A 72089-nucleotide genomic window follows, 5' to 3' on the forward strand; every position below is an offset into this window, starting at 1 on the left:
TGTGGTAAAAATTGAGCAAACGCATTGCAAGCAAAAATGCCTATGTAATGTCTGTCAGGGTATCAGTGCTCCTCACAGCTTTGTCCATTTGTCAGAAATGGCTTTGTTAATACGTATCAGCAGTTAGAATCATGTTCAGTTTCATGCTTTGTTCAAAGCTATAGCATGACAATAACTACAATGGCATATAAATACTTTATAAGACATCTATTGTCAACTATTTATCATTTATAACATGCAGCAAAAGCATTATAAAACATTTACTACTCATTTGTAGATAGTGTTTTGTTGCTCGTGCCATGCATTCAGAATACAGTGTTGATCTCTGACTCCTTAGCAGGTTAAAAGGAAATAAGATAAACAGATAGAAATGGCAGAAAAGTTAACTTGGGAGATTGAGAGACCAGAAACCATCATGGGGCGCTGCTGCTGGGGGAAATACACCAGGGCTTGGAGACACAGCTCAGGTGCTGCATGGTCAGAGGAGACAAATATCATTCTACTGCTTTTTGTTATTTGCATTGCAGCTGTTTCTTATTCCCTTTGCGAGATGTGGTACCACCGCACTTCCTCTTCTCCCCCTGTTATAATTTTGTCATTACAGCTTAAACATTTTCGGTTTTAAAAGAAAAAGATAATTTCCTTGATCTGATTTCTGATGCATTTAGTTCAGTATTATGTAGCCACTTTTTTTTTCTGTAGAAAATTTGATACATTACTTTAAGTTAACTACATACAAGAGAATACTAAATAAATTCACTTTATGTGCTTCCCTAATTAGTTTTCAGTCATGTAATTCTCTTCAGTATAGAGTTGAGAAATCCCCAAGTCTACCTTGATGTAGTTAGTGTCACATACACTGATCATGTGAAATTGAATTTGAATTTACTACTAATATTTAAACACAAAAGCTGACTTGAACCATATTTCCCCATTGGATAGAGATGTCACCGCTCTCTGTAATGAGTAGCATTATGTTGAATACTTAAACCAAGAACAACCAAGTTACAGGAACAGGACATTAATCTTAGAGAAATGTTGAATTTCATGCTTTCGACAATGCAGTGTCTTAGCATTACCACTTACACTTTAATTACTAGAGACAAGTATTTTGCAATATATATTGCTTGAGTATTTTTTATAAAGATGAAGTGGGAATTCAGATACCACCAGGATCTCTTGGATAACTGAGTAGCCTGCCTACTAGCACAAAACTAAATTTGCTGCTTGCAGCCCTCAGCTGTTGAATGCTCAAAGTCTTTACAAGTGTCTGTACAGATCTCTAATGCTTTGCTGCCAGAACCAAACCATATCTTGGTGTGGATGTGATAAGAACTCTAGAGATGACATCAGGAAACATTTGCACAGACCCAGATGAAATCCAACTACTTCTGGATATTCTTTTCTGCAGGCTCCATGGGTGCTGTGGTTGGAGAAGTGGGGTGGGTACTGCTGGAGATAGCAGTGATGGCCTCATTCATGTTGCTGCTTGATTAAATCCTTATCTGTGTGTCTACAAATAGCTGGATGGACTTAGAGTACTGTGCAGTACAGACTTGGTTCACTTAGCAGAGGATGATTGTTGAGCACCTCGTATAGAAAGATGTAGGGGGAAAAAAACACCAAAGATATGGAGGAAATCCCTGAAGAACTCTAAAACAGAATAGAAAACTTTCCATTGTGTGTACAAAGGGATAGGCAGAAGATGAGCTGATTTACTTTTTTTCTATAAGACGACTTTGAAAAATCAGAGGATGCGTTTATACATGTAAAACATACAAAGTACTGCACTGTGTGCACTCTTTTGATCCTTGTGGGAAATACATAGGTGAGCAAATTTCTTTTTCCCACGTGTCTGCGGAGAGGATATTTCCCTTCTCTAGACTTCCAGCAACATGCTGGTATTGGGTGAAATTGAGGGGTTAACTCCTTGCTTAGAAATCAGATGCAGAATGTCCCGGTGCCTATCCCAGGAGCTATTTCTCCTCTCACCATGCTCTGGTGCAGCCAAACTGGGGCTGAGGGGCACCAAAAAGCTCAGGATTTTCACTGTCTGTGATTGCCAAAATCCCCCAAACTGGTTCCACTCTTAATATCATTGTCAGATTAATGGGCACTCATACTGTAGGTGGAACTAATTAGGAAGGTAATTATTCTTTCAGTTATAGCTAGGAGAATAAACCAATGTACAGGAGTGGCTGAGGAGTAATTATTTTGAGGAGCTAATACCCAATGATATACAGTTGCAGTGATAACAGATCACCATAAGTAGACAGTGGACTTTAATGTGGTTTTCTAGCCACTTTTCTGTCCTTTCTATAAGTGTGTTCATAACATTTATGTTCTCATTCCTCCCCATACACACTCTTCTGGATTTCTTTAACAGGCTGCCCAGAGAGGCTGTGGATGCCGCATCCATCCCTGGAGGTGTTCAAGGCCAGGTTGGATGGGGCCCTGGGCGACCTGGTCTAATATTAAATGTGGAGGTTGGTGGCCCTGCCTGTGGCAGGGGAGGTTGGAGCTTCATGATCCTTGAGGTCCCTTCCAACCTGGGCCATTATATGATTCTGTGATTCTATATTCATTTTCAGTCCTGAACTCACATTACTGGATTTTGGAGACCAAACATTGCTTCCATTTCTTTCTTTCATTCTAGGTTCTATTGCAGAGTGATGATTTTTTTTTTTTTTTTCCTCCTTTAAAAAAAAAAATACACTGTGATAAATTTGTTTCTACATGCGTTGGATTTACTTTTACATTTAAAGATGTTAAAGACATTATTTACAAGCTAATTTACTGAACCTGCATAAGATTAACGGCACAGTCTCTGCATGACGAATCATTAGGAAGTGATAAAAAGCAACAGTCAAACAAGTGGATTGTGACATGCTCATGGAAATCTCTGCTATATATTTATGTTTATTTCATTGCAGTTTGTTTCAGTAGTTCAAGTAATAACAGCTCTTGCCACATACTTTTTTTAAGGTAGGAATTTGCTTGAAATTGGTTACTAAAAGCAACATAGGTATTGTCTAAAGAGTTCCATCTCTCTGTGTTAGAAGTGTGTGATTGATGTCAAGGATAACCCATAAAGCTGGATGGGGAAATTGCCTTTTGCAGTCTTTGAATGGAGAAACATCTCATGTTCCTGTTTTCTCAGCAGCAGTGGTGCTGTGGTTTCTGCAGGAGGAGGATTATGCTGCATCTGGTGAAGGAAATTAAGGATTAACATGTGCATTATGTAGGAGGAACACTACAGGAGAACTGCCATTTGTATTTTACAAGGAAATAATCCTTTAAGTCTCTTAGGGCTGAAATAACTCCTTAGTTTTTCTCTTTTCCCCCCACCTCTTGGAATACCCTGTGAATTCTTATGTCAAAATGACTAAAAACCAAAACAAAGATCAGAAGAATCTGGACTCTTTAAATGAGAAAAGCTGTGCTAGAAAAGAGATTGAGAGAAACAAAGCCACGTTGTTAGACACTTTTGGAGACCCGCACTTTTGGTGGGTCACATGCTGGCTGCTGGATACAATCTAGATATGGCCAATGGCCTATTCCTTTACTGTGCTGAAAGCTTGCAGTGATAACCTTCAAGAGAGCGAAAAACAAAAACAAGCAAACATGAAAACTGAAAGAAACTCATTTGTGGCCTACAGGCTCTATCTATAATTTTTATCATTAACGTTTTCCAGGAGTAGCACTTCTTGGAGGTCAGGAAGCATTTTAGAGGCAGATGTGCTGAAATACCTCCTCCTGCCACTCTTCTCCTAGCAGTTTCCTATTTCTAAAGCATCAGAAGCAACCCCAGATGCCATTGCCATACATGTAGATTAAGGATTTTTGAGATGGCAGCCACTGAGTAAAAAAGGAGAACCATAAAATGGTTGAGTTGAAAGGTACCTTAAAACACACTGTGTTCCACCCCTGCCATGGGCTGGGTGCCCCCCACCCACTCAGGTTGCCCAGGGCCCATCCATGGCCTCGGACCTATCCAGGGATGGGGCACCCACAGCTCTGGGCAGCAGTGCCAGTGCCTCTTCACCTCAGGGTAAGAAATTTTCTCCTCTTTGGGTTTAAAACTACTGCCCCTTGTCCATTCACTATATGCCACTGTAGAAAGCCATTCTCATTTCTTATGAAGTTCCCTTTCAGCATTTAAAGGCTGCAGTGAGGTCTCCCCATAGCCTTCTGTTATCCCAGCTGGACAGTCCCAACTGTCTCAGCTTGCAGACGGGCTCTGAGAGTCCTTGTAGCCCTTCTCTGGACCCTTTCCATGTCTTTCTTGAGCTGGAGACCCCAGAGCTGGTATGCAGCTCTCAGCTTCCTCATTAGGACAGAAGTGGCGCCTTGGACTTGCTGGCCACACACCTTTTGATGCAGCCCATGGGGTGAAGTGCTGACTTCATCCAAACAGGACCTGACTGCAGAACATCATCATCACACATGAAAGCTGTCATCTCCCTGTTCAGTTTTTGGCTAAGCTAAGTGCATCTTTAAGCAGTCAAACTTTATATTTTGTAGCAAACTCTACATTAATATCTATTAAAAAAAAAAAAAAAAAAAAAAAAAAAAAGAAAAGAAAAAGATTTTAAATCAATTCCTTGGAGTCTGATTTCCAGCCTACCAAGAAACAGTTAAATGACTGAATTGCAAAGGTTTGAGTACTTCTAGAAACAACAGTCACAGGGAGGAAAATTAACGGTTTTCTGTTAATGACTCATGTTAGTCCTCTTTGGTGGTCCAAAGCGATGGGTTATATATATATGTTGGTTTTTTTTTCTTCCATTTCTTCCATATGCCTGTCATGAGGCTGCTTTTCTGATTGCTAGTTTTGTTGTTAAAAATGTCACTCTCTTTATTCACCCTCCTCCCCATAGAATCTTTAAAACTAAATGCAGGAAAAGTGGAATATACCTGTCATTTAGACCAGCTAGAACAAAGGTTGATAGAAAATATATTCCTAGTTTGAAGAGGCTTCCCTGCTGATTTTGTTTATCAGAAAATGGCAAGTTTTGTTCCTAATGGACTGAAATTTAAATAAAATCTGACTCTGGAAATAAAAGCAGCCCTTATGACAAAATAAAATTATATATTTTATAGGAGAAATTGAATTAAAATGCTAGTTTCCTTTGGTTAAATTCTTTTACATAAGGAAATGAATAAACGAGAGAGAGTGAAATAGAATGAGATAGAAAGCTGATTGTTGAAGTAAGCTTTTTAAAAATCAATAATCTCTTGTAATTTATATTTTCGAAAAAACTTTGAACAGACTTCCATACAATATGTTGAATTATAGCTACATTTCTATGTTTCCTTTCATTACGAGTTGAACTAGGGGTTAAATAGTGTTTTTCTCCTGGGATCTCAGGTTCTTATTGGTCTGTGGCTTTGGACGACAACCTTCTGCAACAGAAAAAAAACCCTCTCCAGAACCTGAGCTAATTGAAGAATTTTATTTATTAGCATTTAATAGATATATATATATTTTTTTCTTTTTTGTTTTTTTTTTTAATCAGGCTATTTTCTTTTGTACAATGGCAACTTATGTCCCAGGGTAGGTGACAGAACCATGTCAGACATAAGGAAGGTGATGCCTACCAGCCATCCATCTACCTGAAGTCAGGCTTCCAGAGAGACATTAATGTGGATTTAAGTTATGTTCAAAAAGCTGATGATTAGAATTAAATTCAACCAACGTGAGCATAAAACAAATTGGTATGTTGCTGCGTGCACCCACAGTGCTTTTGTCCACTTAACATTGGTGTGGAGCACACCAGGACATCCTTGCACATAAATTGGATTACCCAGTTTTCTTTTTAACAGTTTCAAAAGTTTCCCTAGAATAAATGGCTGCAATAGTCTTGAGTGTCCATTGAGAGGCAGGTCACAGCTCTCCTTTTGGGACCAATTTGCATATTTTCCATTGGAACCAGGGAGCAAACCTGGACCAGATGTGAAAGGACCATAAGTAGCAGCAATGGTTTTTGCCTCCCTTGCCTTTCCCACACATCTCCTCGGTGATGGTGTGCAGGAGATAAAATCCTGGGTTATTTCAAATCCCAATTCAGATAGAAAACAAAAATCCCCCTAACAGATTCTTGAAATGTCATAAGTCCCCAGGTTATTCTGACCCTACTCAGTGCAGAATTTCATTTGAGGGAGGTCCGAGAGCACCAGGATGGGGTTTCATGGCATGATGGGAAGAAGTGCACACTTTCTCTGAACCTTGGTTTTTCTTATCTGTAAAATGGCAGCAATACAACCCTTCTGTGATGAGAATGGCATCATCAATCCTGAGTGTCAGCAGGGATGTAATTATTGTCTTCTTCAAACAGTGACTGGGAAGATCTGTTAGCTGATGTTTTTAAAGTGCTTTGAAGATGAAAATATCTAAATATTCTTATTACTGTTATTATAATGGCTGTCCACAGTGATCACTGTGATTAGACAGCACCTTCCTGACATGTCCCTAATGATGAAATATCTCACGGGCTGCGAAGGGCTGAAAGCAATTCCTCTGCTGCCCCTGGAAAACATATCTAAAACCTTAGATATGTAAGGCTTAGGGTAAATTGAACTGTGGTGCACCAGCTAGTTGTGCTGGGCTAGGGCTGAAAGCAATTCCTCTGCTGCCCCTGGAAAACATATCTAAAACCTTAGATATGTAAGGCTTAGGGTAAATTGAACTGTGGTGCACCAGCTAGTTGTGCTGGGCTGCCCAGCCTTCCTGCTTTCTGTGGAGCTGTTTTGGAGGATGGAATTCTCTGGTCTCTGTCTTTTTTCTTATCCTTCTCTTTCTTCCCTTTCCCTTTCTCCATTCCTTAGTTTCTTTCCAGGAAAACTCTTGCCTGAGTTTAGGAGATGGATTTGGAGCATTTTGGCTGTTTCAAGATGGGAAAATACTGTTTTTCGAAAAATGAATTTCAGACTCATTACTTGCTGGAGAATTTATATGTTGGTAGGCAGCAACACAGACTGAGGGCTGTGGCATGGTCTTACTATGCAGTGTGTTCGTGGGCAATATCATGGTGTTGAAGCAACCTAGACACAGATTCTGTTGTCTTCCTCTTCCAAGGACATTCAGTGCTGGATGAGACATTTCTGTGCTCCTTCACTTTAGAGAAATTCTCTTTAAGTTCATCTGGAAGATGCCCCTTCCTCGGAGGTCCCCAAGCCTGTGGATGGGCACTGGGCAGCCTGAGCTGGTGGGGGGCAACCAGCCCTTATCACGGGGTGGAACTGGGTGATCTTGAAGGTTCCTTTCAACCTGAGCCATTCTATCACTGATTCTGTGATTCTGTGAAGATGAAACACACCTGTATAATGAATGGGTGTCCAGCCAGTCAGTGCATGTTTTTGTGTGCATCTGGTTGCTCAGGCACATCCATATGGTGAACAGAGGACACAAAAGTCCCTGTATATTACCCTGACAAGGTAAAGGTACAGACAGGGGCCCTGATGATGTTTTCAGAATATAAATTGCTCGTGATGATCCTATTAATTCATCTGTAGGTTTTCCTCTTTACAAACAATCCTCCAACTTGTAACCAGTTTGCAATGCTGGTCATATTCTAACTCTTGTATTGAGAAGGTTTCCATTTCTTCTTTCTCATTTGGCTATTTTATTTTATGTTTAATATTTGATTACATCCTATTGTGTCTGATACTTACCAGAATTAAGCTCTCCTTGCTGTAATGAAACCCCAGTAAGCTTGGAATGCTTTGGCAAAAGTAATCTCGAGCTTGTTTGTCGAGAGGGTTTTGCCAAGCCCACACAACTCTAATTACATCTTTTCACTGGCCTCTTTTAAACTGTCCCTTCTTTCCAACGTCTTTTGTGTGCTGTGCAGAAATATGTTGTTATAATGAATACAGTATGTTTAGAATAAGTTTCATTGGATTTGGTAGCCAAGCAATTGTACGTTTTTATTAGAGGTACTGTAGGCTTCCAATGGAGATAATATTTATACAGTGGTCCAGAATTGTTTGCATTTAGAAGAATAAATAAAATGAATAATATCCAAACAAGATAATTAAAATGTCAGTTACAAAGTACCTTTAATTTGCTTTGGATTTTGATTTGCATACCCCTTGCTTCACTTTGAAGACAAAGAGAAATGCACTCAATATCAAAACTCAGACTCTCTGGTATCCCAAGCAGCTTGGTACCTTCTTCTTAGACTGTGTCTGAAGTCAGATTACAGAAGTACACCCACGTTTGCATCTTCGGCCAACATTTTTCAGTAGACAAACATTTATGTCTGGTGCTGTCAGATGCTAACTTCTCTTTTTCTTAAGTCACAGTGCAGTGGGTGATCAGGAGAAAAAACAACCAACCCAAAGAATAGCAAATGAACAAACAGTTGAAGTCTTATGTCTGTGTTTGTTAAGAAGGCTGATGACCTGTTAATCACAGCCACTTTATGCCTCTGGATTTACCAGCTGTGGAATATTTCCTAAAGAAATGGGCTTTGATATACTATAGCATTGTTTAAAATGTATGTTTAGAGTTTACTGGCAGGGAGAAGGTGAGAGAAGTACACCAGTTCCAGCTTTACAAACCTGTTGCTAGTTACAAACTTGGATTTTTTGCCTGCTTATTGCATATTCAGCACTTTTAAAGATATTTGAAAAGAAGTTTCCCAAGAAGTTTCCCCATTTTTGGGAATTGAGCATGTGTTTTGAAACAGATATTTCTTTTTTCTATTGTAACTATTACTGTCCCTATACCATGAATCAATTGTCCTCAGTGCTCCATCTTGATCCTTCCAAAATCTGTTGGGATTACTCATGATGATATTTGCTATGCAAATATGAAATTCTGTCCTCTACTATTTAGAACTAGTTGCAATGCTCAGATCTTAAATGCACAACTGCATTGTGTCCTCAATGAATAAGGATGCTAAAACTGCTTGCGTGTCTCCAAGAGTAGTGGAAAAAGCAAGTTAAGCCTTTCACTTTTATGATAGTTGTTTCTACTCTTAGTTCTTGTGCTTTTTTTGCTAGCATGCTTTCTTAAGTAGATCTTTATTTCCAGAAACTGAAATGTACTCCTCTTTCTTTATCTTTGAAAATTAAAAGCTTCTACCTTAAAGAAGTGAATGATACATTATCTGCTATCTCCAAATTGAACCCATTTGGAGCTATTTGCATCCTGTAGAAACCTACAGCTGAGTGCTGTGCTCAGAGGTGTAATGACTGGTTGTCACAACACGCTGGAGGTGGCCCCATAACAAAATGATCCCCTGTCAATCCCCTTGCAGGAAACGCATTGGCAACCTGTAATTCGGCCTCAGTATTAACATCCTGCCTGGGTTTTGTTAAATGGCACTTTCTAGGAAGTAGATCTGCTGAACTTGTGCTTAATAATGTTTTAAGGGGTGTATTTGATGGAAGTTTTAGAAAGCATCACATGGGGTTAACAGTGATTTGTCATTTGTTTCTAATTAAAGGACTTAATCTCTTATCACTAGAACAGCCTGTTTTTTTTATACTAAAGGCACAGATGTGAATGGAACATATTAATGAGATGTCATACTACACAGTCATTTAGTGTTTTGTTTAACTTAAACACAGCAGAAAATGTGCATCTAAGTAGACACATGTAATGACATTGAGATAGAATTATAATTTCCCACATTTGCATAACCTTTAGCAGCATCCACTTTAGATCCACCTTGCAGTGGTTATTCTATATTCAAAATTGATGTTTGTTTTAGTAGTAAAAGGGTCTAAAATCACACAGTGACATTGTTTTCCTGACAAGGGACCTGTTGTTTTCCTTAAACCAAATATTTGTCTGTTTGACTTTGTTTGTTCTTCTTGATAAGAACAAAATCTGTTCACTCTGACACTGTCACTTATTGTTCCTGCAAAGGGATAGAAAGGAAAGACTGACCTCATCCATAGGTACTGTACCTACTGCCAGATGCATAACAGCCATTTTACTCCAGAAATATTGCAAACTAAGCAAAAGCAGCATAGTATGATATCTAAGCCCAAAGGGACCATTTTGATCTCGTGTTCTGTCCAGCTGCGTCATACAGACTGTCATGCATCACTCAGTAATAGCTCTATCAAATCCAAACAACCTGTGCATGAGCTGGAGAGGGCTATCATTCCCATTCTCAAGGTCACAACAGATGTTAAGGTTAGAGCAAGAATGAATGAGTCACTTAACATACTCATATCCACCAATGGTGGATTTTTGGTCTAAGAATTAGTGAGCAAAGCCTATGAGAAATGACAGATTTCAATCAGAGTAGGTAGTGTAGCTACTGAAGACTTCACCAAAGGTGTAAACCATACTTTTTTCACTCCAAGAGGTGTGTGAAGGTGCTGCTGCAGTCCAATGGCTGCAGCTCTCCTGGCACATTCCTGTGTGCTATGACAAGTGCCACTGCTAACACAGGGACCAACAGTAGGCAATGCCTATGGGAAAGGGCCACTCTGACACTGGTGGAGCTAAGGTCAAATAAACAGTACTCAGATTTTTTCCCCTCAAATGCTCACCTTTCCCATACTGTAACTATCATGGTGAGCTCTGATCTTCTGTCCCACAAGCCAGGATCACAGCTTCCAAGTAAGCATAAATCCTTTTCTCTTCCCTACATATTTGTTTTGCAGCTTAGTCTTCTCACAGTTACCAAGTTATATCTCCTCTTTCCCTACCATGCCCATCCTGTGTGTTAACTCCCTTGATTACTGTAATCTTTTCCCTTTAAGCTTTTCATTCCCTTTCTTTAATCTTCCCAGAATTCAGCTACCAAAATACCTCATTATCCATCCCTACCGGCACATTGCTCCTCTTTCCCTCTTTGTACTCACCTTCAGTTCCCATTAAAAGCCAGAAGTCAAATCAAGGCTGCCTAAAATATCCTTGCCTAAACCACATGGCAGTGATTTGTTTTTAATCCCTCTCTCTTAACTGCTTTTCTTTTATTATTATCAATTGACCTTGTGAATTTACCATGTGAATAATGTATAAACAAGAGGGGGTACAAGTTTTTCAAGGATAGTGGATAGTGGAAAGGATAGGACAAGGGGGAATGGTTTTAAACTGAGACAGGGGAGGTTTAGGTTGGATATTAGGAGGAAGGTTTTCATTCAGTGGGTGGTGAGGCTCTGGAACAGGTTGCCCAAGGAGGCTGTGGATGCCCCATCCCTGCAGGCATTCAAGGCCAGGCTGGATGTGGCTCTGGGCAGCCTGGGCTGCTGGTTGGTGACCTGCACACAGCAGGGGGTTGGAAGTGGATGAGCGTTGTGCTCCTTTGCAACCCAGGCCATTCTGTGATTCTATGCTTCTGTGACTCTATGAATGCGCATCCCAGATGGTTGCCATCAAAATACCTATTTCTCTGAATCTTCCCAGTTTTTGGCTGGCCTGAGCAGTCCCAGTCCCCAATTATAAAGTATTGGGGAAAAATCAGTGTTACTCATGGAAACAAAAAGAAGTCAGTGAGAAATCAAAAACTGAAAATTATTTTTAATGTCTGTACTATCTCTGTCTGTACTCTTTCGCTGTTTTCACTTCATCACCAGTGCCTCCAAAGGAAACTCTTGAAGAGAAACTTCTACAAGAGGTGACGGTTTCCCAACAAAATGATTATGTTTGGCAATGGCAATGGGTAGAAAACAGTTCCTTCCCTTGCAGCAGTATGGCATACATGGGCCCAGCATTTCTTTTGCTATAGGGTATTGCCAGGTATCATTGGTTAGAGGTCTCTTTAGCTTCTTTCCAGTCCTCATATGCATAGTTAAATATTTTTTATTCAGAAGCTGTTGATTACACATGGAGAGTAGTAATGGTTTGGCATTTATGCCACAGTTTTAAATGCTACCCAGAAAATTAAGATTATTTAAAAACAACAGCAATAGAGTTTAGCTAGCTATGAAAGTCAATTGCCAGAAATCATGAAAGCCATACAGATTAAAATTTGGTTTAAAAAAGAGCTTGTAATTTTAAGGTCAACTTGATGTATTTCCCATCAGAGAGTTATTTTGATGTCAGCTCTAGCAAATAACCCACTATTTTTGTGATTTTATTTTGTGGGATATACATGTGTATTTATAAGCTAGCACTGAGCAAAATAAATGATTAAATAAGCCTACATTTTAAAACAAAAGTGCCTGCATTTTTTTTTCTCTGAACAGGTTTATAGAGATTATGAAGTAACCAGGCTCTGGTGGCTGTTTATCAAAACGTAGTATTTGAAAATAAATGAGGATTATTTATGTCAATATTCATTTGCATTTAGTACAGTAACTCCATCTATCTGTTTGATCCATTGCATTTCTATTCCAAGGATTTCTCAGTTGGTCAAAGCAAAATACATTCATTGAAATGGTTAAGGCAGGAATACAATGGAACAGTCCTGATTACCTTAGAATAACATTCTGCACACAGTTACATGAAGGAAAGGTCCCCATGTATTAATTTAGAGACCATGAATGAACATAAATCCTCTTTTTTTTTTTCCCCATTCAGAATACTTGGACCACCGTGCCTGTTTCCCTTAATGCTTTCCTTTGTATTTTCTTAGTGGGAGACCACTTGGAGGAGGTGACGTCCCTTCTTTTATAACAACTTGTTTCTCTTGGCTGCCGTGGTTATGATAATTAAGACTGTTCCTCAGTTCCAATGGTTATTCTTTCCTCACTTGCATTATAAGTTTTCCCTAAAATGAAAATAATGATATGCTAGGAAGAATCCAAAGCCAGGTCTATATAGTAACACTTCAGGACAACTATATAACAGAATTAGGTGGTTTCAACATTTGGTGGTTTTCTCAGGTGTCTCTGGCCTTTGGCTGCTTCTGTGATAGTCAAGAGAATCTCGTTACTGGGGGACCCCATAAATACATTTCCTGGCATTATGAAATGTCCTTTTACAGAAAATGCCAGAAATGCATTATTTCTTATTTAGTAAAGCGTTCTTTGTGAAATGCTTAATAGGAAGACTGTGATGCAACTGAGAACCTTTCAGTTTTTTTGCATTGGCTGTCACAGCCAAACTGGATGACTTTTTGATGGGAAATGTAAACATATAACTGGAAATTTGAGTGCTTATGCACACTGGTTAAAAATAAAAATTAGATTCCCTTTTGGAGATGAGAGTTATAGCTTTCACAGAATGGCCTGGGTTTGAAGGGACCTCAAGGATCACGAAGCTCCAACCCCCCTGCCATAGGCAGGGCCACCAACCTCCACATTTAATATTAGACCAGGTCACCCGGGGCCCCATCCAACCTGGCCTTGAACACCTCCAGGGACAAAGCATCCCTTTCAGCCCTTGTCATTCTTGTTTTAGTCACTTGTAGCTTGTGCTGTTGAGTGAAACTCAAAGACTCATATTCAGACAATAGGTATGCTGGCACACAGAGATTTCAAACCCAAAGAACTCAGGATTCATTTTGTGCCAGCCAAAATTAGCTCTCAACTTCTGTATTCCTCTCTGTATAGAGCTGCCTTCATTTATCCAGTCAGGCTAAGCCACTTTCCAACATAAACTCCACATCTCAGCAAGAGACTACAGTTCCTTCCAACTGCAAAGAGAAAATTGTCCACCCAAAGTTTACTGAGCATCCCTGCTCCCTTTTCTGCCCTCTGTGAAAGATTGAGAAAGGCTCATAAATGGCAAAAAGGCACTTGTATACAAGAAATGTAACTTGGCAATGAAAGCCTGTTTTGAAGTACACTACATGGTTTCTGAATAAATATTTCTTTAATGCATGTAATTACCAGATCAGCAGAATAAATGTGGTCATGTCCTTGTAATTAATACATTGTCAAAAGTTCATTTAAGTATAATAATTTCACGGGGAAAATGCTGTCTGTGTAGTTCTTGTGATAATTTGTTAAATTAACTGCAATAAATATAAAATTATTAGTAGGTATATATTTATTTTTAAGTTCTTATTAATTTCCAGATGCCATCTAATACCCTTAAACATTTTTTTTTAATTGATTAAAAGGACATATGCTAAAAATAAAACTGCTGCAATAATGTATTTTTTTCTTTTTGCTAAAGGAATTTTCAAGCAGCGCCACTTAGTACTGCAGCTGCAGTTGGCAAATATTTAGTTAAGAATTGTGTAATGAAGTTGGCAAAGGCTTGAAAACCCAGTGAGGAATGCAGGGAGAAGGATGCCTGTTTATCCACTATAGAAAACAAAATGCTTATCCCTGTACTTTGTGTCATACTTCTTCAGTTCTACCCAGAGCTGATCACAAATGCTGGGTTAACTATTGCTGCTGTAAGGAGGGTTTAGCAATGGAAAGAGTCATTGCTGGTATTCAGAACTTATTTACTGTAATTCTTGAGAAAAGAAGCATTCTGGTGCTTCATGTCAGCCTTAGAGTGGTGGATGTTTTTCTATGTTGACTCATTTTCTTCCGACTGGGGAAGCAGAAGGTATGGAGCACCAATGTGGCCAGGAAAAATGCTCTGGCTTTGGCTAGCTTGAACAGAAATCATAATTTGTTCTCAACTGATATGTATATATCACTGAGTTGTGGTGAACTACGTAGTTCAGAGAGACTTTTACTGGTTTGATACTGGTTTGGGGAGGACCAATGTACCTGCTTCAGCACAAAGCTTTGTAAAGAAAGTGTCCTCTTGCCATGTGGTGAACTATTTTCTGACAGCAGAATAAGGTTTTACTTTATTCTTTGTGCTGTACAATCATGGCATTTATCTTCAGGCACTACAACTCCTAAAGATTATGTTCTTGGACCCTAGTTGGAAATGAGTTTCATTTCTAAACCTATAGACATTCTACTCCCAAAACAACATCTCCCTCGTGACATAAACCACAGAATGATTGAGAGTTTACAGCATGCTACAGTATTCCTAGGTAGGCTCTTAAATATATCCAGGTGCTGGAGGATTCCTATTCCTGTTGGGAAGATCTTCACCCTTCAGCTTTACTTCATCATTGAAATTTCATAAAATTGGGTAACTCCCAAGAGAGCTTGGCATGTGGGGCTGCATTTGAAATATATGGACTGTGAAGGAAAACTGTTGTTTTTGTTGGAATGTGGGAACAAAAACAAACAAATCTGGTTGAATGACCAGATTTAGAGAGGGCAGTAGTTAATGGGTCACACCCAGTCCCTGGAAAAGGGTCTCTCTGGGACCTTTTTTTGTGCTCAAATCTCCATCAGTGACCTGGAGGAGGCAGTGGGCTGCACTTATACCACCAGACTGATGATTCAGATAATAAACCCAAGGGCAGAGCTGCCTTTCAGATGGACCCAGACTGAGGGAATGGACCAACCAGTACTGCAAGGAAATCAGCAGCAACTGGGTTGGAGCTCAGAGCTGAGCCTGTGGGGCAGGAGCTCGGGGCAGAGCTCTCCCTTCCTTCTCTATCTCTTCTATGATCCTGTGCCTGTGATGAAATATTCAAAAACTCCAGAACTATAAATCTGAGCTGCACCTTGTCACTCTGAGCTGCACGTTAAGGGTAAATTACAATATGCAGTGAGAATCCAAAATCATCTCTGACGTCTGTCAGCTACAACATATGACCCACTGAATGCTGCATTTCAACACTAACACTTGTGTTTGATCCAGGGAGATATAAATGTTACTTGACCCTGAGAACAGGTCATGAAGCACATGACATCTTGCAATTAAGCTAAAAGATTCATTGACAAATATCATTCAAGTAATACGATGTGGATGGTTACAAGAAACCATAAAAATATTGTGATACTGCAAGGAAATTGGCTCCAACTGGTCTGTGTTACATCTTGGCAATGAGACTTTGTACACAGTAAGAATAAAGCAGCGCTGCTCATAAGCAGAGGAACATTAATTATCTACATTTAATTTTACGTAACATCACACTTGTGGAAAACAGAAGAAAATTCATATATTGTAAATGTCATCTTTTTTTTTTTTTTTCCTGAAGGAATTTTCCATTATTATTTTATGATGATAAAGTAAGGTGTACTGATGTAGTCTCAAAATAATTTTATATTTATTTTTACGTATTTCAATAATATTGAGTCAATAAAGATGATATCAGGAAATCTATGAACTATAATGAATTTTATTTACATTTTTATTATAGCACTAACTTCACATCAGTTCCTTTCAAGTGTATATTTGAATAAAAATGTGCAAATCATCTCTTTTTAGCAAAACTACCCCAAACGTCTCAATCACTTTTGTAATGAAATTTTTACTGCGGCGTTCGAAAATATTTACATCAGCAAGAAAAAATGTTCATCAAACCGGGCCATATTCTGGGGGAGCAGCGAAAATGGAGTAATGCAAGTGGGATATTACGTGAAGAGAACTGACCCTTGTCTTGATAGCCCTTTTTTCCCGAAAATGGTAGCATTAGCAGAATAAGATGAATGTATCTTTGCACAGAGAAAAGTTCCAGAATTGGCTCTGCAGTGCAGTAAATGGGGCTTTTTCTTTTTAAAGCTGTACTTCAGAACTGTTGTGATTGTATTAAATGGGACTGACAGTGGCTCTCAAATGGCAGGCTAAGACACTGCTACAAAGGTGCTTTAACAGCTGGTTACAGTCAGAATCAGTCAGCTGTGTCTTCAGAAGTGTTTTTAACTCAGTTTCTGATGAAACGTTCTGCTTTGTTGTCTGAGAGAAATAACGAGGGTGTGCAGCAGTCCATTTGGGGCTCAACAGTGCGGAGCAATTAATGCAATATTTGCGTGTTGGAACATGGAAGGAAAAAGGTGTTTCTGGCAGGTAGGACTGAGAGGTCCCGGCCACCCCTCAACCAGTACTGGCGTCTGGAAGCGTCAGCGGCACAACCAGCGGCACTGGTCCCAGGCAGCCATCTGGTAGCCATGAGAATAGAGTGAGCCATGTTGCCTATCCAATAACACTTTAAGCTGTTTGCAATCTCCATAAACTTTTAACACTTTTGAAACGCATGCATAGAAGACAGCTCCTTGCCTCTATTGGAGGGAATGTCAGATTTACATAGTGTCCGGATACCGACGTTTCCAAAAGCTGCAAAGTCCACTGCCAAAAACAAAAGCAGGCCAAGAGCAGCAAAAAAATCTCCTGGAAACCTCTGTTCGCTGTTTTTCAGTTCTGTTTTATTCATTTTATCACTACAGCTTGGGGTTGGGCTTCCAGCTTGGGCCGTGTGAGCTGCGAGGTGTGGACCTCCCTTGTTTCATTCTATAACAGGAGATAGCTGGAGTGCAGCTATAGGTTCTGTTCTAAAAGACTGATGTCCACAGCTGACTGAGTGTTGTATCAGAGCACATTTCCTGCTCCCTTTTGTGTGGTCCTGATGCCCTGTCCTGGCTGTGACTGCCCAGAACAAGGAGGCTATGGCTTTGTTTTGCGTTGGAAAGAAACAAGTCCTTCCAGTTGTCCATTTGGACTCAGTGTCGGTTAACTCTGGGTTCATATTAAAGTGGTTGCACATCCGAATCACCTTCCTGACCTGAATTTTCTTTATCTTTTACTACTCCAGGCACCTGTAGTAGTGTGGAACTGTATTAAATGGACATTTGTGCAACTGTGTAGCTAGCCTTGTCCTCTGCAGAGAAATAGGGGGTCTCACATGCTCCCATCTTTGTTGCAGTGCTGCTATACACCGTGCTATTGAAACAGAATAATTGCCCCACTCTTTTCTATGTTCTGCATCATCTGCTTGCTTGTTTCATTGATAAACCACCTCTTCTGGGACAGTAGCCCATTATTGTAATATGCCAGATATCAAAGTCATGGCATTGATATATGCCATTAACACAATGAAAATAAATTTCAGCTCATACATTTCACAGACAGAGTTTTATCCTGACCTCCTAAGGTGAGAGACAGATGTTTTCCATTGGCAATGTTTTGGTTATTTGTTTCTTTTTGTAAAATGCACATCTGAAACCCACCTATATAAAATGCAATGAGGGCTGCATGTTAAGTGAAACAAGGGAAAAATATGCAGACTTTGAGAGATGAAGGGAAAAAATCCTGCAGCAAACTCCAGGATGTGTGAGTGAGTAAGCATAATAGATCAGAATAAGGCCCTAAATCAATTTTATTTTCACAGTTCTAGCATCATAAAAAGTGGGTGGCAGTAAACCAATTATTATGCAACTTAATGAACTAATTAGGAAAATCAGAGCAATAATGGTACTGGTACTGACTGATCTGAATATAAAAAGTAGAATTAAGTTCTCACTGTTGAATTTTTCAGTACAAAGAATGATATAATAACTTTTAAAGCATTTTGAACTTGGGGAGAAGGAAGATTGCATCTCTGGTTGCTTTGGGCACCCAAATGATCTACTGTTTCATGTACTAAACTCTCTATGACTATAATTGTGTATGCTGATTTAAAAAACAAAACAAACAAACAAAAAAAAGGACAGCAGAATCCTAGAATCACAAAATGGTTTGATTTGGAAGGGACCATCAAGATCATCCAGTTCCAACACAACTACCATAGTGAGGGCATCTTCCACTAGACCAGGTTGCCCAAAGCCCCATCCAACCTGACCAGGTTTTAAAAGCATCACTTTCATTTTTGCACCCCTAGATGTTGTTGAAATCTGGAACTCATGCTCAGGAGGTTCTTAAAAGCTTTGATGATATTGACTTATGTGACTGACACTGCAAAATCTGATGGCCTGTCACCTGGCACACTGGGACTGCTTCATAATACAAAGCACTGGTTTGAATTTTTGTAGGAGTGGGGTTTGCAAAATGAAAGGCCCAGGAATAGAAAGTAACCACAAAAGCACAGACTCTCTTCCTTAATATTAGTATTGTGGACAATGCTATGCCTTGAAGTACTTTAAAAAATTCCTGTAGTGCTGTACACACTGACAGAAATTATGAATATATTGCTCTCAGACCAGCATTTCTCATTATACTTCAGACATTACATACGAGCATTTCAAGACATTCAATGGTTAGTTAGTTTCTTTCTTTAAATCATTTCTGCCTTTACATATGTTGATAATATGATATGTGATTATAGGCCTAACCTTTTTCTCTTCAACATCAATGACAAAGTTCCCTTTGACTTTGGTGTTGAAAATGCAATGAACCCTTGTAAATTTCTCCATCATTTCCTTGCTATTGTGAAACGTACTATAGAGTTTTCATTGAGTCATAATATATTTCTTTATCGTGCAGTGATAAACTAAGCTTTATTTACTAGCTATCATGATACCATGTCAGCTTTATCCATGGCTGGCAAATATAACAGCAGTAATATTTGTACGTGGCACACATTGATTTTTTTAATGGTCTTTATGATGTTTGATTATGGAATTGTTGCTTGAGAATGAATGTTGCCATCAGACTTTGTCAAAAGTGTATCAGGGCAGATAGCGGTCTCAAATGGAGCCTTGTGGTCTCAACTGGAGCATTACCAATGTGTGTGTATCCACAGACAGGACTTAGCTGTATCAGTGTGTGATACCCATGCTTTGTCCATATCTGCTCTTTTCCAAGAAAGCAGCATTCTGGTCCACCAGTGTTTCACCACAAAGTAAAGGTGGAAGTCCTTTCTGAGATGGCTTTATACTTCATGGAAAAACACAAGTAGGAAGAAAAATAATTTCTGCTTTCCCTGGTAAAAACGATCAATGTGAATAGTTTTGTTTATTTTCCTGGTCAAAAAGCCACTGTCAGAGTATATTTAAAATAAATGGGGAGATGGGAGGGGCAAATGGCCTTAAAGCAAATGTATCACATTCAAGACTTTTTTTAAAAAGAGAAGGAACCCAGGCCAGCATGTTAAAAATGAGCATTTCCAATACAATTTGTCACCCATGCATAAATCTTGCTGACATTTTCCGTCACTTTAATAGCCTTCCCATTTTATAAATCAGTATGAACTTGCACAGTTGCAAAAAGTGTGTATTTTGAACATCTCATTTGCATACTTTACCAAAAGCCAATGAGGCAGTGGAAGCAACACTGGTGATCATAATAAGTGTTTGGGAAAAGGCAGAAAGATCACTAATGGTTTGCCTTTAGGGATTTCTGTACTCCATAGGGGACGAAAATGAGAAATATTTTTCAAACAGCAGGGGTAAAGGTTTTAAAACTAGAAACACATGGAGTGATAAAAATGTTAGTGCCACAGGGCGCATAGCAGGAAAAATTTACAATGTAAAAACTGTAATTTCAGCATTAGGAAGTAATAATCGTGTTTCATCATTGTTATTAAAGCATGACCCTTAAAGTCACATAAATTAGATATAACTTTCTAGAGAAGTGTATTAATCTTCAATGGAAAATATTAGGAAAGTTTATTATCATATGAATATCAGAAGAAACGTTTTTTTAATAACAAAAATAAGTTAAACTTTTGTTGTTGTTTTCTGTTGTTGTTTTTTTTTTTCATTGATTTTGAAGAAATCTTTCACATTTTGAAACAATGGATAGCCTTGTGTTTACTTGATGCAAAATGCAGTGACCAGCTTTGCTCTGGAAACCAGAATAGATACACGAAAAGAAACAAACAACCAGCAATTAAAGAATGAGCTAAGAAAAACCAGGAAGTACTATCCATAGGTATAAATGGCTTATATCTTGGTCAACATGGTCTTTCTATTGCATTAATGCCTAATCATCCAAATGATTAATTGAGAATGTTAGGCTCATTGGAAGAAAAAAAAAAGAAAAAAAAAAGAAAAATCGTAGCCTGAGGTAGCACAAGAGTATCTTTTGGGAGACTTGAAACAGAACCAGATATCCAGGGTGTGTAATTAATGACTGACAGTCTCCAAACTATATTTCAAGTGAAATTTTATGAGGACCTCAGTATTTCTTGTCCATGCTGCTTAACAATATCTCTTCACCTGCAAGGACTTTTGAGAAAATTCATATTTTCTGCAAATTAATGGCACAGTGATGGCTAACATGCCCCCAGCTCTCCCATCTCTGTCAATACCTTGGGTATGAATAATGTGGTGGGACTGTGTGTGAAGCAGCTGCTGCTGAGGACAGTGTGGTACCACACTTAGCACTGCTGAGGATGTGTCTGGAATGAGTGTGATTTCTGCTGCCTTTCTGGCTCCAGAATACCAGAAATCTTCCTGAAATGGAGCACTGAGGTGGGGGGTTTAGCAGTATTTGCTATGGCTCATGGGAGCTGCCTAGGTGTTGACTAGAATTAGGGAATGATCTCTGAATTTTTCTATTTTCTTAATCTTGAAGTTTCTCTGTTCTGTTTCAATTTAAAAAACAAAAAACAAACAAACAAAAAATAACCTGTAAATATATAGAGTGGAATAGTGTGCCAAAGGAAGTGGAATTGAGCCCTGTTACTGATAAAGCCTGCTGACTTTCTGCATTAGAGATATCTTCAACCTGTCGAAGTCTGCAATGATGAATGCATCTTGCACTGAGGGTGTGTCTTTGACCAAAGATTTGCCTGTTCTCCATTGCTCACTCACAGCAGAAGTAAAACCATCAGCAGCAGAAGAGTAAAGAACAGATCTGTTATCCAACCCCTACGAAGACTGAGTGTTCTCATTAAGATACAGAGCCTAACTTCCTCTTGAATGCTCTATTACTTGTCTTGTGACTTTCCATTTTCGTTCTCCACATTTGTTCATCTGCAAGAGGAAGAGGTCCAGAGTTCACCTAGATGAATAGAAAACCCCTTCCAAACTTAATCTGTAGCTTGACTTTGAGGGTAGCCTCTTGAGAAATAGCAAATTCCTTCCTAAGTACTCCAAACACATGAATGCTATGCATAAGAAGGGCATCATTATTATCTCTCCCTCCAGCTGTGTTCTTGTGTGAAAATGGTTGTTGCTGATGTTTTTTCGGTCCCTTTCTGCCAGTCCCTCAGGCAGTTTATGAAGCTCATGCATAGCCAAAGATTAGGCATCGTGCTTCTCTGTGCCATTGGAGCTAACAAGGCAAACTTGTCCAAATGGTTTTTTTTCCCCACAGGACGCCTTTCCCGTTTGCATCAAACATGATTTGAAGATTTCTGCCACTAACCCCGGTGGCTGAATTTATCTGTCATTTACAAAAAAAAAAAAAAAAAAAAAAAGAAAAAAAAGAGATTCAAGATTTTCAAATTGGAAAAAAATAATCAGTGTTCTTCTCTGGAAAGTTTATGTTCTGAGTGAATGGGTGCACTGACTAATGCAGTGTTCCAAATGGAAAGAAGCTTCATCATTTTCTTATGGGAAAGATAAAAATTCCCAACTGATTACTTAATCTCGTTAAAATGGGGCAGCTAAAGCAAGGTAATATTCTAGGGAAGGTAGTGAATAAGTGGGGTATTTGTAGACTTTATAGTTTTATGGCACATTTTGTGAAAATTCTATTTTCAGATATTCTTTTACCATGAAGAGAAGTAATAACTTTCATAAGGTGAAATGAATGATAGTAACAATTTACTACTCAATATTATTAGCCATCTGCTTTATGCTGCTATAAATTGATTTAGGAAAGAATCTGGCAAGTGTTGGACAGTCTATATAACTTTAGAGACTAAAGCTTTCAGTTTCTGAATACAGAATTCTTATTTATTTGGAAGTCTGCTTCTGAGGTAACAACTTCATTAGTACGCAGTATGTTTCTGTAATAGCGATCTGCAGAATGGAATTGCAACAAGCACAGCAAAAAAAGCCCCTGTGCATGCTACATTAAAACATATTTTTGACATTGTCAACTTAATTTGAAGAATAAACTGGTGATAAACAATTTGAAAATGAACCTGAGTGATCTTAAGGATTATTAATTATCTTCATTCTGTAACAGTATCCATTGATAGGATCCACTGATGGAAAGCAGTGCTCTCAATGCATCAGCTGTTTTCTGATCTACCCATTGATTGAGATCAAAGTTCAGGGGAACAGATTTCAGATTAGACAATGCTGTGTGCTTGTATTGCAATCATGACACACCTTGTCTTTGACTGAATAATACACAGAAGTGGATTCCTGTTCAGAAGTTGCAGGCTAGAACTGCTGAAACAGGTGATTATATTTAGCTTTGGAAATTGAGAGAGTTCTTATGTTTACAAAATACAAACTGAAGCAATCAGACTTGAAAAAGAATGCTACATAGAATCAGTTTTTAATCAGTATCTTAAATTTTTGTAATGTGAATTTCAATCTACTTCTGTAACATTTGAAGATTGCCACTAAGAAATTTTAGTCTCTTCCTCTTTTACTCATATATTTATACATTCCTTTTTAAAACCTCTAATCACATTTACTCATATATTTGATAACATATGTCACATTTAATTGTATATATTCACTTTATTTATAGTGTATAACCTGTAGTCTAGACTTAGTAGTGTACCAGATGTGCTTTTCAAGATCCATCCCCTACACTTTTTCAGCTGTGATACTTTCGGATTTGAGATTTAGGTGCTTCAGTCTGATAAGTTAGAGAAGAAATGCAGGTTCAGCTCTACTGACCTGTTTAAGACCATCTTTTCAATAACCGTAATAACAAATGACCAGAAGGAAGGTCTGATGTGTCGTGTAGGTGGCACACAGTCCACAACAATAAGACATCTAAGCCAAAACCTACCATGTCTAACTTGAACCATTCCAGTCATTAAGATGAGGTGGCACCATTTGGAAAGTGGTTAGAAATATTAGATAGAGATATGGGACATGTATAGAAGTTACGTGATGGGGAACAGGAAAAGGTGGAAGGGAGTGCTGAAAGGAAATAAGTAGAGTGGACATTATCAAAGATAAGTCTTGAAATATGTTTTGTTTGGTATTTTAATTAACAGTCATTGCAGTCAAATTACTGGAATGTACAAAGTTTGGGAGCATCAGTACATAATTGATTTGAGATAGGCAGGAAGGACTAGATCATGTTGAATATTTGAAGCAGTTTATATGGGATGAAATTGAGCGCTATTGCAGTTCTTCTACTTGTGAAAGAATTTTTCTGTGATCAGGAAGTTATCAACAAAGAATAACAGAGGAAATGAATGGAGCTGATGGTTGAGAACTACCAATAAAAAGCTATTATGAAAAAGTAAACAGTCTTAGACTGTGGCAAGAGAAATATTATCAGAAGAAAAAGAGATATTATGTAATTCTACATTGCTTATGTGCTTTTCCTATTTTTTTCACTTCTGACAGGAATATTGTTTTACTTCCAATTTCTTGTTTTATTTTCATGCAAAGTGTTTTCCACTGACTAACAGATCATGAAGGACTTAGGCAGGCCACAAGATCATGGGCTGAAGGATGGAAACTGAAGATCTACAGGCAATCTCTGTTGGAGGTCATTCAAATGTATCTGCAAAAAGAAATATCATGTTTGGCCTTTTCTTTTTAATACTATTGACTCCTTGTAAAAAGAAAAACAGAATCAAGTGGGATAAAATGTGGTCTAAAGTGAAACCCTACTCATTTAGATTTGCTTTCTTACTTTTCTTTATAAAGGCTATGAATTTCTTCCTATATGTTGATATAGGTTGGTTTAGCAATAGGGATCAACAAAACTTTAAATAAGTCATAGTAATTATACTTTTCCCAAGTCAATCAGTCCACAGTGGGCAGTCAGCATCCACTGGAAACCCTACAAGAATAATATTTATCCTATAAATAACATTTATCATATAAATAACATATGCCTGGTGGAATGAAATAAATTTTGAGGGTGACTTCAGTATCAAGTGATTGAGAGGTTTATTGCATAAAACATAAGTGAAACTTATTATTAAAAGTTATGAAAAATACAGTTTCTAATAACTGTAGAATGCCAGTCAAAACGTGGTATTTAGCCATGCTACTTAAATTCAGCAGCCTTTTCCCTATGAAGTATATTTTCTCTATGAGTTTTTAAGGAAATGTTTTATTGGGAAATTATAAAGTGCATGTTGCTTTGGAAAGTCTAGCCATGAAGAAAATGTGTTTAGCCACACCATTAGCATGCTGGAAGGTGTACAGTTAACAGTCCCTACTGACCCTAAAATACACAAACCAACTGGTTTCTGCCAGACAACCAGTTTTCACAGTCGCAATACTGAAGAACATACTTATATTTAATTTTACTTTGATCTGATATAGCATTTGCATGTATTAAACACAGAATTTTTTCTTAGTACAAACCACACGAAAAATTCACATGCGAAGTTCTGGTTCAGGGCCCAGCAAGCACAGAGTTTGTTACAGATGGGTACTCCACAGCTGGAGTTAGGGAGATGTGATTCCAGTCATCCCCAAACTGTTGAAAGAAATCTCCAGGATTGCTGTGCTGAAGTAGAGAATAGCTGAAAATTCACAGAGAATTTCAGCATAACCAAGAATGTCATTTAATCTATGTTATATTCAAGCATCAGGCTTGAACAAAGGTGGGAGTCAAACAGACTGGGGTTGTGTGGTTTAAGCCCTTGCTTAAAGCCTGGAGGCTGTAGTGACTGACTGAAGCATGGTGTGGGATGGAGGCCTCGCAGACAGGTGTTGCTTTGATGAAACCAGAAGAGAAACTGCATCTCACCCCCTTAATTAACAACCCTACAAGTCTTGTTACTTATCAATGCACATGACTCCATCACACCTTGTTAAGAGTATTCATCTGGCTTCTGCTAACACTCTGTTGAGAAGAGGTACTCTTTTGGCTTGTGTGGATTAATGTATGTGTCTCATCCACCCTCTTTTGTTAGCAGGAACTCGTCTTATAGTAGGAAGATGCATTTCTGTTATTTTGTGGATGATACCTGGGTGAATTGTTAATTACTGACTATCTTCGAGATGTTAGTGTTAGTGCAGTTAGTGCATTTATCAATGGCAATTTCAAATCTGTTGTCTGCCACCTGAATAAACTTTCTGTTTTTGATGGTCTGAACCCATTTCAGTGAGAGTTCAGGGGGGTCTTTGGCAGGCAGGTATTTATGAAAGCATTTTCAGTGAAAGTCTTTGAGAGGGCCTTGACAGACTCAAATGTTGATTCTGATAAGCTTCTAAGAGCATAATACTCTGGACATTAGTTGACCAAATCTAGGACTAAGACTGAGACTACCTGCATTTGGACTCCTTTCAGAGAAGGAATTTAGAAAGCTAAGGACTCCTTTCTGAATGTTGTGACTCAACTGGAGGTTGTGCGTCACACTTAGTGTGACAACTAGGACAAGTATGCAAAGATCTTCTAGCTGAAAAGGAAAGGTAATGATCGAGCTGTCAGCCAAAATATGATGGTTAAATTCAATTCTGTTCTCTACTGGTGTTCCTGTTGTGATTTTTTTTCCCCACCATCTGTATAGATGCAGAGAAGCATCATAAAGAGCTGCTGTAGGACTCTTGTTGACTCAGTGCTATTATCTATGACATATTCACTACAATAATTTAGTGTTTCAGCTGTTAGGTTTTAAATCATTTGCCTTCCTGCTCTTTGTTGCTGTTAACATTGACTTTTTGACAAAATGAGGCAACTCCAAAAATTCATCAGGACTGTTTACTGAATTCTAGGAAAGTAATTTTCAAATACCTTGAATTGAGCAAGGAGAAGCCTAGTTTTGGTAGCTGAGTCATGTTATCTGATGTTGGTCAATTGAGGACTGCATTCAATTCCCTGATGTCTTGTAAGTGTGAAGAGTAAACAGGACTAGGTTCAGTCAAGGTCCAGACAAAGTTAATTTCTGATAAATGGTGGTTCCATTTGTGAGTCAGCTAAGCACATAGTGAACCTATCAGTGATCTTATTTGCTACTGGCTTAAGATACTAATCAAAATTGTAAATCATTTGGTTTTCATTTATGCATTTTCTTGTATGAAAATACATTTTTGGCAAAATATTGATGGAGGTATAAGAATAACAGGGAAAATGTATGCTTTGTAGGTTTAACAATCATTACGTTATGGACAGATCCCTTCCAACATGTTTCTTTGAAAAACTATAGTCAACTACAGATAGAGGGTTTTTTTATTTTTTCCTCAAGGTGCATTGGAATATTTTGCTTTTTGCTCAATACACTTTACAAGAGTAAAATATGCAAAGAAAATCGTATCTTTTGCAGCACAATAAACTTTTGGAAGTATCTAGGATAGTTTTCTGTTGCAAATATTATAGGTCTCAGCCACTTCTACATCACGTGTATTCTCTGAAACATAGTGTGGATCAATTTGAAGACCACAGCTGAAGGAAATCCATTATGAATTTTCCTTGATTAATTATTCAAGAACTATGTTGTGCTTCTACTCTGAATTTTAGTGTGTGTTTCTGCAGTTTCCAAACTTTGGAATATCTTTTGCTGCTTTCTATAAACTTCGCTTTCTATTTTCATTCAGCTCAACACACAGTTTAACTGGGATTAACTAAGAAGGATTTAGTTTAGTCAGTCTCTCCCCAAGAGGATGTAATTTCAACTAATTCCATAAATACTTTTTGAAGCCCATCTTGGGTATGTGATATCTAAGTGGTAAAACAGAGAGGAGAACAGGGTGATGCATGTCTTCCCGTCCATGTCTTCCTAAAGTGGAAGGGAACTGCCTGTTCAGCAAGGTAAGAATATAGCCAGATAGAATGTCACAGGAATTGCTTGGCAGCCTGCGACTGGTTAATTTGATGATAACATTATAGTACCTGGCTACTGTTTTTTCATGTGCTGGATGTTTCAATATTCAGACATGGAGCTCTTCTGTATGCACTGAGCTGCTGTTGTGAGTACTAAAACCTGGAATGGCAACAGAGTGGAAATCACATTGGATGGAGTTGGACTGCAATCCATGCCAGAGCAGTAAAGGTGCAAACTTTGGTGACAAGCAGTTATAGAGGCTGAAACAGAACTATTGGAACAGTGCAGGAGGCTTATTAATTACATTTTTTTCGCCATTAGTAGCGATGACGGTTTCTTCCAAACCATGTGAGGCAAATTCTTGGAGTGTTAAGCACATGGGAAAGGCAAGCACTGATGTCCCTCCTTGCCCAGCATTTGGTATGCAGGGGTGCAGGCATCCAGTGAGCCACAGACAGCACTAAACAAGGACTACCCCTCTTCACAGAGAGATGTGCAAAGTGAGAGCAGCTGTGAATGTTGGCATATTTAGCTGCTAAGAGCTGCCGACCCTCACAGATGAGGCTGGCACAACTGCAAGAATGAGGATGGGGTAATACTAACAAGACTGAATTGATCTGCATATATTACAAAGGAAGGCCAGAATACTTGCATAATCGTGAATCTATAAAGTAGGTCCAGGGGAACACCTTGACTTTCTCAGGAAATGAGAAGGCAGCTGTGAATGTTTTTGGCAGAAGAGCACTTCTGTGTTTGAGAATTGTCAGCCCACCATTGTTTGCTCTTCAACTGAGCTCAGTTTGAGCTTTGCTGAAACTCTCTGGGTAGCCCAGCAATAAGACTTAGTGTTCCATATCATGGACTTGGAAGAAAAAGAAAAGAGCCTCCTGCATTAAATATATATATATATATATATAGACAATATAAATATATTATGGAAAACGTGATACACTTCTTTAAAAGGTATAAAGAAAAGGGGAAAGATATGTTTTGCAAATGAGAAGGTATATCTTAAATAAAATTTTGTTACTGGTTAAGAAGGGTCACATAATTTTAAATCTTTAAAATATATTCTGTACAAAAATTGTTCATATACTCTAGGCAGATTTGGCCAGTACTTTAAATTACACTGTTGATGTTAAAGAAAGCTTCAATGGAAAGAAATAAAGCAGTGAAACCCCCTCAAAAGAATAGCAGAAACGTGAGGAAGTGAGTCAGCTCTCTTGACTAATAAGCCAAAAAAGAAAAGCCATGTGATTTGCTGCTGATAAGCTGTGAAGTTTTCTATACTGCATTTCCTCAGGCAACCACAACTGACCTCCATAAGGACTGGTTTAGCCGATCGTGCCATTTGGATAGACATAGTAGGATATGTTAGCAATCTCAAGAACTGCAAGTTCAGTCTTGCATTTGGAGAGGTATAAAATGCAAAGTGATGACTTTGAAGAAATGACCATATAATGCAAGAAGGCCAGTCACTGATTTGAAAATGATGTGTTCCTTATGTTCATTTCTATGCAAAAAAATGTATTTGATCCCAAATTCAGAAATTTAACCAAAGAAACAGATAATTACATGGCCATCAAGCGAAGCAATGGAGGGGAGAAAGTCAAAATCTATGTTGCAGAGAACAAGTTTATGTACTGGGGAACTAGTGACTAATCCTGAAGAGAAAAGCAATATACTAAAAGTATTTTTTCAGATGTGTAACATCAAGGTAATGACCGCACAATGAGAAGTAAGGAGATTAGAGCTAAAGAGAGAAAATTGAGCATTAATGCAGACCCTCGTCTTTCTAATTTTTAAAATGGATTTATTTTTATTTTCCGCGTTCACCCTGCAGATGCCAATACAGATCACTGTGTGCAAATTATGCAAAAACATTTAGATGTAGAAAAATAGCTCAGACTTGATTTGATTTTCAATTCTGACTGAACAAAAGGAGGCAATATACAGCTCCCTCCCCAGATACACTCACACACATGTTAGCCTGTATATTTTTGGGTTGAAATCCTCCTTATTTAAGTTTTAAATATTGCTCCCATAGCTAGAAAATTTGCAGAGAATCCTTTAGATATTTTTAAAAGGAAAAACATGAAGAAGAATCATAAGGGGCTTCAAGATCAGAGATCTGTTTTTTGGGGTTGGAAGAAGGTGCAGTTGGCTCATTTTGATAAATTTCAGAAAATATATAACTAATTAGGAATTTCAGTTTTATTCACAGTTCGTGTGATTTTGGGTCCAAAATTATTTAGGTGAGAGAATGTTCTACTTCACTTACTTTTTTGAGCGTCTGTAAGGAATTTATTGTAAAGTATTAACCACTATCGGCAATTCAAATTGGATCAGATATTGCCTGGCAAGAGTTAAAGTGGAGGTTGGTGGCCCTGCCTGCAGCAGGTTACTTGGAGCCTGATGATCCTTGAGATCCCTTCCAACTCAAGCCATTCTATGATTCTATGAGCTTTTTTAATGGGCGATATACTCTGTGATAAACAAGTTGCAGCCTTCAGTTGGCCTAGAGACATCTCAGGAAAACTGTATTTCCCGTTCTCCATGTCTCTTTTTGCATTGATTTTATTGTAAATGCAGGAATTTGAACTAAGAAGACTTTTGTGGATCCCCAAAGCAAGCACCATTTCTTACCAGTAGTAGTTCCAAGTGGAAAAAAGCCAAATGATGAATTTCCTCAGGAGGAGGAAGCGGGGAGCTAAAATATTGTGTGTGTGCTAATAGTCGGTAGGAAGGGGTTATCCATATAATATGCAACTTGAGAAGTATAGTAAGTATTAAAATACATACTTGGAAAGAATGGACTGGATCAAAAGTTGCATTTTTTAGAGTTAGGTCTGTTTCTAGAAAAGCAGTAAATAAGAGTTCAGAATTATTTTCCTTCATTATTTTCATTGAAGTGCGTATCATATGAGTTTTGATCATTTTGTTTCCATGAAAATCACCTGAGTTTTTGCAAAGCTGACGTTACCGAACACCTAATATTTTATTTTGGAGAATTTGCATTAAAGATGCATGCCCTGAAAGGGGCAGAATCCCACAGTAGGTCTGTAAGATACAGCTATAAATTCTGCAGGAAATTTTAAGAACAGAATTACAGCCAAGCAGGTGTTTTCCTGGAATGTCACCTTTCTTTCTCCGCATAAATTCATGCAGGACAAACCAGATTATACAATGTGAATGTCTGGAATGTTCCACAAGGTGCATTTCACTGAAGTTGTGGAGTGTTTTTTTGTTTGGTTTGGTTTGTGTTTTTTTTTTTTTTCCTTCTAAATACTGAGAATGCATTAAGATAATTGCAATAGTCTAATTAGACTTTCTCCTAAAAATGACTTGTCTACTAGTGGTTTAATAGATGAAGGATTTTAAAGGGGTTATAGAGAACCAGTTACAGTAATCAGAGAAGAAAAAGTGCTGAAGGTATCATGAAGGCTCATAATTAAACTGAAGCTTACAGCTCAATTAAATTTGAGCATCATTATGCATAAAACATCAGTGGGCATTGAGAGTCCAATAAAAAGAGATGCTATCAATGTTAACAGCCAAAAGGTAAGTCATAATATGGATTGGACCAAGACTTCTAGATATAGACAAGGAAAATTGTGAATAAATGAGAAGTACAATCTAGGCCATGTCTCTAATAAGCTGATTAATTAATGTTTGACGTTGGAGATAAAGCAACTACAAGACATAACATTGAGCTCAGTTGTATGCAAGCCACGATAGATTAGTTCTGAAGAAGGGAAATACAGGAGTGATTTATCGGGTACAAACAGGACAGGCGATGCCTTTGACTGTGAAAACATCACTTATATCATCCAATCTTGCATGGTATTTGTTGAATTTAGATGTGGACATACCAACCTTCGTTTGTATTCTCATTTCACTTTTATAGCTATATAATTTGGCAACGCTTCCTTTGTAAATATGCTGCAGATACTTTATAAATATGCACTAATGGAGCAATCAAGTAGATGAGTTGGACTGTGAGAACATTTCCAAGCTCAAAGCAGCTTTCTCAGCACAGACCTTTTCCTGGTAGCAGTAGGATTGTGTCAAATTGATGAACACCTTACAAGATGTTTTCTTTTCTGTAATGAAGGGAGCTGGAGGCTCAAACCCACCAAAACTGTTGTGGAAATCTTTGTAGCAGAGTTGAACCAAAAGTTCAGGGGACTGTATCTTGAAGTATTCAGTTGCTTTTCTTTCAGTTAATGGTGTGTTTTTTAACAAATATGCATCATGCATACAGCTGCATTTGTCAAAAAAAGTTGAATTTCTACCAGTAAAAAAAAAAAAATAATAATAGTATGATAGACTGTGTGTGTTGCTACACGCAATAAATTTGAATTAGAAATAATGCATAAGAAAATTGCATAAGGAAATTTCTTGCATGAGAAAACTTTCAATGATTTGTTTGGCAGATTAGAAGAATAGAAGAATTAGAAGAATTCTTTGTTAGAAGAATACTTGTGTATTCTATATTCCTTTTATTTGAAACTATGTACAGTCTCCTACTCTTCCTCTGTGCTGTGATGCTGTCTGTATTGGTACCTGAAGAAACCTCCAAATTCAGCTTGGAGAAATATGATGGTGGAAAGCAAACAATATTGTTTACTAAAGAGGGAAAATAATCTTTAAGTTGTAGGTATGGAAGTCTGAATGCTAACACATTTGGATCCAGGTTGTTCCCATGCATTCAGAAAGCTTGTGCAAGTTCCATTCTCTTCCTGGGGAGTACTTGGTATATTCTATTGGGCGTTAATTACATAAAAACCATTCTGTGTCAGGAACCAGGTTATTAATGCATACCAGTTATAAAGAAATTTCACCTGGAAAAGGTGCCAGTTAGAGACATAGTACATGGTGCAAATTCATTCAAGGGGAGAGGCTTCTCCTAATCTCAAAAAAGGCTGCAGGAGTCCTGTGATGTTAAAAGTTTTAGTCTGAAAAGTGATCTTCAGCATCCTAACTGATTGCCCCTGGTATCATGCTGTTGTTGGGATGCTCTCTTTACAACATCAGAGCCAGTTCAGCTGGCAGCTTGTAACTCCAGGTGTTATTCACTAAGATGGCATCTTGCAGAGACCAGAATCCCAGCTCCATGCATCTATTTCATCAAAGACTCTGCAACAAATGCCCACGTATGTGCTCTGTTACAAATGTAATTTAGTTTAGTTTAGCACACAGGGTAAGCACGGTGAATGAATTTGAATTTGACCTGTCTGGTTAGTTCACATGAAGTAAATTGTTCCTTTTTGACACCAGTTAGGTTTTACTGTGTAAATGTATTGTGTTATACATTAGCAAAAATAGCATAATTTATCCCTATCAGAGCCCTTAGTATTTTGTTTTTGTTTTATACTTTTTTATAACATTAGCATATTACATTAAGTAGCATTAACTAAAATTATAATCATTATAATTCATTTTTAATTAAGCATTCCAACATTCCATTGATGGTGGTAGTGATACATGTCCATTTCTGTAAATGAGTAAAGCTTTTGTACAGTTGAAATGGTGACAGGGACACTGTGGGATGAAAGAATTTAGCTACTGTGGTGTGTTCAGCTGGAGGGAAGATCTCATCGTCCTCTTAGAGCTGGCTACATGGTTGGGTTACTCACCTTACAATAAGATTAAACAAAACTTCTGATCATTTTTGGTACACTTCTATGGTGGCTAGACAGGGGGGAAAAAAAAAAAGATTGTTTCTGTAAGTTCTGCATATTCTCCAATGAGTAGAGGAGGTACTCTCACCCATTGCAATTACAGATGTACAGAATGCTCCAGAAAACCCCTCCAAACTTCCTGAATGAAAGGATTTCTATTTAGGACTGCTACAAGATGCTCAGAACATCTCACCAAGTCATTGCACCTGTACCTAAGTTGCTTATCGCTTCATTTGAGTTGGTCATCAGCATTGGTGAAAGTATGCCAAAAAAACTATGAAGGGGATGAATTTGGCCCTTCTGTTGTGCCTAGTGTTTCGGTACAAAACTATCGATACAATTACTGAGTTATAAGTGTACAGACAGAGAAGTCTGTTCAGTTTGAGATATTTTATGTGAGCCCTTTATTCTTCCATTAAAAAATACATGGACCATTAAATACAAGGTAAAATGTAATCTTAAGGGTCTCACTAAACCAACAAAACCAGGCAAATTCATAAATCCCATAATCTGTTCCCTTCGAGGTTGTTCAGTGTACGCGGCAATACCTAACGTTTGGAACATTGTAATTCACTGACCTAAGTGAGCCAACAAAACGAATAGTGCAATATTTCATCTTGCTGTTTTTCTTCCTTCCCAGAAGATGCTGTTCATAGCATGGAGAAGTTGTATTATAACAAAATAATAGAAAAAGAAATTTCCTTCCCCGAAGCCAGTAGGTATTCTTTTACAGCTGGGAGGCAGAAAACATATTGCTTGAAAACATTACAATATTTAAAAAACACACAGAGTTGTAAAAATTGGAATGAGTCCTCTAAATCTTCTATAAAATGGTTAATCAGTTGATCCTTAACAACCAATATGTACAGTATGGAGAGTGCATGATTCACAGCCACAGGTTCGAGCAGTGATCCCAAAGGATGGAGAGAACAGATTGGAAGACTGAAAAGAAAGGGGAGGGAGGCAGAAGGAAAGAAAGAATAAACAGAGAGGCCAAAGTCGTCATTTACTGTTTTGTTTTGCTTTTTTCCAAATACTGTTCCCTGTCGCTTAACTCAGAATTAATCTTTTCATCTCTTGATGAAAGTGTAAAAATTTGGAATGCAGGTTATTAAAGGTTATTTTCCACTTTTGTTGAGCCTTCTAAGAAACCGTGGGCTTTCCAGCAGTAAAGACAGGAGACTTTATTTTTTTTTTCAATGACAGTCATAGAACAATATAGTCAGTCTAACCATAGTCACACAACTCACCAGTGCATTCCAAAAATTTCATGCTGTCATCATAAAAATCTGACTTCAGCAGAATCTGTCTGGCACTAGACATAGCCCTAATGACCTTAAACTCACACACGATCCCTGGTGATCAGGAGAAGGAAAATACAGTAAAAATAGAGAAATATGTAAACTGCTTAAGTGACAGAAAAATACTCTCCAGAGAATGTCATTCATCTCTTTCCTGTCTTTCACAACTGTCAGAGGTACCGGCTCTCTGAACTTGTCTTTTGTTTTTGTTTAACAGGAAGCATAGGAGAATTTACCAGTCACTTGAAAAGTAAAATTAGTGAAGTCAGGTCATTCCCCTGTTTCCACAGTCGCAACAGTGCATTTACACTGCTTTGTCAGGAAGCACAGTATAACCTTTTCCACTTCTGCTAGTGTTGGTAGTCATCAGATTTCTGCTTCCTGGGTTTCATTTAATGAGAAAACATGTCTCAAAGTAAACCAGCAAATAAGGTTTTACTTAAACACAGAACAGTCATAACAATCAGAGATATGTTTAAAAGGTTCTTTAAATGAGCTTTTTCTTTTTAATTGATTCATTTCTGGCATTGCTATAAATTAAATATGGAGAAATTCATAGGATTCTTTGCAAGTTCAAAAGCATTCCAGAGAAATCACTCTAAAGATGTAAAGGATTTAACAGAGATTGATAATTTTTTTGCCATATTGTGACATTTGATGTCTTTACCTCCAGCTTTTGAAATCAACCTGATAGGAGAGACTTCTTTTTGTCTCTCTTGATTAGAGAGATAAGGCTGAAAATATGCATCTTAAACGTGCTGATCCTAAAAGGATCCTAAGAGCAATGAAAAATTTCAGCACAGTACCGCTTTGAATAAATTACCATCACTTTTAAAGCTATTTGGTGTTTAATTCATTATGCTTTTTGATACTAACATTTAGCAGCAGTAGACTTCCCGTGCTCTGTGTTTCGTAGCTGTCTTATAGCACCAATGTGTTTCAGGGGTTGTCTGATGCATCCATTTGTTCTCCTGTGCCTGAGCTCTGTCTGGTTCCTGGGCATTGGATCCCTCTTCTCTGAGGTCTTCCCTTTCCTCTCATGGGAAACACCGCCAAAAAAGTTTGGCTTTCATGGCGCTTTTCCAAAGCAAACAAAGTCAGGCATCCTTATGAGTGGCATAGATGGACCAATGTGTGATTTCTATTAAGAAGTGTGTTCAAAAATGAAAGATCAATAAAACCAAAGACTGGAAAACAACATAACGATTCAGATGAGTCAAAGTGCTGTATTTCTGGGGGGAAAAAAACAAAGAGTCTCTTATCTCAAGAAAGTTGCAGTCTTTCTGAGATTTGGCAGTACAGATATGGTGGGATTTGCACGCATGTGAATAGTAAATGGATGAGAGTCCATCAGGAAGAGTAATTATTTTTCATTAGTGATTCTGTAGGAAGATGGCTGTACTGTTTTCCTACTGAAGGAGAGAAAACGTGCCAACAGTCAGCTTGCTGCAGTCCTAAGCTGTCTTTCTGCCAGGAAGGTGTATTCATAGCAAAAATCATTTCTTCCCATATAACTGGATATCTCAGTGTACCAGGAGCTTGGAGAATGGGGCAATCTCGAAGGCAGATTTCCTGATATATAAAATCTTCAATAAAGCTATCAAAAACCCTGTACCCAAACGTGCCGAGCATCAATGAGTCCCCTCCCTCCCGACAAAAGTGTGCACGTCCTCATGTTTAATTGCAACAGTTTATAGGCCCACGTCTGCGTCGCTGCAGTGTTTAATGCCTTGTGAATGTCAACAAATTGAGCTTCACAACATCCTGAGAGGTAATGTCAGGAAAGCATCACATAAATATTTTTCTCCCTTCTTGCAGTAGAACTTTCACTTCCCTCACATACATCCTTTATGGTTGTTGAACTTGTATTTATTGGGCCAAGTTTTCTTAAACCAAAACAAAACAGTAATTTATCTAGTTTATTTCTTTCAAAATGGTGTTCTTAAAGTACATTTTGCAGATAGATTATCTGTTCCTCACAGCAAAGCCTCACAATGGGAGCCTAATAATTGCTCTTTTTCTAATTTCGCTAAATGAGTTATAATTATTTTATGTCTGTTTTATGGTTAATGAATAGTATTAACCTAAGCTCTAATTATAATATAGCTTTCAAAGAAATGTATGGACACTAAATTGATGGACTGCCAGCTTATGTAGGAGCATCACATAAAGCAGATATACAGCTAATAGTTGAAGGCGTAGCATGTTAAAATTCAGGGGCACAACTTGTTCATGAATAAGTAACAGGGGGTAAATTCATTGACTATCTTTTTTACTGGATCAAACAGAGAAGCACATGATTAATACATGTGGGAATGAAAGTACAGTTAAAGTTGAATGCTATTTATACTGATAGGATTTGGAAGTGTTGTTCTGAGTCTGAAAGTCAAGTTAGTCAACACTGTAATGGTAATGACAGACATTACATCTTCTGTGTTTTCCAGCGTTGTTATGCTCAGCGCCAGCATAGCTTACATAAAAACCCACCCCCCAAAAAATTAAACAAACCAAGAGCACTAGAAAAAAAAAGGAGAATTTCCTTTCCCAAAGGTGCTCCATCTTAGTTGGAGACCCTCAATATATATGACACACATTGATCCCGGATTTAGGTTTGGAAAGTCATGTGCAGACTTGCAGTTAAAGAACACTGTTTGAATTAGCTTCAGACTAAACAAATTAGATGTGTAAAACACACCTGGCTCTTATCTGGCTAACAGCTAAACCTTGGGCTATGAGAACTAAATAAAACCTATGAGCCACTTCCTGGCCACTATGTGAGATTTTCCCTTCAGTTTATTTTTTAAGCCTCAGTGTCTGTTTCTTAATTACTTAAAGGTCCGTGGATTCATTCTGTTGTATGAAATCAAATATAAATTGTTTACCAGATTTAAGGGGGCAAGGAGATTATGCACTTTCTTATTTTTAATATTTCTCTCTCCTATCTGCAGTGGCCGGACAGAAATTTCAAGCAACAGTTCTTGGAAACCATATGGGGATCAGCCTGGGAGTTCTGCAAGGTAAGAGACCCACTGCAAGGATGGGCTTTGCTCCTGCTGAGCTTTGGTATTATCCTCTTGTAACAGTTTTCAGGTTAGCTTAGTTTGGTGATACATCCCTGTTGCTAAAGGTGTCTACACTTATTTGACTACAGAAAATATTTACTTTCCTAAAGGGCAGCTTAACCTTTGTTTAAATTTGAGGTGAGCGAAAGGTCATTGTAATTATTTGCTGAATTATTTGTGTCACATCTGAGTTACTATGAAGTCTGAAGGTGTGTTGCCCTTTATTAGGAAACTGCTTAACAAATCCCAGTAAAATCATGTTTTGCATTCACCAAATACTTTATTGGGCTCCTGGTTGGCACGGGAGACTTCAGCCATTTGGACTGTGAATGAGAGCACTGAAGTTGGCATAAGGCTTTCCCAGGGATGGGGCAGAGATGGGTGTTTTGATGAGGCAGCCAAAGCCAGTTTTAAATATCTTGTAGCTGGGAAATGTGGAAATTTGGGTTCAAGCCTTCCTGATAAAGAGCTGCAGAGCAGCAAAATTGCACTGATGATGCAGAACTTATTGCAAAGATGGCTCCATTGGAATGTTACCTTTCTTCTGCTAACCGAAGAAGCAATCCCAAGGCTTATGTTCCCATGCCTTTCCCAACAGGTACAAAAAAATAACACATGCTTTTCCAAGGTAACATACGACTTTTTTTTTGTGTCAGTAACAAACAATGCTGCTTTTTGGCAGAAAAGCATACAGATGAGATTGGGGTTATTTTAGCTCCACTCTGTGCAAAATTCAAAAGGGAAGAACAGGAGACCAAATTGGATCAGAAAAGAAACTGGAATTTGGTCAGGGTGTAGGAATGACTCCTTTGCTGGGTGGAAATATGCCATGTAATGTTTGATAGGTGATCTGCCCCACTGGACCAAAAGGCTGTATCCTCAGAAGGAACTGGTAAAAGAGATGCCCTGAAGGGCAAAGTGTATGTAGAGACGAAGCTTGAATTTAAAGAAAAAAAAAAACACTTCTACTTGGGAAATATCCCAAGAGCAGCTTACCGTGATAGGCTGGGTGTAAATAACCAGCACCTTCCAAGTTATCCCTGTGATAAAGCACGGGTAGCCAGGAAGGGTTATTTCTGCATTACATCATTTGGATGGTTTATATCTGTATGGCAAAGTAGCATATATATATACTTATATATATGCATATATATATGGACCTGTGCTTGATACGTGGGCTATGCAGTATGGGGTTTTGTTTTGTATTTGCATATATTTATGGTTACCAACTAGAGGAGCAGTGACCCATTGATAGATGGATCTGTTGTACTTCAGGTACAGTAGCACAAGAACAGTGACAGCAAGGCCACTTGTTAGTGCCTCGGTTACCATGTAAGTGGAAGAAATGATAGGCCTTTACCCAAAATCAGTCCTGCTGCCAAAATACACCACTATATAGAGTCAGTCCTGTCTTTTCAGTAAATAGAGTTTGTTGTCTTTCACTCAACAAGTTCCTTGTAACGACATCCGTTAAAAATCATCAGAGAGAGGAGGGAGGTGGTAGCACATTGCCAGCAGTCGCTGGGCAGCACCAGGTTGCACAGACATTGAGGGGTCAGGTGGGAACATTGCTCTGCTGTAGTGCTGGTGTGGGTAAACGGAAGCCGAGGGATGGCTCTGGGTGATCTCCCAGCAGGAGAGCAGCGTGTGGGGCTGTGCTGAGGGTTTGCCTTGGCAGAGGTCCATCGTGGGGTGGGAGCCTGGGCTGGCTGTGCACAGGGGGCTTTGTTCTGCTGCTAATGTGACAGGGGCTCAGCTGGAAGCAATGCCATTTTCTCTCGTCATTCAGGAGCAAGTCAGATTTCTAAAAACACCCAAGCCCTTAAAAACATATTTTGTTTGCATTTTTTGAAAGAACTGCAGGCCGGAGAGAAGGCTCAGATCAGAAGTCTTCCTGTACAAATCCTGGGGAGTACTGTTAACTCACAGCGCGGGTTTGGTGGTGTGTCAATCTTCCAGCAGTACCACTCTTGTAGGAAATGATAATTTATTGAGGTCAGTGGGTTAATGGGTTGGGCTACGTGCTACCAATTGGTAGTCATAAAATACATTTGGTCCTGTGACATACCTAAAAGGTTTTCGATAGAGAGAGGCTTGCTGTAAAATGTGTGATGAGTTGTTCTATTATTTTTCCATGAGCACTTTTTTTCTTTGAAAGATAAAGAAAAAGGAGACAAACTTGATGTTAGAAAGCAAACCAAAAAAGCTGGGTGGCTGTTATGTTGCAGATGTGCGTTTTATAGTTTAATATTTTTTGTGTGAAAAAGCAGTTGGGATTCTAAGCAGACATGATGTAGAGCAATTTAAAATTAATAGAGCACTTCAAAATTTTAGGAGCACTTTAAGTTAGAAGTGATCTTGGTTTTGGGCAGGCTCAGTGTACAAAGATGTAAAATTATGAAAGAACTCTGAATATACCGGAACACATCAGTGTGAAAGCAAACATTGCTGTAACAGATTAGGACAAACCAAGTTCTTTTGAAATGCTGCAGACCAGCCCAGGTGAAGGAGCAGGGTGATGCAGAAGGAGACAAGCTTGTTCCTGAGGCTCTCAAGGGCCACAGGGTGAAACTGGGCTAATGAATTCTTTTCTGAACTTAGTTGATGCGAGTGCTGCCTTGTACCCTCCCTGCACCCCAGCACTATGTTTTCTGATTGCTATACCACTGTCCAGAATCACAGATGCTCTTCCTACTGTGTCAGGCTGTCAAAGTTTTGCTTCCTTTCCATTATATGTAGATACAGATATATTTACCATTATCAGCCCCTGTAGAGTGGGAAAGACATGGATTATTGGCAGAGGTAGAATTGCTCTGCGTTTCAGAACCCGGTGTGAAAGTGTGAATGTTCTCTGGAGGTCCCTGCACTGTAGCTGGGGATGCCCATGGGGCCAAAGGATCATCTCCCTGCACTGGTTGGGGTTCTAATCCCACACCTAAATCCTTAATCTATGTCATTTCTGTGCTGCATTTGAACCAAGTTGCCATCTGAATTCATCCTGTCACCAGTTTGTGCAGATCAGTTGCTGTAGTAGCAATATCCATCCTGGTCCACTGAGGAGCAGTGTGAGGCAGTTAGGACCAGTGTCATCAGCTGGATATAAATGGCACCAAGCAAGTGTGAGAGAGAAACTAGTGGCTCTGCTGAATCAGAGGGGCGGGCAGCAGAAATAAGGGGAGCTGCAGGGTGAGGTAGGATAGCTGAGCTCCATTCCCATGGGAAACCACTGAGAGTGCCCTGACTTGAAAAATGTGTACGCTCTGTTTTCTAATTCTTTATCTAGCACAAAAATTCTTTATCTTCTAATTCTATGTCTAGATCATAAATATGACCCACAATTACGGTGCTCTGATACAATAAGAAATGTTTTATTAATATCAGTTTCTATAAGGATGACATCTTTAGTGATCATGAAACATTCCACACCCACTGGAAGACAGAATATCTGGATAGGTAGATATTTAGATATCCAATATTTGGATGCTTTCTGGTATTCCTCTGAGTGATTTAGCAAGTAACTAAAACTTCCTATGATCTCTCCCAAGAAAATAAGCATCAAGTGTGATGTCTCTCCTTAATGCTAGGTTCACCATACTTTGGTATCAATTTACATTGTTTGCTGTTTTGCCGTACACGTTTTGTATTATTAAAGGATGCTTTTTGACACTGCACACAAGTTGTGGCAAATGTAATAATAAAAAAGTAATCTCTTTCTCAAGGCTCTTTCCCCTCTTGATTTATGATTACATGTGTTACCATGCAGGAGAATTTTTCTATGTCTACCTGTAAATATAGACGCTCATATCTACCGTAGAGAAAGGCCCTGTATGTTGTTAGTAATGGTTCAGCTATAGTGTTTTATACAAAAAAAACCCCAACATAATACTTACTGAAATTTCATAGAGAATATGTGCTTTTTGCTTTCTTTATTAAGCTCTCCCATGTATTCCTGCATAAGGGCTATGATTTTTATTGTCTGAACTCTAGTGGATAATTTAAGAAAAACTATATGGAATTACAAAGCCCGTTTCCCAATGCTTTGTTTTACATATACATGCTATAAATACACGACTTAACATTTGCACGCTTGATTTTTCTTGCTTATATTAAAAATGACGACAAGATTTTAAAACAAATGCATTGAGCTGTAGCTAAAACAAAGAATGGGACCGAGGGTCTCCTGCCTCCTCTGAACTCAGCAGTACTTTGTTGATCAAACTTTACACAAAAACATCTTCACCATCACATACCTCGAACTGCTTGACTTCTCTCCACTTCCTATACTGCAAACTGAAATGGTAAAACTGCTGTTGATTGCCATGACACAAGTTCAGGATTGGACGTGCTTTGTCCATTGGGCTCTCTTTTTGTGCTGGCGTCGTCACTGGGGGTCGATGGAGATCTAAGAGGGTATAAAAAAGTGGTGATTGTTGCATGCGTTCCTCGCCTTCTGACATCAATCTCCTTCTGTAAAGGAAAGTTTAATAACAGGCGTTTACTGTACTGAAGTACTTCTAAATGAACGGGTGAAGATAATCACATGGTGAGGGCTGTCTTTTTCGGCCTGCATGATAACACTCCACTCAGGCCCTGGGACCGGACCAAGGTAAACTGACATAGGGATTAACTGACAATAGCAAAGGCTAATTTACAGAAACCACATGAGGAGTTCCTGAGCACAGCCCAGATAACAAAAATACTATCAACACTGTTTACAGTGAAGTAAGTCAGTTTATTAGTTGGAGTGCTTCATTATGTATAAAAGATGCCAATGATAGTCTCCTAGTCAAAATAAACAGGCATAAAGTGTTCCGCGTATACACTTTGTAGAGAACAGTTACTTTGCTATTTATTTAATAATTGACCATAAATGGAGTCAAAGTGCAAAGGGAAAAAAAAAAAAAAAAACCCCTAAAAAAAAAAAGCAGCACACTAAGGGCTTTTTGAAAGATTGATAAATAATGTGGAATCTCAATTAGGCTTTAGAAGGAATGCAGATATTAAAAATTTGGTCAAGAATCTAATTAGCTGGAGGTAATTAAACAGTCTCACACGGGGTCATTAATCTTTTCCACAGACCTTTGATGTTTTGCACACTGTCTTCTAGTCATTAATAAAATTCATAACACTCCTCTTTGTGGTGTTTTATCATCGTGTTTTTCTCTGTAAGAGCACAGAGCAAGTGTCATTGTATCACAAGGGCCTTACTTTAGTCAATTTCTTTTTTTTTTTTTCCTGCTCGTTAGACTTAACTCTTGCTTGAACAAAACTATACTAATTTCAACCAGAAGTTCTAAGACAGATTTCAAATCCCTGATAGGCTGTCCCCAATGGCTTTCAGAACACAGACGTTAAGGAACGAGCCAAGTGTTTCTGACTCATCCGGTTAAACTGGAAACTTTCCTTCAAATCCAGCTCCTCTGTCCAGCTTCTAAATTCGCAGCCGGGTTCATGTATTAGTCATATCAATTGCAGAAAGGAGCAGAGGGTTTTATTTTGCTTCCTTTCTTTACCCTGGGTTTCTCTTGATGGCAAGGCCCTCGGAGGCATAACCTGTAGTGCGCGGTTAATTTTAGTGGCGAAACCAGAGAGCTCTTGAGGACAGCGCTGGGATAGAAGTGAGGAATAATTATGAAAAAGAACTGAGGAAAATGGAAATCTGTTGGACGTGACTGATTTTATGTACAGGCTTGAAAAGGAAGTGGTACAGTACTTCAATAATGCATTATCCTGGCATATTTCAAAGACAAACTGGATTCAAGAATAGCTGAATTTAAAAGGCAGGAAAGCTATAAAGGGTGCCTTTGGAAGATATAAAGATATGATTTCTATTACAAATATTAATATACATACATATATAGCATGCGTTCTGTATTTATAGCTGTTTGTATTACAAGACCCACATTTATGAGCTGTTAGGTAGTCTTGTAGGACTATATATAAATATAAAGATATATAAATGGTTTGCTAATGAAATGTTTGCATCTGTAAAGCGACATCTAGCATTTCAGGCAGCAACATTTCTGAAACAGACAAGCCCCTTGTTCCACAGAGCATTCCTAGATTGTGCATTCTGTTCAAGACTGGTTCTGGTGCTTGCTTGTTGGTGGTGAGAGCATCCTGGGTCATTATGGGATGCAGCAACTGAGCAAATACTTTGCTTCAGGTAGAAGAGCCTGTTGTGAGGCTGTGTTGCATCATTTGCTGTGAGATGTGTAGAAAATGTGCCGTTCCTTTCTTCTCAGCAAGTGAAAAAGTGTAAAGTGGCATTTAAATACTGTGATAAATGGCAACAATTGAAAATGTTGATAGAGATCATCTTTGTGTTTTTATGACTTCCTGATTTGCACAGCTGAAATACAGCAAATTTGAGCCTAAAAAGCTGGATGATTTTATCTCCTATTTTAGAAAGAATTCACACTAGATACCATTTCAGTAGTAAGAGGAATTAATGAGGGACAGAAATGAAAATGCCTAAGACTATATGGTTATCTGGAGCAATTGCCATCTGAGCTTGTGAAGTGTTGCAAGCTTTGTCTTCTGTGTTCTGTTCTGACATCGTCTGATAATTCTCTGCCACTGCTTGAAATTGCAAAAAAGCAACACTTTCTATTAAGTTCATTTCCAAGATGCAGCAGAATGGTATATAGAGGAGGAAAAAACAATAATAGAATGAATAGCTACAGTGCTTTGGGTGAAAAATACCATTTCTTTCTCAGTCAAAACAAAATATAAAAGTTTGTGTTATTTTCTAGGAGGAACATGGTGACAGCAGTTATTTTATTTCTATATTGTTAGTAAAAATGTTTGCCTTTAAAAATATAAACCAACCTCAAAATATTCTGCAGCGATCTACTTACGAGAAATGGGCAGTGAGGAATGTTCACTTTTGTGCTTATTGCAATTTAGAAACAAATCTTGACAGTATCTTTTTCCAAAAACGAGCAAAAGGATTTTTATATTGTTTATTTAGATTAAATTTATTTTTTTTTCTTACCTACTTAAGGCTATTGCTATGGCTGGAAATTTAATTGATCGATATATGCACAGGAGGAAGAGAATGAAAACGAAGCAGTTGCAAAGAGAAACTCCTCCTAAAACTGCCTTTATTTCTTAATGCTCATGCATTTTCAGTGACTAATTAACTTTTCAATAAGGACATCATCTTCTGTGATTTGACTTAGCTTTCTTTCACAATACAAATCACCCGATAACCCCAAGAGTGCCTTGATGAAAACAGAGGACTGACAGTGATGCCCCCGTTATCTTTCAAAGTAAATAAAGAATAATAATAATAAAAAAAAAAACCAACTGAAAAAATAATCCAGATTTCTTAGGCTTTTAGAGTTCTGTTTCCTTTATATTTTGAATAAACCAAAGCAGCCTTTGTTTTTAAATATGGGTTGCTAGATTTTATTTGATAAATTTTAAGTAAATTGTGGGTGTTGTCTTGTAAATCCTCTTTTCAAAGTGATGGTAATGAGATCCATAGGTGATTTAGACTACTTAATAATAATGAGATTGATACAGGGAACCCTCACACTGGCAACAATTTGGTAATTGTCTGAGCAGAAAGAACTAGCCCTCCCTGGTGGTTTGAAAACATAGCAGAGATTTAAAAATCTGTGCTGAGCTCTTACTTAATCTAAGCAAGTCTGTAACGATATGGAAAGGTGTTTTTGATTCAGTGACCATATTCACTGTATTTCAAGGGACAAGATGTTGATATAAAAAAAAATAATAGAAAAGCAGATGAATGGGTGGTTTCTCAAAGCATCTTTTGGCTTAATATCTAACACCATGTATGGCTGTGCATTTCTCTCAGTTTTCCCACCAGTAAAACAGAATACTAATTAGATTGTGATTACAGTCAGTTTTTTAAGTGTGGAAGGCATACTCACACTTTGCTGCTGCACAGTAATGTGAAAGCTGGACACAGGCTTTGAGTCTGATGTGCTGCTTGCTATCAGAACTGATTGGCTGGGAAGAAAATGGGGACATTACATAGAAATGTGGTATGTTCGTTTTGTATGTGAGTAGTTACCTGGAAGCCTCTGGATGACAAATGATGAATCCAATCAATAGTTCAAATAGTTCTTCCCACTGAGGAGCACTGACACAGCTTGGAAGTTAAGAGCTGAAGATAACACTCTTTGCTATAAGTATAGTAGAGTTTACTATTAAAGTTCACTGGGTTTTACATAAGTAAAGATTTATGAAGTGTTAAAATGTGACATGTAACCTAAAAAATCCAGGAGTGGACTTGAATACTGGTTACAGAGGCTCTGAATTCAAGAGGTGAATGCTGCAGGTGAACCCCTGTGCTCACCTGGGTCTGCATTGCAGACCACCCTACAGGGTACAACACAGAGAACCTGAATGAGTCCTCTGCATTCTGCCGACCACCAAGAGTCACGAATCTCATGGCTGGAGAATGAGAAATTGCTTCATGCTTAGTTAGGTAAAGAGGCTTGGGTTTTAGTAGCTAAGTAGTAGTATTTGTGCAAGACAGCAGTTTATACCACTGTATTGCATTCATAATGTTTGTCTACTGGTAAAATGTGTAAAAATGCTGGGCTAATTTTATTTTCATATTTAATATCTAGTTTAGATACAATGCATCAATTTTAAACTACTCGTAATGTAAAAACAGCAACAACAAACAAACAAGCAAACAATTCCCTCAAATAAATACAGCAGTTGAATTTCTTTTATCAGCATGAAATATGTCCATTTGGAAAGCAACTCAAAATGCTGAAACTGTTGTATTTTTCTTTATGTATTGTTTTTTCTTTATACTTTACATATACGGGCTGTATTAGATATTCTCTAAGAAGAAATATTTAATAATACTAATAAAATTATGTAGATGCAGAAGTCTTTACAGAAAAGTGATAATTTGTGTATTTATAATATTAAACTGTTACAAAGTGAGCGCTGTGGGGGGAAAAAGAAAGCACAACACAGTTATGCAGTGAGTGAAATAATAGAAGTCTTCCTGAAATATTGCATTCTGAAGAAATGCACTGCCTAACGACACACTGGCTATTTTAGATCTGAGCCAGATCTGGTGCTTAAAGCAGCTCCTCAATAACAGGAGTTGAAAAACGGCCATCGAAAAGTTTCTCTGTGAAGTCTATAAATACCTATTAGGATGTCCATTAGATCGAATCGAATATTTCCTTTCAGTCATTGAAACCTTCCCCAGAATGAGTTCCGTGAAGTTTTATGTGTCCCTGCATGGGAGCTTCAGCCTGAAAAATGGGAAGACAAAGGCGTAAATCTTTGGAGGTTCAATGCCACCTCGCAGCTCCCCCGTTGGCCGTAAGGTCATCCCGCAAACAGCTGGGCAGAGAGGAAATCCACGGCTCTGGAGCCATTATATCATTTCCTCTTCTGTTTCCCCTCAACAATTTCTGCCAGAAAATGGCTAATAATGGGCTATTTGCATAGGGCAATAGGAGAAGGCAGACTAAAGAGCTGTTGTAATGCTAAATTTCCTTTGTAAATGTAGTTATAAAAACTGGACTAAAGAGGGCAGGAGATACTCTATTTAAAAAATAAATGCAGGCAACTGGGTAGTAAAACTCTATGGGGAAACAATAATATATATTTCAGTATATAATAAAGTGATTTATTTTCAATAAAATCTGTAAAACTGCTTTAGTTACTTTGACACCTTGATTAACTGGAGTTTCAAAGATATTTGTGTGTGTGTGCGAACCTTCTTCATACCAACGGTTCCGAATACTTTATTGCATCTCCTACTGAATATGTATGTTTTAAAAGCATTCGCTGTGCTTTAGTTTTACTGGATGTCAGGGACAAAATAGATTAATATTAGACCTCAGCTAGAAAGCGTTTCTGTGACAGTACATGAAATGTAGCACTCTTCACTGCTGACGCTCTCCCTGACTTATTTCTTGGGATGCTTTATGCCGAGCTACAGAGTAGATTTATTCCCTCTAAAATCACTGATTACCATGATAAAATCCACCCCTAAAAACTTTGCAGTCACTGGGGATGTTTCAGATCTGCCTGTGCCAGTAATCCAAGGATTAGAGATGCAGTGCTTACCCTACACACTGCAAGGTCCGGGAGCTTCTTTTGGGGCTTTGGGAGATTTCAGTGCCCATCACCACATGCTTGGAGGCCGTGCAGCGACTCGCAGCAACTACTAGCACAGCAGGGAACATTTGCATAAGGAGGAAATCCTAGTATTGAGAAAGACTTTAACACACGCAATCTCTGGGAGAGCAAGGGCAGAGGGAAGGGATGGCGACGTCCCGGCTGCATTGGATTCCATTGCAGCAGTGGCATCACTGAGCTCTAGCATCGATGCACAGATGTGGGTGATACAGGAATTATCCTGCCAGGGTGGGTTGTTTGAGCCTTTCAGTGGCTTTTCCTCCGTAAAAGTACAAAGACATATAGGGCATTCAGTATGCCAGTGCTGGAATCCCAGCCCATCTCTGCATATACACCCTTTTGGGCAAAGATGGCTGCAGATGGGATGAGGGGGGTCTTGGCTCTGGCAAGGCTCAACCAGAAGTCAGATCTCCTGGTTCCCATGGGATTATTTTCCTCTGGAAGAGAAAAAGGGGCTTTCTTTTAAAATGCTTCAAAACCCAAACACCTTCAAAAATGTTGAAAATGTGCTGTCTTGTGTATATTGACAACCTCTGTGTTTTATTTCAGCTTGAGTACACCAGAACTTTGTTACTGTTGTCAGTTAAGTGCTTCCAGTGCATTCATCTCAGACAGTATTAACAAGGAATAAACAAGACTTCACTGAGGTTTTAGAGGAATATCTCAGTTAGGCTATCAGTGTTTATGTTATATATGTTCAGAAATAAATAAATAAATAAATAGAGATCCTCTTCCTGTGAAATCAAAAATAAAGAAAATCAGAAGCAGAGGTACAGTCCAAAATCCCTGTTTAACGGTGCATTTTTGTTTTCCTTGAGCTTTTTAGGTTGTTTTAGCACTGATGTGTGTCAGTTCAGCAAATGAGCTGAACAGCAAAAGGACACATTCCTTGAATACAGAAAGATTAGAAACTTGTATTTGAAAAAAATTCCCAGAGTAAATAAAGGTTGCACGATTCCCTTGGGAACATGTTCAAGTTACTCGTCATGTGTTAAACATTCGTATAAGCCTCGCCATGTTGGTCCTATTTGAATTTCATATGTTCTACAACACTTGCTAATACATTGCTCCATAGAGGCTGAGAGGAGAAAGGCACCCAAACTGTGTAGACAACTGTGCATGAAGAGAGCATTAATAACTTCCAGGACTTTTTTTCCAAGGTTGATAATAATTTACTCCACAGAATTAAGGCTTTTTTTTTTTTTTTTTTTTAAGATGTCAGAATGCTAAAATGAAAAGTATGCAAAATTATTCCAGTTTGAGATGTAAATTGGGCTGCCAGAAAGATGGGTGATATGTGTAATTGAAGAATTAGGTCTCCTAGACTAAAGCAGATTCTGGTAAATCATAAAACATGTGAGGAGTCTGTGGCCAATCCTGGATTTGCTAAAATGAATATAAATGTGAGGAGCATCTGATGGCATGATAACTTCTGCCCTGTTCAAGCTGTGCATTTTGACGTATAGACGATTCACAGTAGCACGGATATGCAGGCTAAATACTGATCAGAGGCAAGCACCATGTTCACTTCTGAAGGCTTTTCAGTATTTGACTTTATTTTCTACCAGTGAGTTGGGTTGAAGATCATGGAGATCTTTTTTATCCTTGTTAATGAGTGTCTGCATGCTCCAACCCTGGTGTGCATTGTCCCAGTGTTATATTGGATCTCTGTGCTCACAAGTCCCTTACTTGCTGTTGGATGGAGAGCATGCTGTGGCAATATGCTAAAAAAACCTTTGTAACTCTTCCAGTTTCTTAGGCTGTGACCAGAATCAGGAACTCACATTTGATCTGACACGACCTGATTGCTATACAGAAGGCATGTGCTCTGGGGAAGCAGTAACTGGGAATTTTTTTGCAACTTGTGTATCAAAATATAGGAAAATTCTAGCTTCTTTTAGCAGTCATTGAATAAATTCTTTTGGTCTGTGTTTATATATATGACATATATATATATACACAGATATATACATAAAATCTAACTCTGAACTTTGTTTCGTTTGCTTTTCCCAAAGGCTCTAGAGAGCATGCTTGCAATCATCAACCTTTTCTGAGATTTATGTTGAGTTCACCTCTCACATATTTGCAAACTGAAAAACAAAGTTGCTGTAGAGCTTGTTTGACAAACTCCTTTTGGTAGCGGCTGTATCATGGCTTATAGTGTTTACTTCCAAGAAATGAAGACATGACATTGTTTATGCCCATAGACAAAAGCCAAGTTTCCTTCTTTGTTTTGGCATATAGAAACTCAGGTTTAGTATCCTCAAGATGTGAAGTTATGGGTCTGCAGTTTTGACCACGGAGTTATAAAACAACAACATACATACCTTCTTCTTATGGGTGCCTTAGCTTTACTGCAGTGATATCTCAAAACAGTGTCTAACACAACTTTAGAAAAGCTCAAGGTGTTAAAATTTGCTCTCCATTTCTCCAGAAAGCTGAACTGGAGCAAGCAGTTAGAGGGTGTGCTGGTGTCTTCACCCGTTTGATATCAGAAGTGGCACCAGATGGGTTGTGGTGTTGAAGAGAGTATTGTGACTTTTGGGACACTGAGCATCCAGAGGACAGGAGCTGCTGTGGGAGGAAGGACAAAATTTAAGCCAAGTGGAGCCAAAATGAATTGGCTGGGGGAAGAGGTATCAAATATATGCCTAAGGGGCTGTTGCAGGAGGAAGAAGGACCCAACATAGTGGTAGGAGGAATGAGAACATGCCAAGCAGTTCCAAAGGCACACAGTCAGGATTTGTAAATCTGTTCCTAAGGAAACCAGATGTATATAACTGTGTCTGTGTATGCTTCTGTCCTTCCCTGATAGCTTTCAAAATTGTTGGTCAATTTTAGTTAGTGAGTGTAAGGGTCATAATCTTATTAATTTCCTATGAGTTTCATGAAAGCAAATGGTTGTGTAGATGAGGTGGGCTCAAATTAGGGAGTAAAAAACTGCATCATCAGTTCAGCTGTGGAAAAGTGGAGAAATTTAAGTTGGAGAGAGGAGGAAACCATACTTCATAAGTATTTCTGCTCCCAGGACCCCTTGTGTACCACTGATCCTGTTTATTAAACCAAAAAGTATATTGAAAACATGAAGGCTGCAAAATCAGATACTTCCAACCTGGTGGGTAATATAATTAAATTAGCCTTTGCTTTTTCTGCTGAAATCCCACAATCCTGCAATGCTTTTCTTCAAACTAGTGCACAAAATGGGAGACTCTTTGCCTATATTTTATCCACACTGCTCAGCGTGTTGCATGCTCTTCAAACCTGGCTCTGGAGATGTCATTATTAATTTGTTTCATTCATTAGTCAGCAGTGTATATCTCTAAAATATTGGAGTGCTTTAGAAATGTTAGTTAGTTGACAGAACCCCCTCGTGGGGACAGTAGTATCTATCTCTGCTAATAGATTAGAAGCTATAGCATGGGGACGTTATCAAAGACACTTGTGATGTTTGGGACATGTTTCTGTTCATGTTCACTCCAGCTGGGGCTAAGAAAGAGCCAAAGTTTGCCGTTTAGAAAATTATGGGCACAGAGTCCCGTGAGTGTTTAGAGTTAGGTAACTTGCTCCACAGCCCACCAGGGGATGTGATGGAGACAAGCAGAGACTCATGTTTGCATAAGAGTTCATCTGCCTTGACTTCATTGTTTTTATTATTATATTTTCTTTCTGCACTTTTTAATACCGTCCTATTTGTGCAACAGTTGAGATTGGTAGGTATCATAAACTTGACGTATGTTTTTATACAATTATTATTATACACTTCTACAGATCAAAGATTGTCACGGAACAGCTGAGACCTGTAGGGCTCTCTGGATACATCTGGTCCAATGCCTTCACAAGTAGGGACATCCAGAGCAGGTGTACACCAGGTCCATGTGGCTCTTGAAGACCTCCAAGAAGGAGAACCCAAAGCCTCATTGGGCAACCTGTGCTGGTGCTCCATCACCTGCACAGTACTGTGTTCCTACCGTATAGGTGGAACCTCCTATGTTCCAATTTGTGCCCATTGCCTCTTGTACCAGAAAGAGTCTGGCTGTGTCCTCTTTGTACCTCCCTTTAGGTGTTTATAGACACTGATGAGATCCTTCCTGAGCCTCCTCTTTCCTACACCATAGAATTATCAGTCAATTCTGCTTTTTAACATGATCTTGACTCTTCCTCAGCCTGTTGTGAATTAAATAAGGAAGGGCCTGTTAAAATAACCAGGCAAATAAATTTGCACCAAAATGAGCAACGGGGTACCCAGGTAAAACTGTACACAGTTCCTGAGGCCTGAACAGTCAACATCTGAATGAAAGAAAAGCAGAGACAGTGAGAAAGAGAAAAGAGAAAGGTTCTTATTGCTGCAGTTCTCATTGAGTTCAAACTCATTTTAATTGAGTGTTAATTTTTCTTAAATTAGAAATGATTAAAAAACTGTGGCTAGTGTTGTAATGGGAGATGATCCGAAAAGGAAGGTTTGCTTTTGAACCACCATAGAATGAATTCAATCTTAATAAAGTAAATGGCTTGTAAATATATCTAGTAATTGTGCATTAATGGAAAGTGTTGAACACATATTGCATATGCCTCTTTGTGGCTGCAAAATTTGACTGTCATTCAGAGATTTGATTATAAGGGCCTTTAAAAAGAAGTCTGCAAGGAATGGGAAAACTCCTGCTTCAGACCATAAGCCAGAAGAGAGTCAGGTCAGGAATATTTTTCTCCAGGCAAACTATTTTATAATAGCTCACTTCAAGGCTTTGTGTTCTTTCTAGGAAACACCCAGCAGTGGCTGCTTTCAGAGAGATCTGATTCTGACCTGCTGCTATTATACCTTCAGCATTTTGTGATATGATTTTGTAAGACTTCCTCATTATAAAAGAAAAAAATTGCCAAATAGATTTTAAGTTAAAACAGACAGACATCCAGACAGCCTACAACATAACAGGGTAAAGATCAAATTCTACCCTTGCTTAAATTCAACCATCTCATTAACATTAATAGGGCTGCATGTGTATCTGATAGCAAAATTTGGCTAGTAGACCTTGAAGGACTTCAGTTTAAAAAGAGATTTTTATGTACAGGCCAGGGAAAAAACAGCTGAAACTGATAAAATGCAATTTATATCACCATAATGACAGTGCCTAGTAGTAAGATGTTTGTTTTTTCCCTCCTTCAAGTGGGTAAAGATTATTCCTAGACTGAATCCTTCATCACAAGCCAACTTTTAGCTGTGATAGAAATCTCTGAACTGGTGAGTTAAGGCTTGCAGACCTTTTTTTTTTAATGCTAAGTCATATAATGCAAAAACCACTATAGTTAGAAAGGGCTTCTCAGTGTGGCATCTGCAAAACTGGGAAGAAGGGTTGTCTCCATGATGTAGCTTAGCTCTCCTCTGAAAGTTATCTAGGGGATTTTGGGTTCTTTGCAGAAGGGCATCATAGCTTATGCCCCACTTCCATAGATAAGAAGGTCTCAGTTATAACACAGCAGTTCCAGGTATGATTGTAATGAAATTCTCAACATTTAAGCACTTTGAAGAAACAGTGATTGGTGTTTGTGCTTTCCCCTCTGACACGAACAGGCCTATGATTGCCATTTTTACGTTGTTTATTCATAGGGAGAAACAGAGATGTGGTGGATGGCAGTTGTGGTCAGAAGAATTTCCATTCGCAGCTGGGGAACCAGCATTTTATATTGTTTGTCTAAGATGTTAAATATCAGAAGAAGCATTTAATCATGGAAAATAAAAATGCAATAAAATTCGCTTTTATTCTGGGGCTCAAGAAACTGTAAAGTTTGGTCGTTTCCATCTTTGTGCACTGACAAACACAACTTCTCTGCTCTTTCAGCACAGCTTCTGCTGCTTGGCTTTGCCTGGAGGAAGGTACTGGATCCCAAAGGGTTACCCATGTGCAGAAGTGAGGGTTCTGTTCAAATGCTAGGCAACACTCACTGTGGGCTATTAGTGCTATGCAGTCAAGAGTCACAAAAGCTCAATTAAAACAAAGGAAATTGTATGTTTTTTCTTCTACGAGCACTAGAAACCAGGTACTTTAGTGAAGCAAGATAACTTCAAGAGCTAATGAATAAGTAATATGAGCAAATGAATAATTTAACTGTACCGTCATATGCCTTGAACAGTCTTTATCCTTGGAACAATAACATGTGGGCACGTTGGGTAGGACTGTATGCCATGCAAAGAGGCTGTGGGACTGTGAGACCTCAGAAGATGGCAGGGTGCGAGGGCATCAACCTGGAATTTAGGTAGGTTGCATGGCTTTTCCTGAGGTTTCTTCATTGCCACAGCTGGTGAGCATGGAGTCAAATGCTGTTAGGTGATGCTGATTAAGGCATTTCAGCCATGCACAGAATTGCGTGGAACTTAAATTGCAGCTAACATGTAGATTGTAAATAATCTTTCTCCCTAAAAACAAAGACAGAAATGTTTCAGAAGCTTCAAAATCAAGGGAGCCTTAACCACTCTTTAATATAGCTCATTAACATTCAGGTTCAGGTGTTCTCAATAATTGGAAGTTCAGGTGCAGGCAGCCCTCTTGCAAAGCTCACTTCTCCAGGTGCGTAGTGCTGTGGGTGGTTTTGAAAGCTGCCCACCGTGGTGTGCAAGTGGCTCTCCTGTGCTGGGAAGACAGTGAAGTAGATGCTTTTAAGTCCTCTATAAGTGCTAGGTAAGAGTGGCTTGGGATGAACGTGGCAAGTGTGGGCTCTCTTAACCTGAAGCCAAAGAGTTTGTGTGCCTGTGTGTGTGAGAGAGAGGATTGCTCTCATTAATTCTGTTATGTATTTCATTTCTTAGGAGCTTTGTTTTATTTGAAAATGGATTTTATTATTCTTATTTTTTATACAAATGGAGGATCTTTTGAAAATGCCTGTAAGGAAAACATATCTCACTTGATCTTTACTTAGTGATCTTCACCGTGTCTTTGCAAAGAAGATTTTCTAAGGTTATTTGAATAATTCAGAAGTCTGCTTTCACTCATATGAGACATCTGTAAAGTAAAAAAATCTTGTGGTAAAGACAAATTCAAGAATGTGTAGCCCTGCAAAAGAACTTATTTCTAAAATTAATATAAAAACAATAAGAAACATAGGGTATCTTTTACTCTGGTGTATTCTGGAGTGAAATCACATTTCTCCTTCTATGGCCTTTAGCATTTTAAGAAATAATTCCCTTGGGCTTTGGGTTGGACTAAGTATAATGAAGGAGTAGTGAAGAAGTGATGTTTCGTGTATTTTGTTGAGGAATACTTGAGATATCTTTATCTTTACCTTGGGAAACATGCTTTGCTGAGGTGTTTATGCTAAAGTAGGCAGACTGGTGTAGTATTAAATGTGGATGTTGGTAGCCCTGCCTGTGGCGGGGGGTGGGAGCTTCATGATATTTGAGGTCCCTTCCAACCCAGGCCATTGTTTGATTCTATAAAAATACACTTTATGCCATAGCTCTGGCTTGCAAGTTGTGATAAATAGAATTGGCCACGTGTGAGTTGCAGTGTTGCTCTTTTCTTTACTTCCAGTTCAAGAAAGTCTCAGTAAAGTTTCAGTACAAAGACAGGAGTATACATTGACAGTGGATAAAGAAACTTTTTACTACTGGCAAATTACCAAGCTTCTAATAGTAGTTTAAATCTTGCTATTAGTATAGTTAATGCATTATTTACATTGCCATAATGTCTGTTGAGTTCTCTTAAGCTGTGGTAATGTTGTTAATGTTCTACAAGTTACAGACCTAACCATTTCATGCAAAAGTTCATCATCTGCATGATCATAATCACAGTAAAACAAGTAGAAGTCACAAGGAATAGGTTAGGGAGTGGAAAAAGACCTTTTTTCCCCTGCTTTAATTGCAGCACTTATTTCCTTCGTATTTCTCAATCTTGCACTTCGGAACAGATCTGGAGTATATGAGTGGGCCACCACAATTAATTTAAACCAGACAAATGCCACTGCTCACTTATCTGCACAAATACTGGAAGATAAATGAAAAGCCAGTCTAATTCAACCATGGTATTATTTTTTTCCCGTTTATGTTGCTGTAACAATTAGAAATTCCTGATCAAAAATGATGGGAAGAATAAGACCACAGCTTCTTAGAAACAAGTCCTAGTATGCATATGGCATTACAGAGCTAAGGGGGAAAAGGTAGCAGATCTCCACGGGAGTGTGGAAGTGTCACTGAAATTGGCATTGCTGGGTGGATTATGAGTGAAAGCCAGTGGCAGTCAAGAAGGGATTATGATCTTGAGCATGCATCTGCACATCTGTCTTTATCTTTGCTGCAATAGTGTTTGTTGATTAGGTAACAAGAAGGTACAATGTTAATAAAGCAAATTACTGTGAGTATACTTGAAACTGGTAGTCTGGTCTATGTATTTTGAATTCCTGAGTCAGTTGCATGACTTTAAATCTTCATTCCTGTCCCTGAGGTTGCAGTTCGTTTAATCCCTCTTTCCTGTTAGTGGTTTAGCCAAGATATATCATAAGCAGGCAATCAGGTGAGCGAAATAGCTGTGGGAACAGGGCGAAGACAGAGGTCAGGACAGATTTTTAACCTTATTAAAATGCTGCTCTGCTGAAAATAAGAATTCCACAGTTAAGCAGACTGGAATTTACTTCAGGGGCAGATATCACCCTAAAATCCAGATGAGATGAGGAAAGGAAAAGTGCCCTATTTGTGCATTCCTGTCCAGTGGTATCAAATAGGGGTTTAAGGAAATCGGTATTAAAAGCTTTATCACTTTGGAAAGAGCCTACCTTGGAAGAAATGTAGATGCTACAGCACAGAAGACCTTCATTTAATGTGCAGTCAAGACTGGTAATTAATATTAAAGAAGAGACAGTGGAGTTCAAATGAAAAAAATATTAAATTCTGTTGAAAAATGAGTATTGGTAATTTCCTGGCAGACTGTAGGCAATAAAAACTTCTGCATTTTCTCCCTATTCCCTGAAGACAAAACCTGGAGGATACTGAGAGAGCTGTGATGGTGCTGCCCAAGGTTTTTGCTAAAGTTGTAATGCAGCTCTGCATTATGGAATGCATAGATGTAGAGACTACATGAATTCCTGGCATACATTTTGGAGTGGTGTTGCTGGATCCAGTGATGCTGCACATAGAAGTATCTGTTGGCTTCAAGGTGGCTCAATAAGAACTTGCTATAGGTGGAGTCATTCACCAATTTCTGTATTAACAGAGGAAAGGAGCCATCATATGCTGTAATGCAAAAATATCTCACTCGACAAAAGAAGTCTCCATCTTTTTATTTAACTTCAGATTTGGGAGTTCAATGTCATCTGTTTTCTTTGGTTTGCCTTGGACCTTTGGGGATATAAATAATAATTTCAAATGGAATTTGTTTCATGTAACTTCCGACACCTGGAAAAAGCATTTAGCGTAGCTATCTGCCCAGGATACCTTTAAAATCAAGGAAGACAAATTTATCACCTCTATCTTAGCCACACATCTTAAGATGCTGTCTCTTCACATATTATAGGCCATAGGCTATTCTCTGAATTAATTTCTGCATCAAATCTAACAACTAGATTTACTTGTGGTGGATATGTTAGAAAGATGCTGCAGTGTTGCTGGTTTTGTGCTGAGAAGTCCATTAGTCCTTAGCAAAAGTTAACTTACTTAAGCATTTCTTTTGAAGTCACCATATTTCCAGTCTTCATCTTGTCTGGGATGCTGGTAGTTGGATGTTGTGGGATGATGGGCTGACATGTGTCCATAGTTGTTTGTTTTTTTTCTTTTTCTAATCACCAACAGTGCCTGATCTGAGTAGGTTTATGCCTGTTTTCCCAGAAAAATACCTCTTCAGTCAACTTCCATCATTTCTCTTTCTCCAATCCCATTACTTTGAGATTTGATAAAATAATAATTACAACTTTTTTTTTTTTATTTTGAATTGATATTTTACAGTCAAGGCCTCACTCCGGCAAGGCTTCTCTAAACCTGTTTAATGAGAATACCCCATTCACAGCTGCATTTTAAGGCACAGCCAGTTTTTAATCCATTTAATGTGCGCTGGGCTGGTTTTTCTTTACTGTGATTTCTTAATTGAGACATTGTGTGTAAGAAAGTCAGATGCCTCAGTTTAGTGGATTACATAAACACTGAACTGCCTTTATCACCCAAACTCATCACCTCATTAAGAAGTTCACGTTTCTGTGATACGTTTACTTTTCCCCTGTATTTATTAATTGTACTACAACTGCAAGAAATTATGTCCTGTTATACGTTGTTTTACCTTTTCACATGTATAGGTCACACTGAAACTGAAACATCCACTCAGCTCTTCCTTTTGCTTTTTTTAACATCAACACGTTAGCTTTCTTTGAGCTTCTTCTCTGTTCCAGTCTAGTGTTGCTTTTTCATTTTCCTTTTTATATAAACAGAATAGGAATAATGTTGAGCACTTCTTACTGTTAGCCTTTTATGAGATAAATGCGAAGCCTGAAATAACTTTATAAACAGCTATTTTGGTAAGTCAAGTATTTTTTGTTGAATCTTTGGACCCCTAGATTGCTTTCCCTCTGTGTGCAGATACTGTTCCCCATCACATAACAAAACGTTAATTGTATTAAAACAAGAAGATGAGCAAATCAACAAAAAAAACTAATCAATGACATTTAAGTTATCTGTTCAGTCATTTTTCTCAGGTTCTCTCTCTTCAAAGTTGTTGGCTTCTTGTCTCCTTTGCAACATGGTACCCTTGTCTGCTCCCTGACTTTTTGTTGTGATGCCAATGCTTAGACATGACTTAATTCTCAAAAATTGTAAAAAAAAAAATGTTTCCCCATCTTTTTTTTTTTTTTTAATTTCAGTGATAAGCATATTAAAAGTCATCTTCATTTGTGCTTATGAAGTGGATGAAAATACAGAAGCTTTAGAAACTGTGTGTGTGCCTTAGGGCTCTGTTCCATCACCAAAGATCCAAAGGCTCCTTGACACACAAGCTTGTGTTATCTTAGATCAGAGTTGCTGCTTGCGATCTAACTAAATGAATCACTACAAACTCATTGGGGCTGTGAAAGGAGTTCATTTCTTCAGTTTGTCAAAGATCATGTGCCAAAATGAAAAGAGACATAGAAAGTTTGTAATATACGTGTCTGGAAAAATGACCCCGTGCAAAAAAAAAAAACCAAACAAAAAAACTGTTGAGAGGGGTACCAGTGTTGTCAGCAAGGGTTGATTGTGGGCATTCTTTAGCATACTGTGTGATGGCAGTGGCTCAGCTTCACCCTTTGATGTTGGATCTGCCTGGGTTCACCCTTCACAGAGTGCCAACCTGGGCAGGGCTGACTGAGCTGCTAACCCCCTTCCCTTGCCCAAACTCAAATTCTGATATTTTAAATATTAAAAAAACACAGATAGGTAAATCTTCTTAACAACACATGGAGAATTAGGCAACTTCCCTGGGTAATAATGGAAAGTTTTCTAGCTAATTCCTTACACATACTGTGCGGAAAATGAATCCCATAAAATACAAATAACTTCTCCCTGAGCACCTGTAACTTCTTCCTAATATTTGGAATTTATTTACATTTAATTTAAATAAATCTTAAAATTGCAACACAAGCTCCGTGTGTTTGCATATCTGCACTCTGTGAGTCTCCTGTGAAGCACTTTTGTAGGAGGAGTGCTTGTAGAAATGCAAAGGTAAATAATGAACTGTTTTCATCTTGCAACTTTGAGAGATTTCCCTGCAGTTTGGCTGCTGCTTTGCTAGGGATCAAGTCAAGTCTTACAGCAGCTTAAAATAATTCCAAGTAGTGTAAGCTCAAAATCAGCAAAAAACTGCAAAAAATAATAATATTTTTGGTTTAGGATGTTTTAGGATGCATGTGCAAAAAACTTAAATCTAGCTCTTTGTATGTTAATGAAAACCTGGTCTGATTCTTTCTTTTATGTTCCTGTGGTGATATGTTGTGTTGTTACCTATGATATAGCATTTTATGTTTGGTTTTCTCAAAGCTGTGTAGATATACTGCATATTTCATACTATTTGGTACAGGTAGCAAATACCCAGCCTGAGAGTGGTGTGCCTACATGGAGTGTATGTACAGAATAACATTACAAGTAACTTGCTGAGGTCTGTGTTTGCAGGCATGCCTGCACTATTTACATGAAATGATAAAATGTCTCATGGCATTATGGAATAGGTTTTAATCTTGCCCAAGGTAGGTAGGAATGTACTGTTTCATTTGACCCTTCTTTTATGTTGCTTTCAATGCTCTGGTATAGAACCATCCCAGTATAATTCAATTCAGTACTACTTTACCCTTCAGTTAGAGCAAACCTACAGTGAGCACACAAAGGCCACTGTGATGGTATCTTCTTTGATCTTCAGCTTGCTCAATCTACTTCCTACTGTGCTAGCTCACAATTTCATTTTAATAGTTAAGTAGTTTGGACATCATTAAAAGAACTGTGTCTGGAGGCAGTGATATGGCACTGATCAGTTTGTCAAGTAATTCCATTAAAAAAAGTTCACAGTTCTGTCCTGATACGATGTAGAGAAAATGTCTCATTAAAAACAACTTTTGTAAAATACTTTCACCCATTTCAACTTAAAAAAAAAAAAAAAAAAAAAAAAAAAAAAAAAAGAGAATAATTTCTGGAGACCAGCTCTTTCCAGTCTAATACATCATCTTTTAATCTCCACTAGTTCCAGCTTATTTTTTTTTCTAGCAATTATTAACAACTTTGTTGCTTTGCTTAATTTCCATAAGTGGCCTCAAATATATTTTTGGAAAGCCTACACACAGAGGACTGGGTTTTGGTTCAGGCTAAATGCCCATTCAGCGTGAGCATTGGGTCAGACTTGATCCGATCAGCTGAAAATCTGTTTCTTCCAAACTGGGTAGAATGTGATATGGCTTGGAGCCTCACTTAGTGACTGCATCCACAGAAGGAGTTGGATATGTATCTGCCAGTGGATGTATCACAGAATACCTCTGTATCTTTTCCTACCTACCATCTTAATCCAAACATTTACCTACGTTTCCTCTCATTGGTATTGCAGTGTGGCTCTCATGCTCATACTGGAACATTAGGTCAAAAGTGTTGTTGGTATTTTCAGCCTGAAATTCAGTTTTTGATTTTTTATTTTTTTTATTTTTTTTATTTTTTTTTTAACTTCATTGATGCAACGCAAGAGGTGACCAGGTTAAAAATGTGCTACTAAATGGCTGCTTTTCTTCAAGCCTGAACTTTGGGAAGCCTGCCTGGAGATAGGGATCAATTTTCCCTTCTGTTTTGCATGATTTGAGATAGGTTCTACCCAACCCATTCTAAGTCTCTTCATTTGCAGTTAATCTTAAACACTTACATTGAATGAAGATTATACAGGCAACTGTGTTTCACTCTGCCATTGTTGAAGATAGTACGAAGGCTACCTATGTTAAGTTTTCATAGAATCATAGAATGGCCTGGGTTGCAAAGGAGCACAGTGCGCATCTAGTTCCAACCCCCTGCTGTGTGCAGGTCACCAACCAGCAGCCCAGGCTGCCCAGAGCCACGTTCAGCCTGGCCTTGAATGCCTGCGGGGATGGGGCATCCACAGCCTCCTTACATTCCTCCTTGAGGTCCCTTCCAAACCTGGCCATTCTCCTTGGGCAACCTGTTCCAGTGCGTCACCATCGTCTGTGTGAAAAAACTTCCTCCTAAACTTCCTTCCAGCCTTTCAGGTTGATATTTCTAGCCTGTTGTGTGTGAGCAGAACTTTTACCTGCATCTGTGCGTTAGTTTAACGTTGACTGTTTTACCTGTACGCACCTGAAACCAGGCAAGAAAGGGTTCTTACATTCTATCTTGTAATTCCATCTGGTTGAAGTGCAAACTGCTATTGATGCAACCTGCTCTTGCAATGGGCTGCTGATTTGGGAGGAATTTGCCCTCCCAGTCCCACAAATCTGCAAATTTATTACTGCTTCTTGGAGGGGATTTGGGAATTCAAATATTTTACATATGCTCGAAAATGTTTCTGCATGCAAATCTGGTGGGTAGAAGCACATGAATGTTGAGGCTCAATTAGGATGGCTTTAAAAACCTTGCCACTTTAATCTCTCTGTCCACATTCTCTGATGAAGCTGTTTTGTTTGTCAGATGGAAAATAATCTGTTTCAATGTTGAAGTTTAAAGAAAGTAGACACTATTTATGCCCAGCAGAGGCTATAAAGAAGAACTAATAGATGCAGAATGCTGAAATGAGTCTATCAGAAGTGCCTGCCTGCAGTATTACATTTGCTTTCTTAAATTCCTTTTTTAAAAAAATGCACATTAGGTTATGTTAACTATTAATAGATATGTAACTTCATATTTTCTGATCCATTTGTCTAAGCAGGTATAATTCACCTGTAAGAATTAGATGTGAAACATTTTTCAAAGTATAAATGAATGTAGATCTCCGGTTTCCCACCCCAAAGAGAAAAAACATAGCGAGACAAACCCACAGAGAATACCTCAAGCCCTGGTATCTCTTAAAATAACAGATGAAAAAAGAAATTTGAAAGCAAAACGAAGAAATAAAGAAGCATCAGCAGCTCAAACCCCCTAGGTATTATACCTTGCAGTGTGCACCATCTGACTGACACACTTCTCCATATGCTGAGGAGGAGAAAGAACTATTCCCAGCCAACCCACAATTATGCCTTCATTATTTCTTTTTAATCTCCTCAGAGTTCCCATAGGGCCTCATATTTGGTTAGATGAATGTCCCTGCAACAGACCAGCTTAAAAATCTCTGCGAGTCTAGAAGAGAACTTTCATGTTACGTTTAGTGCAAATTTGGTCCTCAGCTATTTTTATCTTCCCCTTACTCTCCTTGTTGTTCCTTCATTAAATAAATTATTTTCAGGACTACTTTCAGTCTTATGGAGGTAAAAGTCTTGCTAGGAGAGAGTAGGGTAAGAGCTGTTTTACTGAGAGTAACTTTTCCCCGTTGCATGGTGGTGATTTTAGATGTATTTATTTTAGAGTTGTGTGTGGTGTTTTTTGGTTGTTGTTGTTGGTTTTTTGGTTTTTTTTTTGTTTTGTTTTTTGTTTTTTGGGTTTTTTTTTGTAGATGAAGTGATTTTTAGATGTAAAGAAGGATCAGGACCACTTTGGCCATTCAGTATGAAAAACCCTCTAAATTGCACTAAATTCCATTGTAAGCCCTAGTGCGTCCTACCAGTTGCATCAAATGTACTTGTGTATTTCATACCCCCTTCCCTGCAGATCTAACTGAGATAAAACTTTGCAAACAATGATAAGTATTTTTGCCTACCTATTCTGGGTGTAAAGTTATTTTGCTTGAGGGCCCGAAGTGTAAGCAGTATAGTATTAATATGGTGAAATTGCTACAATTATGTCGTACTCCTACCCATTACCTTTGATGTGATATTTTTGCAAATTGTTCTGCGCAGAATTATTTTGCTATGGTTATATTGTAAATGTCATTTTGTGACGAGATGCTTTGAGATGTATATAATGACTTAGAATAAAGTTTATGGAAGAATCATAAATAAGAGATTAAAATCTTACATATTGTAATATTGGTTTTGCATCATTTTTCTGTACCACCTGTCCTAGCTTCCTTGTCTTTGAGCATTATCTTACTTTTGTGCTGTGGAGGTTTTCTTAGTGAATTCTCTGTGAAAAGAAGGTGATAGAAAGGCAGGGCTGGGTCTCATACCATTGCACAGTCTCTACTTTTATGTGTTCATGATGACGTTTTTGTGTGTTGAGCTGTTTGGTAAAATACTCAATTCTTCCGTTGACTCCAGCAGGTATCTTTCCCTTAAGTCCATCAGCCTGCCTCTTGATCTCATCTTCTGCCAAGTTTCTAGCAAAACCCAGTTGGAATAGTAGCTCTTCTGTGGGGGCCAAGGAAATCAATTAATAACCCTTTACCTTAAGCTAATAAAACTGTAAGGTTACATCTTTGTCACTATACACTCCTGATAAATTTGAATGAAGTGATTGCTTAAAGCATAAATCTCTGAAGGTTCTCAGCAGGTCCAGGAGAGTTATCTTCTTACTCCCTATTGTATTTAATATCAAAGAAAAAATGTAGGGAATGGATTCCCCAAAGGACGGTTTGAATCAAGAAATGCAAAAGCCAGAAATGCACTGAAATGCATGCAGTATTAACTGGAATAAACGTGCGTGATGAAGAAAAGAAGAGCAGCAATTACAGTACATTGAAAAGACCACATTTTTGCATTTCCAGAAATTTAAAGAAAGAAGAAAACGTTTGTGGTTATGTTGCTAACTGGAAGCAGGAAAGCATCACGACTCTGAAGCAGGGTCAGACACAACCTTTTACTGTGGCTTGTGGATGAAGGCTGCAGAAATACACTTAATGGGCTGAGAAGGAGGGTGTTGAAAATAGATCCATGAATGATAATTTGAAAAATAAGTTGCCAGTCCCAATAGCATTCCTAAACCCACATCTTAGAAAGCATTTATGCTATTTTTGGAATATTATAAAGTCCATCAAAAAGTGCAATCGTTTTTAAATGCAATAAAATAAAAATCAGGTCTGCAATTATAGTCTGGTTAAGATATCCAAAAAGTTGGGGGAGGAGGAATTCTTTCTGAGACAGTTTCTAGTGGCTTCTGTAATGGAAATAGGCAGGAGCTATGGTAATCTTCATGTTTCAGTGAGAACAATTATCTTAGAGAAGGTGTTTTACTGGGGTGGCCGTTGGTTAAAAATTTTTTATTTTAAGATTCTCTTCCCTTTAATTCTGTTAGAGCTATAACTTTAAGTATCTAAAGGACATCTTGTTGAGTTAGATACATGCTGAAAGAATTAAAGACAGGTCAATAAAATCAAGATGTACTTACTAGACCATAAAACTATTCCAAACATGGCATGGTATGCTGTTGGAGAAGAAGAAATCGAGCTCAGTGGGATCAGAGAACTCACCTTTCCCCATCACCCACCTCAGGTCATTGCATCATGAAGCACGGCCTTTGTGGGCGCCTTGCCTAACTTTTTTTTTTCCCAGGGCTTGGGAGGTCATATGGTTCAATTTGTGTGTTGGATTTGGGTGCAGACCTTAAGCATTATTTTTATGACATTGATGCAGCTGGGTGGAACTTGTTACAGCACAAGAGGGTTCTGGTGCACTTTTCTCTGAAGAAAATCAGTGGGAGTAGGAGGCAGCTTCACCGTGAGTGTTCTGCCTATGGCATCTTTGCACCTCTTCCTGTCCTTGTGACCTGTTGCTCATCCAAGCCAACGTGCAGATGAACTTCTGGTGCTGACTGCTGCAGGCTGGTGTGAGTTGTGAGTAAAAGTTTTGGTTTGGAATGAGCATGAAAAAGAGCAGGAAATTAGCCAGGCTAAAGAATTACTGGATATGGCTGGGCTGGAAGGAAGGGTGTTGTTTTATGCTTGTAAACTCTTTTTTAGAAGGCCATTTAAAATGTGTGTCAGGATACCCAAGAGATCTGGCTTGCTGCTATCTCCAGTTGCCTTTTGAAGATGAGAATGTGAATACTAATATTGTCATTGTTCCTGTGATCATGCTGGGTATGGCCATCTTGATGGGTTTTTCTGAGTGATGGAAGCCTTTGGAAAGCAGAACGTGGATAAATAGCATGCCTTGTGCACTTCAGTGCACGAGAATTTTCTGCACCCTTCCCCCACTTTCCTTTTTGTTGTTGTTAATCCAGTGATAACTTCTCCTGCAAGTTCATTCCTACCCCTAGGCTCAGTCTCTTAAGGACATACTGTGAACTGATGCTTAATTAACCACCTGCCTCCCCAATAAGATCTTCCTCCACTATGATCCTGAAGGGGCTCTTGATGTAAGAAAACCCAGATTTGTTATTACAGTCACTCATTTTATATTGCTTCTGCATGCTTCGTGCTACAGCAGGCAGGAGGGTGGATGGCATCTCAGTCACCTTATTTGGGTTCCCATTTTGCTAAGATATATGTTAGAGATGAAGTTCAGGACTTTGAACGAATTAAATCAGACGAGTTCTGTCAGTAAAATCAAATCAACTCATTTTTAATTTTTTTTTGCTTTGTTGTGGAGCAAAATTAGTTGAAGATTTAAAAGTCAAGGGATCAACCAGTAAGCCGTGATTTGTGGACTTTAAACCCAGACTCTTAACTTCTGGTGTAACTCAAGCAATCCTCAGTTTGTTTAAAGCTGAAGCGCTTGGAATTAAAGAGCGACAGCAAAATTAAGTTTTCAAACCTGATGATGGAACAGATTTAATGAAAATTCTATTTAAAATTGTGCTGTGAGGGTGATATTATGTACCCGTACTGAGTGCCAAGTTGTGCGCCTGTGTATTAGGCAGAATATGTAATCTTGCGTGGTTGAATTTTCAGCCGTGGATATCACTCAGCAGAAGGAAATGAACACATACGAATAATGTTCACAGATAATGGTGCTAGTTTTTCAGCCTAAATACCTTGGAATCTACAAAGACAGTTCATAGACAAAGGGGACACCAGTAAAATTCACTGCAATAGATTTCTCCATTCATAATGACAGGAACATCTCTCTCAATATTACTTAGCTAATGAAGGAATAGATCTGCTGTGAAGTTCCTAGGAGGCTCATTTTCTTGAGTACAGTAGTAAAAGTTAGCTGATGAATGACCTAAACTGCTTAATGTTTCTACTTATAACTTCTGAGCAGCAAGGCGTATCTAGGAGAGTACTGAAGGAGTTATCCTCAGGAGGCCCCAGTGTCCTTGTAGGTTGTCAGAGTCAATGAGCCAGGTTTATTTCAAATGGCTCCTTAAATGAACATTTATTTTGTGCCAGTAACACGTTTTTGATTAACAGCTCCTTTTGACTAATTTGCTTCCCAAAACAGCCCAATAAAGGACTCGTTTAAAACATAATTAAAAGCATGTTATTGCTAGTAGTTAATACTGATTAAAACAGGCATTAAGACAATTATCGTTGAAGGAAAGTAAGCACCCCGTAGTTAGTATAGAATCCATTCTTACCGTTTTTATGCGTTGCATACAGGAATGGGCTGCCTGCCAAATTTATGGAAGTTTTTTTGGCACATAATTGTATCAAAGTTTGATTCCAATTAATTTTTTAATGGACAAGCAATATGGCAATACTTCTACTAGATATTTGGGTTTTTGTTTTTTGTTTTTTGTTTTTTTTTTTTTTATAAAGAATGCGCTCTTATTTGCAACAACTTAAAGTGAACCTCAGATCCTGCCTGCTCACCACTCTGATAAGAACTGTCAGGGTTATTATGCCTTTTACTAATACTTTAAAGAATGTGAATCCTGAACTGGAGTGCAGTTTTCTGGAATGAGTAGTTCAACTGATACACTATAAAACAACAACAACAAAAAAAGCATCAGCTGAACATTGACAGAGTGGTGGTTATTGTAAGTGCAGAAGCCAACCTGAAAATGTTAAGCTTTTAATGCATATTTTTGATAGTTGAATACACAGCATCTTCACTGATCCTGAATTCTCCAAAGAATACATATAGAAATATTATATTATTATTATTAAAAATAGAATATATTCCATGAGAGTGGAAGATAAAAGAAAATTGTTTTGGAGATCAGGACTCTGTTTAGGAACCATTAGCTTCCTTGCTGTTGCTGTAGAGAAACACAAAAATATTTTATACTACTTCTAATCCTTATGTAGAAGTTCAGTTTGTTACTTAGCATGTGTATCTCTGTTCTGAATATCTTGATGTATTGATTTCTCAGCTGCAGTTTACATTATGCTATTGCAATTTGTAGCAAAAAAGAAAAAAAGTATGTCCATTCCAATACATTTTAATTTAACAAATCATTAAGAATGAATAAAGACTTCTGAGGTTATTTTTAAGTTAATTCATCTGCAGTTGAAGATTTTGAAGCATTTTAACTCAAGATTTGCTTTCAGTGTTTTTTTCCCCTCACCTCAGTACAGCTGTTCTAATTTCCAGACATGTATTTTGTTATGCTGGCTTTATTTTTGTTTTAAAAACAAGCAGCAACAACAAAAAAAACCCCGCCACTCCCAAATTTCTGTATGCTAAAGACTTTTTGGCTCAGAGCTTTATGCCATCGGCTGTATGTAGCAGGAGGGAGCTCCTACGCAGCACTTGGATGAGGAGGACGACCTGTCAAGAGGTTCTCTAGGGCCAGGCTGAGATTTCTAGTTAAAAGCTGTGTGGTGTGGTGGGATCAGGATATGATCAGTCTGGTGGACTTCCAAGTCAGGAGCATTATTTGCTGCTGTTGATATCTGTAGAAACCTGTCTATGAAAGCAACGCTCCTACTTGAATGGGCTGTGGTGGGTTGAATGAACACCAGGACTGAGCTTGTGACAGCATTGCCCATAGCAGGTGTCAATAATAACCATTACATGTTGTGCTGGTACTGAGCATAGCAATAGTTCCTAGAAACAGGGAGCAACTCCTGAGCTCCATGTCTGCTGACAGCAGCCTCTAACATCTCCCCTCTTCAAAATGGATCTTGCCTTTACTGCTGGACTGCAGAGATGAACACGGGAATGTGAGTTTGCCTTCCCTTTGGTCCTAAAACTTCGGAGTAGTAAGTCTGACTGTGAAGTGTGGGGCCCTCAGTTTGTAAGCTTGAGGAAGTCCTCCCCGAAGTCAATCCAGATAAAAGTGAAAAAAACTTGATGCTCAGCAGAACCTTAGTGACCCCCTTGGGTGGGTTAAGTCTGTGATCTGGGTGGAAAGCCAGAGTGCTCTCTACTGAAGAGAAAAAAGTGAAAATTATAACATTGCATACAATTATTATTATTATTTTTTTCCCACCAGTTATTCTTCTGAAAATATCAGATGTGTACGTAAACCTCTCAGGGGAACTAACATGTTTCTCAGTTTATCTGTTTTAATTAAGCTGTTAGTGAATTCTTGATTCTTGGGTGTAAAGAGAGGCAAAGAAATCATCTGAAATTATTCAGTTACCGTTGTTTAATGGATCTTTAACAATTACAGAATGAAAAGCAACAAAAATAAATAATACAGTTCTTAAAACTAATAATGTAACAAAGGTAAAAAGACATCCCTGTAGGTTAGAAGAAGTATTAAAAAAAACCCAACAACTCTGCAATCAAAGACTAGCCAGCTTTCTTCTTGTTTTCCCCCTAGATGGATTGGCTATTAATAAGATGTTTGCCAGGACATCTGAGGAGTGGGGAGGAACAGGGGGCAGGAAGGTAGCTGGAAAAAAATGAGCTGAGACTTTGAAAATGTAGCAAATATGTTAGACTCAGTCACAGACTAGAGGCAGAATTTCTTTCTTTTTTTTTTTTTTTTTTTTTTTTTTTATGCTGATTTGGAAACAGGAGGTTATTGAAGTCCATGAAAATGCTGGTGGTGACAGAAGAGGTGAGGAAGGAAAAGGAGTGGTGTGGTCAAAGTGGTCACCGCTTAAGGAATGTTGCTGCAGCATTCTGTAACACAAATACTGTTTCTCAAGTGCTGAGAAAATTATATTCCTGGTACAGAGGTACAAAATGATGGTGTCCTTGGGGAATGCTCCTATACAAAAAAACTGTCATTTAGATGAGATTTATAGGAAAATGCATTTAAGGCATGCCTCACTGAAAGTAAGAACTGGAACTCAAGCCATACCTATGGTATGTGCTAATGTTGTCCACATTAAGCAAAAAGATGATGGCAGTGATGCAGTGTTTGTGCAGGGATGGTGATGTTCATAAGGATTTCAGCAGGAAACGCTGGTCTGCACTCCCAGAGGGAAGGGGTAACACATACAGATGACTGCATGTTTCTGGTCCTGACTGATAACCCAAAGACATATTTTGAGATTTTGGGGTGGGATGGTTCTGGCAAATTGCAGAGATGAAAGGATTTCTGTAGGTTTAAGAGACAAATGCAGAGAGCAGTGAGGTGTGGAAAGCACCGGGCAGATCCCAAGGCAGGGAGGATTCTTATAGGAAAGAGAGAGAATTAGGCAAAATTTCCTGCAAGTGACTGAGTCAGATAAATTAAAGCCCACAAGCAAGGATCAGTGTGCAAGGGCACGGACAGAAAGTTGTGCAGAAGCCTCCCTACTTCAGCACGCCTTCCCCAGTCACTTTGAGCTTCCTCTATTTGAAAGTTAAATTTCTAATTTTATTCAAATAAAGCCTGGCTTTCTCGCTTTAAAAGCCTTTTAGTCTTTGGGGATCTCACTGTAGGTGATGGTTTCAGCAGATCCACTTCAAAGCTTTGGCGGATTCAGTGTCCTATCATAGCAGATACTAATTAGTGAAGCTGTGGGCCAAATTCCTGTGGGATATAACCCAACAGATACAATAGTATTGTGCTGGAATTAATCCAATAAGCCAAAACTGTAAACCTGCGTGTGCTGAAGTCAATGGCAAATTTCCAGTCAATTCCAGTAAACACAGGGATTGGGACTTAATGAAGAGATTGGAGAATCCAGTGAATATTCTAGAATTGCAAATTAAAAGGTGTAGAGTTCTTTTATATGATGAAAAAAACATTTTCTTAATGTACTGTATTATAATAAGTGTGAAATGGCAGTATTGATGATAATCCATCTTCAAGTTCACTCCACATTAAGGAAAATGGGATGTATAATGTGTATATCTAAATGTATAAAGGGGATATTTCTTATTTGTACATAGAAGGGTGGAAGGGAATATATGAAATAGAACAGTAAACTGAGTTGGAAAGAAAGGTGCACAGCAGAAAAAAAACTTCATTCACGGTTTTAGTGTATAGTTTTATTGCTGATGTCAGATATATTTAGTATTTGCTAATCTGTTATGAGTGAAAATGAAGCATACCTATCTTAAGACTTGCTAATCAGAAATGGTAAGCTCTTAAAGTATATGTTGTGTTACTTTCACTTCCAAACCACTCAGAAAGCCTTTGCATATCAAAATGTTTGAGACGTTTTCCTTACTGTGGCAAGCCTTCTTCTCAGTTCTGCAAAGGCTAATAAGGCTATGGCTTTGTTGATATGTTTTAGAAAGAGAGTATATTTGGAAGGAAAAATTGGATGCTGAGCTTTTGTTGTGATAGCTCTAAGACTCTATTTTGGCTTAGACTTCTAAGACTCCATTTGAAGAAGGAAAAAAGGAGAGAAACCAGCAGAAATGATTCAGGTGTCAAACAAAAATCTCTTCCAAGAATAAGATTTATTTCACTCTGTAACCCCTTGCCAGAAGTTTCTGTCTTTGGGAAATGAAAATTTCTGTCTTGGTGGTATTAGTAAAGCAAAACCAGCTGAGCACATTCAAACAATGGACGGAGTATGTCTCTGCTAATTTGGAATTTTCTGGCTTCTGTCACTGAATGTCACAACCATAATTACTATCTAAACATAGAGGTGAACTGCGAAACAGAAATGAAACTTGAGCTGAGAAATGCTGTATGACATAAAAGTTCCCAGTAAGTCATGCAAATCTTCAGCATGGTTGCACGTTGCAGTATAACCCTGTCTGATGTTGTGTCTGCCATCTGAAATGAGCTTGGTGTCGTGAGAAGATCCCCATGAAATATTTATGTATCAGTGGAAAATGAGTCGCTATGGTGTTTGCTGTAGAATTTGGGTGCTTAGTGAGACTGTGTGGTGATCTGCTTTCTCGGTGGAGGCCCTGATAGCCTGGTCCTCACCTGAGGGTCTGGTTAAAATTGCTATTTAAATTGTTACAGGGTTGTTAGAAATGATGCTTGTGCTGTAAGATTCGGTATTTTAGTTAATGTGTCCTCGGGAGGGAGAAAGAAATGGTGCACGTAGATGCTCATTTCATTACTGGGAAACATTACCTGCATTGATTGATAAGCTATTGTCGCGACTGTATATGCAGGTGTCAGATGTGTTTTTCAGAATTCTTATATCCAGTGAGAAGCCATTCATATGACCATCCTTAGGAATACCCTTTTATTTTATCTGGTCAATCTTTTTTGAGTATTTTTTATTTTTTTATTTTTTTTTTAAGATGTTGTTAAAGAGAATCCTGAATATTGGTTACGGGAGGCAATCTGTTATTGAGTCACTGCTGCTCACACGCTCTGGTCTCTGTTGTATTTTTTTTTTTTTCCCTCTGGAACAAACTAAACAGACTTTGGCAAAACAGGATCTTATAACATCAAACTGTACTAAAGACAGATTTCCACAAAGTGCTTGCACAGCACAGAAAGTTTAAGTGCTGGCACCCAGACAGGTTTGTGTGGTACAGAAGAATTCTTATATTTGAATGTTTCTATCTTACAAGCCTTTGGATGTCAAACTTTAAGTGGAATTGACTGTTTATCCCAGTTGATTTTGACTAGTGACGCCTTCCAGGTTGGAGGGCGCTCACTTCACTCTGTTTCCCATCAGCACTCCTTGACTATCGGCATGTGGTGCCAATTTGTTCCTTCTGTACAGAGAAGAAAAGAAGTTTGGATTTAATTTTAAGCCTTGACACAAGGTTTAATTTGCTAAAAAGGGGAGC

The sequence above is a fragment of the Lagopus muta genome, chromosome 8 (genome assembly GCF_023343835.1).
Source record: "Lagopus muta isolate bLagMut1 chromosome 8, bLagMut1 primary, whole genome shotgun sequence".
Lineage (NCBI taxonomy): Eukaryota > Metazoa > Chordata > Aves > Galliformes > Phasianidae > Lagopus > Lagopus muta.